This window comes from Manihot esculenta, chromosome 14, assembly GCF_001659605.2.
Source record: "Manihot esculenta cultivar AM560-2 chromosome 14, M.esculenta_v8, whole genome shotgun sequence".
Lineage (NCBI taxonomy): Eukaryota > Viridiplantae > Streptophyta > Magnoliopsida > Malpighiales > Euphorbiaceae > Manihot > Manihot esculenta.
Window position 1 is genome coordinate 12,114,576 of NC_035174.2, and position 60,948 is coordinate 12,175,523.

At 29.0% G+C, this 60,948-nt stretch overlaps 5 protein-coding genes across 8 annotated transcripts; 3 read left to right on the plus strand and 2 right to left on the minus strand.

Annotated features, from left to right (window-relative positions):
- Nucleotides 1-3,598: 3,598 nt before the first annotated feature.
- Nucleotides 3,599-4,944, minus strand: LOC110600331. The gene is made up of 3 exons (XM_021737167.2): nucleotides 4,579-4,944; nucleotides 4,140-4,264; nucleotides 3,599-3,924 (listed from the first exon to the last, which is right to left on the minus strand). The coding sequence occupies exons 1-3, from the start codon at nucleotides 4,744-4,746 to the stop codon at nucleotides 3,777-3,779; spliced, it is 441 nt and encodes a 146-aa protein (XP_021592859.1). The 5' UTR covers nucleotides 4,747-4,944; the 3' UTR covers nucleotides 3,599-3,776.
- An 11,017-nt stretch (nucleotides 4,945-15,961) lies between these two features.
- Nucleotides 15,962-19,983, plus strand: LOC110600514. The gene is made up of 7 exons (XM_021737371.1): nucleotides 15,962-16,181; nucleotides 16,253-16,391; nucleotides 16,498-16,714; nucleotides 16,796-17,336; nucleotides 17,546-19,305; nucleotides 19,411-19,752; nucleotides 19,864-19,983. The coding sequence occupies exons 1-7, from the start codon at nucleotides 15,962-15,964 to the stop codon at nucleotides 19,981-19,983; spliced, it is 3,339 nt and encodes a 1,112-aa protein (XP_021593063.1).
- Nucleotides 19,984-22,772: 2,789 nt separating this feature from the next.
- LOC110630962 (probable E3 ubiquitin-protein ligase RHY1A) lies at nucleotides 22,773-24,008 on the minus strand. 2 transcript variants are annotated; one of them, XM_021778628.2, is made up of 4 exons: nucleotides 23,895-24,008; nucleotides 23,453-23,743; nucleotides 23,193-23,311; nucleotides 22,773-23,106 (listed from the first exon to the last, which is right to left on the minus strand). In XM_021778628.2, the coding sequence occupies exons 2-4, from the start codon at nucleotides 23,615-23,617 to the stop codon at nucleotides 22,800-22,802; spliced, it is 591 nt and encodes a 196-aa protein (XP_021634320.1). In that variant the 5' UTR covers nucleotides 23,618-23,743; nucleotides 23,895-24,008; the 3' UTR covers nucleotides 22,773-22,799. The 2 variants fall into 2 exon arrangements, with proteins under 2 accessions (XP_021634320.1, XP_043806078.1); XM_043950143.1 differs by having other exon boundaries at nucleotides 23,453-23,983.
- A 7,755-nt stretch (nucleotides 24,009-31,763) lies between these two features.
- LOC110600515 lies at nucleotides 31,764-32,222 on the plus strand. Its single transcript, XM_021737373.2, has one exon. The coding sequence runs from the start codon at nucleotides 31,764-31,766 to the stop codon at nucleotides 32,220-32,222; it is 459 nt and encodes a 152-aa protein (XP_021593065.1).
- A 16,532-nt stretch (nucleotides 32,223-48,754) lies between these two features.
- On the plus strand, nucleotides 48,755-60,370 carry LOC110599602. Of its 3 annotated transcripts, XM_021736054.2 has the most exons (9): nucleotides 48,763-52,481; nucleotides 52,607-52,797; nucleotides 52,930-53,001; nucleotides 53,095-53,247; nucleotides 53,343-53,506; nucleotides 53,641-53,788; nucleotides 59,450-59,572; nucleotides 59,685-59,772; nucleotides 59,862-60,370. In XM_021736054.2, the coding sequence occupies exons 1-9, from the start codon at nucleotides 49,325-49,327 to the stop codon at nucleotides 60,059-60,061; spliced, it is 4,296 nt and encodes a 1,431-aa protein (XP_021591746.1). In that variant the 5' UTR covers nucleotides 48,763-49,324; the 3' UTR covers nucleotides 60,062-60,370. The 3 variants fall into 3 exon arrangements, with proteins under 3 accessions (XP_021591747.1, XP_043806246.1, XP_021591746.1); XM_043950311.1 differs by lacking the exons at nucleotides 59,450-59,572; nucleotides 59,685-59,772; nucleotides 59,862-60,370 and adding an exon at nucleotides 58,042-59,428 and having other exon boundaries at nucleotides 48,761-52,481; XM_021736055.2 differs by lacking the exons at nucleotides 53,343-53,506; nucleotides 53,641-53,788; nucleotides 59,450-59,572; nucleotides 59,685-59,772; nucleotides 59,862-60,370 and having other exon boundaries at nucleotides 48,755-52,481; nucleotides 53,075-53,238.
- Nucleotides 60,371-60,948: the final 578 nt, after the last annotated feature.

Consider the following 60,948-nt stretch of genomic DNA (forward strand, 5'->3'; position numbering starts at 1 on the left):
AGTTTCACAATTTAAAAATTAATTTTAAAATATCTTTTTAACAAATTCTATTTATAAATTTTATGCAAAGTTTTGGCATTATAGTTGCATAATGGATTATTTTTTCATTTTATATTTATTTCTGTATTTAATATTTTTTAGAAAAATATTTTTAATTAAAACTACTAATATAAATATAATTTTACTTTTTTATCGATAAATATTTTTAATTGAGAAAAAAAATCAAATTCTAATCACCAAGAGATTCTCATACATATTTTACCTATTCATACAATGAGATTGTAGTGTTTTTTTTTTTTTTTTTTTTTGGAATCATTCATTCAACATGATTGTCTCCATTAAATTTGAGCCGATAAAGTCCATTTCGAGAAATAGTAATTTTTTTTATCGCCATAAATAAATTAAATGGGTTATTTAAGTTTTAGGCCTAATTTTATAAAATAAAAGGCGATTATTCCCCTAATATAATACATATATAATATAATTTTTTTAATTAATTAAAAATGTCACTATAATGCTATGTGATAATGACTTTTAAAAGAATATTAAGAGGAGAAAATGAGAACCTAGTTAGGTTAACATCAAAAATTTGCACTAATCCTTGTTAATTACGTGAAACAAGTAAACAGTAATCCATGCTAGTGGGTGAAAAATGACATTTGAGTGAACACCCAATTCAAATTAGCTTCATATCAACCGTATAAAAAATTTAATTTTTTTTTATGAAATTAAAAATTTATAAGAATTTAATTTAATTATTTTTTAAATGTATTTATTAAAAATAAAAATTTTAATTATTAAAAAAATATATATTGATAACCGTTGGATCTTACACCTGCTTGGACTGAGTAAGGGTCCACGAAAGCAGATCAAGTCCTGAGAACGCCCTGTTCCGCGATTTTGGTTTGGGCTCCGACATGCATGACGGGTCGAGTCGTCCACGAGTCCAAGCCCGGTAAGATGGAAGCTGGTCCGGTGATGGGACATGGGGAGAAATGAGCAGGCCCGTCCCTTCGTAGCCCTATTCGCATGCGTACTGAAAAAAATTAATTGGCCGCCTGACATAGGTAAGGTGACTGACGATACTATACGTACAAGTTTGTCCGACAGAAACGGATGCCACAAAGAGGCCGTAAGGCGTCATTAGCAAGTCATAAGAAAATAATAAGAGGAGGAAAGGGACGCTTTTTAATTCTTATGAGTTTACACACACGTACGTACGGTAAACTCTATTTTCTGAATCACAGAATATTATATATAAAAAAAATTACCCTTCAATTTTATTAATTTTTCATTTTCAACATGTATGGTTCTATTTTATGCCAAATAAGTATTTCGTGGTATCATATTATTAGCAAATAACGGTAATTACTAAATGTTAGCGGGAAACTCATATCATAAGCTATTATTTATTTTGATATAAAATTAAGAGAGATTTACTATTTAATCTCCGGATATTGCCATTATTAACAAGTCAATTTCTATAATTTCAAAAACCTATTAAAACGTTCTTATTTTTTTTTCTTCGTCAACGAGATAATCTTTACGTTCTCTTTTCCATTAAAAATAAATAAAAGAGGAAAGAAAAAACTTTTAAAATTCAATTTTACCCTTAAATAAAATCTCTTATTTAGTCCTTAGATATTGCTATTATTAACAAGTCAATCCCTATATTTTTAAAAATCTATTAAAACGTTATTATCTTTTCTCATATTTATTAAAACGTTTTTATTTTTTCTCATATCTATTAAAACATCATTATCGTTTCTTTCGTTAACGAAATAATCTCTCATCTTCCTCCTAAAAAAAAAAAGAAAGAAAAGAAGAAGAAGATGATGATGATGAAGGAGAAGAAGAAAAAGAAGAAAAAAAAAAGAGAAGGAGAAGAAGATCTTCCTCCTTAAAGAATGAGAATAAAAATAAAAATTAAAGAAAAATCAAAGAAGGAAAAGAAAAACTAAAAAAGAAGAAGAGGAGGATGAATCAATGAAGAAGAAGATGGAGGAGAAAAAAAAAAGGATAATTTAGTCTTTTACTATAGTTTAAAGACAAAAATAGATGGAAAGACTATCTTGTTTACGAAAAAAAAGATAAAACATTTTAATAAGTTTTTGAAAATGTAGGAATTGATTTGTTAATAATGATAATAGCCAAAAAATAAATTGTAAATTAAGTAAATTATAAATCTCAAAATTAAAAACCTATAAAATTATAAAATACTTTATTACATATATTTTTTTAATTATTTTTAATTTTAAAAAATTAACATTATTCTTGTTTCAAACAAGGAATATATATATAATTAGTTATATATGGTGAGTGGAATTGTTTTTGACATTATAATATATACGCATGGCTTCTTTCACATGAAAAATCAATTTGATTAGATATTAACGTCTGGAATATGGACACAATACCAAACCATACTATTAAATTAGACTTAGTTGTGGAGATGAGTTTCCAATGGTTTTATTTTATTTTTATTTATTTGATTTGTGAGGTTGAGATAAGATATGCCTGCCCAATTGAGAAATGGAGCTCTTCTACCATCCCTAGATTCCTTTGAGCAAAATCCAAACATGAAATCTTCGAACGTTGTCTCTTAAAAAGTAGTAAGGTTTCATTAATGCACCAATAAGAGGTGAGCATTTTGATTAACGAAAGCAAATATAGTCAAAGTTTTCATTATTTTTAGAATTATTTGTCCATGATCAAATTTATAATTGAGAAAAAATTATCTAAAGGAAAAAAAATCATTGGTCAATTTATGGGTTATATTTGAATTGATAAAATGTCATATCCTATGAAAAAGAACTAATAAAAAAGATAACATATATATTTTATGTTAATTAGTTAATAAATTATTAATTAAGAGTAAATATATATTTTTTAAAACCATCAAATATATTAAAAATAAAAAACAATTTTATCTATAGTTCTTTCAAAATAAAAAAATTTATAATAAAAATTAAAAATTCAGACCGAGTAAAAAATAGCCGCTATTATAAAACTACGAGTGACTATATTGATTTGTCTCCTCATCTAAAATAAAATTTAATAAGACTTGTGAGTGAAAATAAAATAAAAATTCATAATCAACGGACCAATGTAATTGGAATAATTGGAGCAGTTGATTTAGAGGAGTGATGCATAATTTGCAATCAAAAGAATGGATAGATGGTGATCTTTCATTCAAATACAATCACTCATACATCTCAAAGTCCTCATCATGCATCCTTTAGCAATCACTCTTATCATCTACAATCAATCTTGTCTCTTACCTTTTAATATAATTGATACACTAACAATACACACTCTCACACCATATTAATTCTCATCTTAAGTTTGATTTGATTGATTTATTTCTCACCTTAAATTTGGTTTGATTGATTTATTAAATTCTTAAACTTATCTTTCGACTTAGTTCATTTGAAAAGATAAACGCTTGACTTCCATTTATTTATTCTAAACTTTTCTCACTTAAAATAAGATAAAATTTATAATTAAAATTTTTATAATATTCATTTATCTCTCGTGTGACATGAATGATTTTATAAAAAAAATACTCGGTATAGTCTTCAATTCTATAGCACATAAATAATTAAAATAATGATACACTCTGACATGTATCATACTTGGTTAGATTCACTTAACTTACTAACTAAAAGCACACATAGCTCAGAAATATTAACGTTTCAATTTATTCTTCGTCCTCACGAAGGTGCATCATGGTCTCATCAGACTTTGAACTTTTCAAAGCAAATGGTGTAATCATCTTATTCAGCAGCTTTGCAGCTCAATTTGGCCCAACTGAACTTCTTATTAGACCCATTATTTTTCTTTGAACTCAACATCTTTGCCTGCAATTCTCCTACTCTCGTTGAGCTGCCTTCTGCAACCCTCACGCTTCTTCTGGTATCATGCCTAAATTCAAGACATTATATAAATAATGAAATTAAATCTTAATTATTCTGGTATTATATTTTAAAATTTAGACAGCAGAATCATAACAGCGATATTAAAATTATTATAAAAAATAACTTAAACCATTGTAATTAATTTACAATTACAGTTTAAATATATATGGGATCACCTTGAATCCATTTATATAATAGGGAAAGTTCAACTAATTAAATTACCTTTTGGATGCAGAATTCCTCTGTGTTCTTAGCCTCTCATCTAATCTCTCCTTGGCTTGTCTTGCTGCTCTTGTCAATCCTCCCATCTCATCATCTTCGTATGCCTGGTTTCCTATGCTTCTTTGCTTTTTTTTTTTTATAAAAAAATAAATTAATGAAAAATAAATTATATGTGAAATCATAAAAAAATTTTTTTAATAAACTAAGTTATTTTCTATATTTGGTTTTAATTATGTGAAACATTATAGCTAGGATATTAATAAATATATATAATGGTGTTACTAATATACGAAAAATGGCTTAATTTTCAAATTTTTTTTATTAATTTTTCTGTAGAAAAATATTTTTCAATAAAATAAATAATGTCATAGTAAAAATTGTCAAATGAGGAATTTTTTTTTTTAAAAAAAAAGGAAGTGAACAAAAGAGAGAGATTCACCAGAGAAGATATTGAAAGATGAGAAATTTCATGGTTGCTTGTGTACAAGCAAAAAGAAGACCTTGTTGAACCAGAGGCAGAGGCAGCGGCGCCGTCAGGTGAATCTCCGCTGCTATGATGGAACCGTCTCCGACAAGCGCTTTCAACTCCACGTAAAACACCATTCATTGATCTGTAAAACCTAAAAGCTAAAACTTTAATTCTCTTCTCTCTCTCTCTCTCTCTCTCTCTACAGGATGCCTGAAATATAAGATGTTGATTAGTGCAGAAGCAGAGCTATGAAAGGTTTCTTATTTATAAAGAAGTGCAGAGAAGAGAAAGAGAAAGAAAAGAGAGAGGAAAACAGTGAGAACCCATTAAAAGACAGTGGGTCCGAATCTTTAGTAGCTTTTAAGAAAGAATTAATGGGATTCTTGTAATTTTAAAACACAAAAGTAAATTAAAAAATTAAAAATTCAATCTTGTCCTAACTCTGCACCTCCTACAAATCATGCATACGAGGATTTATAACCACAAAGATAACTCTAGTTTGGCATCAAAATTTTATAAAAAAATTAATTTAATTTATTTATTTAGAATAAAATTTTATTTTTAAAATTAAATATATATTTACACTCTTGAAATTATCAAAAAATATTTACATAAAAAGATATTCTTTATTGTTTTAAACGAAGTCTTGTCTTCACCAAAATGGCCTCCAACCCACACCACACCTATAAAACGAGAACCAGAAGTGTCCAAGTTTCTAACAAGACAACCCCGCATGCATGGATCACGTGACCAACCCACCGTTTTTTTTATTAATTTTTTTAAATGAAAATTAAAAATACAAATAAAATATAAAATCTTTCAAATTTATTCGAATACGCTTATCATTCAATTTAATATTTAAATATAACAAAAGTGAAAAGCATATATTTATTTGATAAAATTTTATAAATCTATGATTTTATTATGAATTTTTACAAAATTATATTTTAAAAAAATTATATTCTTAATAAGCATATATATATATGTGTGATACATGCTTTAGAGTTAGTGAGCCATTTTCCATAATTAAGTTAACAACTACTCAAGATTTATTCTTAACCGATAATAAAGGGGTTTGTCGCTCTTTTTATTTGCTAATTTTCGTTGTCTTAATATTAAGTTTCATTAAAAATTAAGTAATTCCATTTTTAAAAAAGCATAAACTAACGTTTTTATAAACTTGAATGGATATAATAGTAAAATTTTATTTAAATTAATTTTTATCATTGAATTCAATTTTATATACTTTATATTTCCGGTAATCATTGTTATACTAATTTAGTGTATTTATAGCCTTGAAATATAAATATTTTATTAGTAAAAAAATATAAATATATATATAAATGCATAGAAATTATTACATTCTGTCATTTATTAAATGGATTGAAAAGATATATATAAAAATTTTGTATTACACTCACAGATTTAATTTAATGATAAATACATCTGAGTAAATTTAAGAGGTTTCTAATTTTACCCTTCAATCCCCAATTCTCAATTCAAAAAAAATAAATCTATTGTTGAGTAGATTTATAAATTCTCTTTTTTTTTTTAAATATTTATAAAAAAATTAATCGACTGTTTAGAATAAAATGAGTGGTATTCAATTTAAATTAAAAAAATTAATTAAATTAAAATTCTAAATTAATTTAAAATTTGAGTTTGATTTTTTATTTTTTAATTGTTTTTTATTTTTATTTTAAAAAATTTCAGTTAATTTGATGAAAAATTAATAAAATTAAACTGAACTGATTAGTAAATAATAGTGTATTATTTTTTATAATATAAAGAGATTAGATCATAAATAAAATTGAAACACTTTAATTAAATTTTAAAATATTAAAAATATTATGTAAAAAAATAAATAAAAATTCCATTAAAAAATTCAACTAATTGAATCAGACGAATTTAATTCAAATTAATTTCTAATCACAATTAGTTCAATTTTTATAAATATTAAAATTTTAAATTTTAATTTATTCGATTCGATTTAATTTTAAATTAAATTAAATAAATGCATATTCCTAATTTTGAAATAAAAAAGAATGAAGGAAAATTTAGAAGAAAACAAAATCTCTTGTATTATTCTGAATAAAAAAAATGAAAAGTCAAGAAAATGAAGTAGAAAAATAATAAATATATTTACTGTTTTTTACTTTTTCCAATTAAAAAAAAACTTAAATGAAAAATAAATAAAGTTACATTTTATCCTTACAATTATTCATTTTAATTATAAATATAATAGATATTTAATATAAAAAAATTATTATTTTCCTTATTAAATTTCAGATAAGAAGAAAAAGAAAATTTTCCATAGCTTTTATTTCACATCTTTTTTTTTTTTTCCCTTCCTCCGAAAGGATTTCAGACATAATTAATGACCTCGTTTTGTTTAATTTGACATTACATTTTTTAAAAGGAAAAAGATTCTATTCATCAAAAAGCATATTTCAATAAAAAAAAAAATTAAAAGAATCCTAAAAATAACCTCAAAAATTCTCTCCTTCCCTTCTTCTCCATCGCAATCATCCCTTCTCACTATTTGGATTATGGTTTCAGATTATTATTAAATTTGAAATTAGAGTTAGATGTTAAAATTATATTTGAAATTTTTTTGTCTTAATTTAATTTTATGAGTTTAAAAATAACCTCAAAATGAAACTTAAATAAAATTATTCGGCTCAATTTAATTTGTTAAAAATTTTAATTTTTTAAATTCAATTTAATGAATTTTACCCATTAAATAGTAATTTTTACAAATAAATAATATATTAAATTTAATTATAAAGTTAAATACATCATTTAACATTTTACCTTTACATATATAATTAGCTAGTATTTAAATATTTTCGTATTTATATAATATTGTCTTCAAGAATTCAATTTAATGATTTTTTTAAATATTTTTTTATTTTAAATGAAAATTTTTAATTTATTTTAATTTTAAAAAAGTTCATTTAATTTTACAAGAATTCAAATTTTTCTTTTTTTATAAAATAAATGATAGGAAAGAGATTTTTCACAAGATGCATAGGCTTGTTTTTAATTTTATTCTTTCCTTATTTTTCTTCATTTTTCTATTATTTTACTTTCTTTTCCCCAAATTATTTATTTTTTCTCTAATTTTATCATCTTTTTCTATTTTTTTTCGTTTTCTGTTATTTCTCTCGTTTTCCTTTTATTTTTTCTTATTTTCTTATATTTTCTTTTTCTTCTTTTTCTTTTATTTTCTCTTTTTTTTCTCATTTCATTCTTTTTTCATTGTCTTCCCTTTTCCTCGTTTTCTTTTCTTTTTTTTCTCATTTCTCTTTTGTTTATTTTTAAAAATTTTCTCATTTAATTTAATAATGAATAACTATCATAAAATTAATATAAATTAAATAAATTAAAACCTATCACATTTTATATTGTTAAAGATTTCTTTTTAAAAGTTTTAATCTTTATGAATAATACCATAAATATTTTTAATATTTTAAAAACAATATAAATGTGGGGACCTGCCAAACTGACTTTTAAAATTGTGAAGCCCCGATTTTTGGGCCGTTTGTGAATGTGACAAAAACTACGTATGGGCTTTCCCATGCCCAAATGAATTGGCTGTGTTGAAATGAGACAAATTATTGCAGTTTAGAACATTTTTCGGATCGATTTTTTAAGAAAAAAAAGACATTTTATCCAATATTAAAAATTTTACATTCAAAATAATTCGATAATATTATTTGACACATTAAAGTTTCAACACTTCAAAAAAAAAAAAAACAATTAAGATTTTTAATTGATTTTGTTGGTAATTTTATTAGTAACTTTTAAAAAATAAAATTCAATTAAAATAATAAATTTTATTATTATCTTTTTAGAATAACTTAATAAGTTTTTTAAATTTATTTTTCTTATTATAAATATATTATTATTTAATATCTTTTAATTACTAAAGGAATAAAACAGGGCCTTCGTCCTAAGACCAATTAATATCAGCCCATTACCCCACCGTGAGCAAGAATTAGAGAAAAAACCTGTGCTGTGATGTATTTCTGTTGTAACAATATTATCTTTTTTCTGTTTTTTCTTCTCTTCTGGAGTTTTCCTCCAGCTGTATCATCATATAGAATATTCGCCCTTTGTGTATAAATTCTGTAAAATAGCAATGAGAAAATTACTCTCTCTCTCTTCCATCATTCTTCTTTTCGTAGCATGGTATCAGAGCACTAAAACTCTGATTTTTTCCCTACCTTTTCTCAATGGCTACCACTTTAAATGATTTTGTATCCAACCCAAGCACCAAAAATGATGAGAGCATTTACACCCTGCAAAACTCTGATCACCCTAGTCTAATTTTGGTAACCAACTCACTAGACGGCAGTAACTATCTAACCTAGAGCAGGGCTATGATTATAGCTCTCAAAGCTAAAGAAAAACTGAGTTTTATCAACGGCAAGATTCAAGCCCCAAGTGAAGGTGCAGATTCATATGAAAAATGGTTGAAGGTTGATAACATGGTGTATTTATGGATCTTAAACTCCCTGGCAAAAGATCTGGGCAGAAGATTTCTTATATGCTGCTTCAGCAAAAGAATTACGGGAAGAAATCTAGGAAAGTTTTGGAGAGAGCAATGACCCCCTTCTCTACCAAATCAAACGAGAGATGATTATTTTTTCTCAATCTAATCTATCTGTTATGGTTTACTATACTAAGCAAAAAAAACTATGGGATGAGATTGATAACAGTGACAAATTAATTCAGTTCCTAATGGGGTTAAATGATAGTTATGACTTGGTTAAAAGCAAATATTGCTGATGGAGCCTCTACCTAGTATTAACAAGGTATACTCCATAGTTCTTAGAGTTGAAAAATAAAGAGAGGTGAATGGAAATATGGGAGAAGATATGAATAATGCCTTAGCAGCAAACAATCAGAAGGTTCTAGGTGAGTTCAACTTAGCTAAAGTTCAACCAAAAAGAAGAAACAATATACCAGGGAAGAGGGATGATAGACTGTGCACTCACTACAACACTGCTGGTCACACTAAGGATATTTGTTTTCAGTTACATGGTTACCCAGATTGGTTTGTGGAATTAAGAAAGAAGAAGCAAGGCAAATCTGTTGCAGTAATGGTCTCCCAGACTAATGAGACCCCTCTGAACTACAACCAAATGACCAGAAATGAGGAATGGCAAACATGATGCAAATGCAGCAAGAAATCCTCAAAAAGAAAGAATCACACAGCGGATGCAAATGAAGCTGGATGTGTCACTTTCAGTGACTTTGCTGGTAACTCATCTAATAACTACTCTAATATTTTTTTTAGTAATAATAAGGGAACTTGGATAATAGATACAGGGGCTTCTGCCCATATGTGCAATAATTTGCATATTTTTTATTGCTTAACTACTAGTCACACACCATTACCCTACCATATGGTTCATCTAAACCAGTCATGCAAATTGAGAAAATCACCTTACTCCCAACCTTGATCTTAACAAACACTTTGTACACACCATCTTTTAATTACAATCTTCTATATGTGAGCAAACTTACGCAAACAACAAATGTTATTGTGAGATTCTACACACTGGATGTGTTCTACATGACCAAGTGACTAATGCAATTGTGGCTACTGAAAGCTTACATGGAGGGTTCTACAAGCTAGACTTACCTAGTACTACTAGCCATATCATAAATAAAGCTGTCTTCTATCACCAGTGACCATTGATGGCACTTTAGACTAGGGCATCCTTCTCATGTCAAGCTCCAATATATACCTTGTGTACATATGAATGAAATGAAAAAAAAATGTTTGTAGTATATGTCATTTAGCAAAGCAACACAAGCTTCCTTTTCCTAAGAGTAAAATAGCATCCAGTGATATATTTGAACTTTTACATATTGATGTTTGGGACCCTGTTCAATACCTTATATATTTGGAGCCAAATATTTTAAATACCATAGTTGATGATCATTGAAGAGAAACTTGGACATTCCTTTTAATCGATAAAACCTCAGTTTTCAGTACCCTAAAACATTTCATTATTATGGTCATGAAACAATTTCAGAAATCTATTAAGATTGTGAGGACCGACAATGGTACTGAATTCACAAATGCTTCATTTTCTGATTTGTTCAAAGCTCATGGGATTATTCACCATAAAACTTGTGCTTATATTGTAGTGGTTGAGAGGAAACACAAACACTTGCTTCTAGTGGTTAGGGCTCTTATGTTTCATTCTAACCTTTCTAAAAAATTCTGGGGAGAAGCTATTCTTACTGCCACTAATATCATCAATAGAACACCAAGATCACTTTTGAAATGGAAAACCCTACATGAGATTCTCTTCAAAAGACCACCTGATTACAACCACTTGAAAGTCTTGGTAGTCTCTGTTTTGCTATCAATACATTACCAAAAAAGGATAAATTTGATAGCAGAGACTACAAATGTGTTCTTATAGGTTATGCACCGGGGGTTAAGGCCTATAAGCTATATCATTTGGCTGAGCATAAGATTATTCTATTCCAAGATGTTCAGTTTTATGAACATTTGTTTGCCATACCAAAAAAATCCTGAGAATGTGACACCAACTATTCTAGTAACCATATTAGATGATCCTGCACCTTCACCTATTACCACACCCCCTCCCAGCAAACAACCTCCCACAGACACAACAAATTCTGCCTGTGAGAAAAAGTAATAGAGTTTCCACTAAACCAAAATGGGTATCAGATTTTACTGCCACAGTATGTCAAGAAGATAAAGCTTCCAGTAGCCACCCTGAAGACGTTGATGTTCCTGAGTATCAAATAACCATTCCTAGTCTTGACAACTCTTACACAAAATTCTTAGCCAATGTATCTATTATCAAAGAACCTAAATTATACAATGAAGCAAAGGAGGATAGTAATTGGGTGAGGGCAATGCAAATATCTACTCTTGAGCTAAATAATACCTGGTTTCTAACTAAGCTGCCTGCAGGAAAGAACGCAATCCCATGTAAGTAGGTATACAAGATCAAATTACATCCTAATGGCACTATTGACAGATATAAAGCCCGACTTATCGCCAAAGGCTTCAGCCAAATCCCAGGTGTTGATTTTCATGATATATTCCCCCCTGTGGCAAAATTGGTCACTATGAGGCTCTTTATAGCAGTTGTAACTGCAAAAGGTTGGGCCATACATCAACTGAATATAAATAACGCACACCTACATGGTGAAATAAAAGAGGACATCTACATACTGCCACCCCTAGGCTATAACAAGACAAAAAAAAAAAAGAAGAAAAAGATGAGGTATGCAAACTTGTCAAGAGCTTATATGGCCTTAAACAAGGTGGAAGGGAATGGAATAAAACACTCACAGCTTCTCTTACTGCTTTTGGGTTTACTCAATCTGCTTTTGACCACTGTCTATATACAAAATTGAGTAACACTCACTTCTTGGCTATCATAGTTTATGTTTATGGCCTCTTAATCACCGGAAATAAGGAGGAGTACATCATTGCAGTTAAGCAGTATCTCCATAAAACTTTCGCTATTAGAGATCTGGGATATGTCAAATACTTCTTAGGCATTGAGATTATCAAGTCAGAAGCTGGGATATTCATTAATCAAAGAAAATATACTATGGACATTTTATATGATACTGGGATGATGCAAGCCAAACCTAGTTCAGTACCATTCCCTAAAGGTACAAAGCTAACAGATGAAGGGAGCAAATTTTTAGATAAACCTTATCAGTACCGAAGACTAGTAGGCAAGCTACTCTACCTCAGCATGACCAGACCAGACATTACCTATGTTGCTCAACAACTAAGTCAATACATGCAACAACCCAGAACAAATCATTGGCGTGCAGCCTTATATGTATTAAGATACCTCAAAGGATGTCTAGAAAAGGGTCTGTTCTTCCCAGCAAAATCAGACGTCCAATTAAAGGCACTTTGGGATGCTGATTGAGCCGCATGCACTATTTCCAGAAAATCTATTAGCAGGTTTTGTGTCTCTTAGGCTCCTCTCTCATTTCCTAGAAAGCAAAGAAACAGAACACCGTCAGTTGCTCCTTGCTCCTCCGCTGAAGTAGAATACCGAAGCATGGCATCTACTATTTGCGAACTAAAGTGGATCACTTACTTCCTCAAAGATTTTCAGATTGCAGCTCCCTTACCCATTTTGTTACTTTGCGACAACAAGGTTGCACAACATATAGCGGCTAATCCCGTCTTCCACAAATACACCAAGCACCTCGACATCAACTGCCACATTGTACGTGACCAACTCAAAGCTGGTTTTTTTTCATTTAGTTCATATGCCTTCTCGATTGCAACTCACCGACATCTTCACTAAAGCCTTAAGTGCTCCTATTTCATCAATTGCTCTCCAAGATGGGACTTTTTCATTTCAATCCGTCTCCATCCTGCAAGGGGGCTGAAGGAAAAACACAATCCGTTTTGACAAAGTAGGATCAAATTAACAATAAAACGGTGCGCATAGGAAAAAAAACTCAGAGAAATAAAACAAGGCCTTCATCCTTAAGCCCATTAATATTAGCCCAACGTTCACCAACAGCCCATTACCCCATGTGAGCAAGAATTAGAGCAAAGACCAGTGTTGTAATGTATTTCTGTTGTAACGTTTTCTTTACATTTTTTTCTTCTTCTAGAGTTTTCCTCCAGTTGTATCATCATCTAGAATATTCTTCCTGTGTATAAATTATGTACAATAGAAATGTGAAAACGATTTTCTTTTTTTTTTTTTTCATAACGCTACCTTTATTCTTCTTCTTTAAATATGTGTAATAAAATCGGATCGAAAAAATATCTAAAATTGAATGGCAAGTTTTTTAAAATTAAATTAAATTAAATTAATAATTAAAAATAAATAAATTAATTAAATCGAATTAAATTAAAAATTATTGGATTTAAAGTTAAAACCGTTGGCTGTAGCTATCTCTCGTCCAAACTCACGAAGGAAGCTCCCCAAATGGCCAAACAGATTCAATCATTTCATCTTTTTAACAATAGTTACTAGAATGTTTTAATTATCAAAATTTTTTTAAAATTCAAATAATCAAAACAGACCCACATTTTAACAATTAACAAAATTAAACAAATATCAAAATTTCACCAAATATTTTCCTAAGAGATTCAGATCTTAACAAACCCATCACTCATTCAAACATTAAATATGAATCGAATATGAAAGAAAAATTTATTGATCCATGAAATTAGACAAACCACTCATGAATCAAAAGAAAACAAATAAAAAAAATTGAACACCACAGTCAAGAAACAGCCAAAGGAAGCAGATTAATTTGCGCGAATAGATCGGCCTTAAAAGGAGTGGGAATCAAAACATAAATATCTTAAAATTAATAATTAAATTAAATCGATTAATTTAAAAATTCAAACAAATTTAACCAGTTTGATTTTATCTGATTTAATTTTTCAATTTTATCCGAAAAGTGCTTTGCCCTACTTCTCTCTGCACCTGTCACTTTGTAAGATTCAACTTTCTTCAATCCCCATCTCATGTAATTACTTTAAATTCTTTTGGGACTTGAGCATGGAACTAAAACATGAAAAAGTTTCCATTGTAATAATGAAATGGAATGAAAGAATGGGACTCTGATTTTCTTTCTTTTTTTTCTTCCTTTGTATAACGTAAAATTTATGTTTTTTATATTTCATTTTCAATTTCTTCCCTTCAAACTTCAATTATTTTTTTTTTTAATTTTTTCTTAATAAAAAAATGTTTTGTATCATATAAAAGAAACCCATGAACATTAAAAAAACTAATGAGAAAAACAAAGTATTTATAAAAAATAAACTTAAAAATTGATTTAATATAATAATCGCTCAAAATAAATTATGAGTTGTCGTCATATGATGATAAGAGTTTGTTAAACTGATAAGAGGTTGGAGGAGTAGCGTAGCGTTTGGTTTTTCACCAAAACTCGTCTTGTCTCGAGTAGATCGAGAGTTTATAGAAAATTACTCTTAACAGATGTAATTTAATAAATTTCCGGACAATACCATTCGAATTTCTTAGAGATTTAATAATTAATTTCATTTCTTACAATATAAAAATAAATATACACAGAAATTAAAATACGCATTCTAACACACTCAATTTAAACTCAATTGATTCATTACATTTGGTCATTTATTAGTTTACTTATTTGAACATTTAGATTTGTTCATTCTATCAATTCATTGAATTGAATATTTGAGTGATTAAGGCTTATGTCAGCCACCTACTTTTTTTTTTTTTCTTTTCGAATTGATAATCGCAATTTAACATTATTTTCAACCATCTTCTTATTATTTTGGTAATTTTTCGTAGTGTTTGAGCTCAACCCTTCACAATTTTCCACTAAATGTCATTATCTCTCTTGGCCAATAAAAAAGGAGATTCTTTTAATCCCCTAAATGGTAATGGGCTTATTTGACTTTTAAGCCTAACTTTATTGAAAGAGGTTGCCAACTTTGTAATACATTATTATAATGTGAATATTTATTTTTTAATTATTAAAATTATCGCTATAGGATAATGACTTGTAAAACAAGATTAAGGAGGAGAAAAATGAGAACCTAACCAAAATCAGCACTAATCCTTGCTAATTAAGTGAAACAACCAGAAAGGCGGTAATCCATACTCCATAGTGGGTGAAAATGACATTTCACTCAACACCTAATTTAGCTCAATATCAATCATGCACTACTTTCTTACGCAACATACATTATAAATTTTATATATATATATATATATATATATGATCGGTTTAAAATAACAATAAATCGAATATTTTTAAATATTTATTTGATTAAAACTGAATAAAATAAATTTAAAATTATAATTTTATATAATAAATACTCATTTACTAAATATATATTTTATAATATTTTTATTTTTATTTAAAAATTAAATTTTAAATTGAATTCGGACAAATTCAGGTAATTTATTAATAAATTTTATTCGAATTTTAAATAAATTTAAATATTAATTGGATTAATAAAATGGTCTATTATATATCCATCTATTTACATATGTTATAGTTGATTTTTATTTTGAGCAATTTAAATCTATTATGTCAACTGTTACCGTCTCAATCTTTTCTGAATTCTTTTTTGGGCACGTCTTCTACTACTGATGGGCGGGAAAAGGCAGTAGGCCAGATGGAAACTGATCAGAATCTTTTGGGCCTAAATGGTTTAGGTGAAGATGTTCGAATGCAGCAATTTTGTTGAGGGGAAAAAACGACAGCATTTTCCTACAATCAGCAACGTTTCTGATGCCATGGATTCATTGCCGGTTAATTTTACTCCAACGGTCGCACCTGCGATGCGGGTCGACCGACAGCCATGAGGATTATTTGTTGGAATTGCCGAGGTGTTGGTAATCCTCGTGCAGTTAATGCTATGGCGGATCTTGTTTTTTATTATAAACCTTCTATTTTATTTCTTATGGAAACTAAAGTTCATGGTGTAAGAATGAATCAAATAAAGAACCTTTTGCATTATTCGAATTGTTTTTCTGTTGATAGTATTGGTATTGGTGGGGGTTTATCTGTTGATAGTATTGGTATTCGAATTTGATGTGGAATAATGATGTTGATAGTATTGGTACTGGCTCTGCTTAATGGCGTTTTACAGGGTTCTATGGTTGTCCTGAACCAACTCGCCGCCGCACTTCTTGGAACCTATTGCGTGAGCTATCTTCACGTAATGATTTACCTTGGTTATGTTGTGGGGATTACAATGATATTGCAGCGCCTGAAGAGAAGAGTGGGGGGTCCTCTTCGAGCTTCTCATCTTGTTTCTGGTTTTCGGGGGGCGTTGTTAGATTCTTGTTTGTCTGATATATAACATAATGGCTCGTTTCTTTCTTATACTTATAGAGAGGGGACTCCATTTTGTTCTAAAGAAAGGTTGGATCGTGTATGTTCTAATACAGCTTGGAGTGGTATTTTTCCAGATGCTTTATCTTCACTTTTGGTTGCTCCCGTGTCTGATCACAACCCTTTGTTAGTTGAAACTACTGCTCCTACTTGTCATATAGGGAGTAGGCGTATCCGTTTTGATAATTCATGGCTCGAGGATCCTGAGCTGGGTGAGGTTGTTTCAAAAGCATAGGCAGAGGGGGTTCGGTTGGACTTTCTTGCTAGAAAGGATTTTACTGCCAATCGTATTGTGCAGTGGGGTCGGAACAGAAATAAATTGAAACGGGCTCAGAAAGATATGATCAGAAAACGGCTTGAAGAAGATCTTGATTCGGCTGATGCAAGGGAGGTGCGTCGGCTTAAGGAGCAGTGGAATCAAATTCTAGCGGAAGAGGAGATTAGAATTCGCCAACAAGCAAAGCTCTTTTGGTTTCGCAATGGAGACAAAAACACTAAATATTTCCACAATAATATTAAGGCGCGAAGAAGGCAAAATCGTATTGTGGAAATTACAACTTCGGATGGCTCTATTTCTTCTGATCAGCATGTAATTGCGGATACTTTTCAATCATATTTTCAGAAATTATTCTCTGGTGCAGTTGCCGATTTCGGTGAGGTGATTAGCTTGGTTCAGCCGAAAGTTGATTCTCATGATAATGCTATGTTAACTGCAACTTTTGTTGATGAAGAATTCAGGCACGCTCTTTTCCAAATGAATCCAGATAAAGCGCCAGGATTAGACGGCCTTAACCCAGCATTTTTTCAGAGGCATTGGAAGATTCTTGGTCCAGATATTTGTAAAGCTTGTCGCGAATGATTGGCTAGAGGTACACTTCCAGCTAATATTTCAAATACTTTGCTTGTGTTGATCCCTAAATGTGATAATCCGATGTTGGTGAAGGATTTTAGGCCTATCGCTCTGTGCAATGTGGTGTATAAAACTTTATCTAAAGTTTTGGCTAACCGTTTTAAGAGAGTATTAGATAAGATCATTTCCCCTAATCAGTGGCATTTGTCCCGAGTCGTCTGATAACTGATAATTTTATTATTGCTTTTGAAACAATACATGGTTTAAAGCAACAAACTAGGGGATCTGATGGTTTTTGCGCTTTGAAAATTGATATTGCTAAGACATATGATAGGGTTGATTGGGCCTATTTAAGTGCAATGTTGTCTGCTTTGGGGTTCTCTACTACCTGGATAGGTTGGATGCGCATGTGTTTTTCAGATATTATTTACAAAATTGCTCTTAATGGTTCAGAGATTGGGCCAGTTATTCCAACGAGGGGGTTGCGTCAAGGTGACCCGATTTCACCTTACCTTTTTTTTATTGTTGCTGAGGGCTTGTCTTTGCTTATTCAGAACAGAGAGAGTCAGGGGCTTATTCAGGGTTGTCCAGCAAAACAGGGTTGTCCCAGAATTTCTCACTTGTTTTTTGCTGATAATTCTCTGCTCTTTTTTAAGGGCACAGTCATGGAGGCCTCACAGGTGATATCTCTTTTAGCAGTTTATGAAAAGGCGTCTGGGCAGTCTATTAATTTTGACAAGTCTGCTATCATGTTCAGTCCTTGCATTCGTGATGATATTTGCATTGCAGTTTCTACGATTCTCAACATTCATCAACCTCTGGGTACTAGTACTTATTTGGGACTGCCTTCGCTGGTTGGAAGGAGTAAAAAGCAAATCTTCAGTTTTCTGAAAGATCGGATATGGAAACGTATTAATAGCTGGAACAACAGATTTCTCTCACGGGCTGGATGTGAGGTCCTTATTAAAGCAGTTCTTCAGGCTATCCCTGCATATTGTATGAATGTGTTTTTACTCCCATTGGCTACGTGTAGTCAATTGCAGGTGATGTTGAACAAATTTTGGTGGAGGGGTGGTATGGATGATCGGAGAGGTATTAATTGGCTGGCGTGGGACCGTATGTGTGTTCAGAAAGGGGATGGTGGTATGGGTTTCCGTGATCTGCGATGCTTCAATGCTGCATTGTTGGGTAAGCAGGGGTGGAGGATTTTATCCGACACAAACTCTCTTCTATATAATGTGCTCAGAGCAAAATATTTCCCATCGGGGGATTTTATGTCAGCTTCGTTAGGTTCTAACTATAGCTATGTTTGGAAGAGTGTTCACTCATCTCAACAACTTTTGGTGCGGGGTACTCGTTGGAGAGTGGGAGATGGTAGAAGCATTTTTGTTAAGAATAATCCTTGGTTGTCAAGTGATTCAAATTTTGTGCCGAATGATCCTATGTTCATTGATGATGCCATGCATGTTAGTGATCTGTTTGTGCCTGGAGAGTTGCGGTGGGATTTGGAGAAGGTGTTGAATATTTTTTTCATGGATGATGTGCGATCTATTCTAGCTATTCCTTTGCCACTTAATCCTAGACCGGATAAGCTTATTTGGCATTTCGAGAAGAGGGGCTTTTATATGGTCAAAACAGCATATTATTGTGCGCTTTCTATGCTTGGTCAGCATCTAAGGGTGGGTACATCGGACTTGTGGAAGAAGGTGTGGGCTCTTGATGTCCCTCCAAAGGTTCAGGACTTTATATGGAGATTGTTTCGTGGTGTTTTGCCTACTCGCGACAATTTGACTAGGAGAGGTGTCGACGTTCCATTGGGGTGCTTGTTTTGTGATGCGAATGAGTCTATTGACCACCTTTTCTTTTCTTGTCCCATGGTCGGAGAGGTCTGGAGACTAGTGGGTGTTGCCTTATCCAATTCTTGGTTGTCATTTCAAGACTTATTCCTTCATATCCATGTGAGTTTTGGCAGGGAACGTGCTTCAAGATTGGCAGTTCATGCATGGAAAGTTTAGCATGCAAGGAATGAGTTAGTGTGGAATAATAAGGTGTTGACACCTCAGGCTATCCATAGTGCTGCCAATACTTTTTATACAGATTATCTTGATTGTGGTCTTGATAAGCAACGTGCACCAGGTCCGAGTCTTCTCTCTAATAATGCAGGTTCGGCTTCTAGTGCATCGGATTGGCTAGCTTATGTGGATTGTGCCACTTTCTCCACTTCGGATTTGTTTGGATTTGGTGTTGTGTTCGAAGATGCTGAAGGAGTTTTTTCAATTGCAATTTCTGGTTATACTGAGGGTCGTGGTTCTCCTGCTATTGCTGAGGCATTGGCCTTGCGTCAATGTTTAATGTATGCTCGTGATGCTTTCCTGCAGGCTGGAAGTATTTTCATTGATAGTCAGGTTTTATTTTTCGCCATTCACTCTAATTCGGAGGACTTTTCTGAGTTTGGCGTCATTGTTTCGGATTGTAAAGATATTCTGCTTCTTTGTCCAATTATTTCGTTATGTTAGATTAGACGTAGTGCGAATAAGGCTGCTCATTTGTTAGCAAGACAGTCTATTCGTTTTGATCGTTTTAAACTCTGGGTTAATATGCCTGAGTGTCTGTTTGAGCATTATAGTTCAAGATAATAATATTTATTTTCTTGACTTCAAAAAAAAAAAATCTATTATGACTCATTTAATTTTTAATTAAACTTTATATAGATATCAATTTAAAAAGTTTCATTCCGTGATCCCTTTGTGACTCAATACTCTCACCTTTTTTCTTTTCCTTAAACCTAATTTTTTCTTTTCCCTTTTCCATGGAAGTCAATCTGCGTCAATTGACTATCGATGAAGAAGATGCCTATTAGGAGCTCCAGAGATATTCCAATTGTCACTTATGATTTCTGTATGATGGGAATGTTTCTCATATACAATCCCATCAATTTTCAGAATATGCAGACTTTTTTGGCAGATTTACAGCAGTAATCCTCAGACAGTTATTGTATTGAAGGATTTAGTTCCTAATTACAAGTCGAACATTTTATTTTTTATGGAAACAAAAACTCTTAATTCTCGTATATAATTTTTTCGTAATTTTTTACATTTTGATAGTTGCTTTTCAGTCAATAGACAATGATTGAGATGAGGCCTTTCGTTAATATGGAAGAGTCATGGGTCTGTTCTGTGGTTGACTTTTCTTCAAATTTTATTGATTCGGTTGTTTTGGAAAATAATATTCAATGAAAATTTACTAGTTATTATGGGCTTCCGGAATCGCAACGACAACGTCAGTCTTAGAACCTTATTCGATCTTTATCTCGTAGAAACTCTCTTCCGTGATTTTGTTGGGGATAATTTAATGATTTATGCTCGAGAGATAAGAAAGAATGAGGAGTATATTTGCCAAATTATCATATGCAGGGGTTTAGACAAACACTTGAGAAGCATTTTTGTCAAATCATTTTATGTAGGGATTTAATTTTAAATGATTGTAAATCTTTGTGTTAGATGTGTTCGTCGTAATGCTACTCTAACTGCTCATACTTTGGCTAGAGAATCTATTAGGTATAATCGTCTCTCTGTTTGGGATGATATTCATTTGTATTCGATGAAATTTTATTAATACAATCTGTAGTTTTACTTTTAAAAAAAAATAAACTTTATATAGATTAGTCGTAGTTTAGAAATATTTTAAATTTTAAATTAATATTTTATTAAATCTCCCATATTAGTATATTTCTCCTTCTATTATCATTATATTAATTATTTATTTCATTCTAATATATTTCTAATATATATTTTTTTTAAATATGGATTAGAGATTAAGAGAGTAAAATTTGAGCTCTCTCAAATTTACTCGATGCATCTCTAATATCTTTATATTGAAATTTTAAACTGCTATATTATTTTATAACTTAATTCTTGTTAAATTAATTAATAAATCAAGACAATAGTTAGTCTAACCTTAATTTACTTATAATAAATATTAACATAGATGAATTAAGATCCTAAAAATATTAATAATAAAAATATAATTCTAATAATTAAATATATTAATTGTCATACTTAATAGATATTTGAGTTTAACTATTAGCACTATGCCACTAACCACCAGCTAAAATAAATGAAATTTGAGTTAATTTTTAATTTTTAATAATTAAAATTCAATCAATTTTGATTTAATTTTTAAATAAATGAAATTTGAGTTAATTTTTAAATTTGTTTAGTAAATAAGTTAAATTTAATTTCCATAGTATTTAACTTCTCGAGACGCATAAGTTCAATTTATTTACAAATGGATGAGTAAGTTCACGAATATAGTCGTATTAGCATGTTGAATTCAATATTATAAAAGAACTGAATTCAAAAATTTGCATAAAATAAGTCTGAATTTTTTAAAATTCAAAATAAATATGAATTTTTTAAAATTTAAAATTCAAAATAAATATAATTTTTTTAAAATTCAGTTTTATAATTTGATTACACCTAGTTTACCGATATTCAAATTATTAAAATTTAAGATATGAGTTAATTTATATATATAAATATTTAATTAAAATTATTTAATTTTAAATTTATAAATTTTAAAATATAATTTATTATAAATGCAAATAAATTAAACTATTTTGATTATTCAATATTAAATTTAATAAAAACTTTCACTGGTCTTTATTTATTTACTAAACTAATTAATCTCAAACTTATTAATATTTAATTTGAATATAAAATAAATAAAACTTAAATTCAATTTGAATTAAAAAAGATTTTAATGAACGAGTTTTAAAAAATAAAAAAGATTTTAATGAACTATATTTAAACTCTTTAAAATTCCAATCTATTAATTTACATCCTATCTTATAAAATATATTTATCAAAAACATTAGTAAGGAGAGTAAAATTTTATTTCCACATTTTTGGTAGAAATTTATTCAGAATATAAATAATAAAAGAAATTAGAACTTTGTTATCATATTACGTGGCTTTTTCTTTTAAGATAATAAATTTAAAGCTTAATAATTTTAATTAAAGTTACTATTTTTATGGAGTTGAATATTAAAATTAAATTTAATTCATTTAAAAGACAAATTGAACTAAATTTGTTATCAAGTTAAAGCCCTAGATTTATTTATAGCCCATACTTTCCTAATTTCTTATTCAAGGTTTCTCCCTAATCATCCACAGAATCTCCTTACCAATAATGTCATTACTAAACTAGTAAATAATTTCACAAAATTTTTTATTTTTGAGATGGAAATTGGAGGTTGAAGAAATAGAATTTAAAATCTTGCAGATTTATTCAAATAACTTATCATCAGGTTAAAACTGTATAATAATTTCATAAAATTAACCCTAATTATTTAATTTTCCTTAGCTTCATAAAAAAATAACAAAAAAAAAGGTAAATATTAAAACTATGAATAAGAAAATTAAAATAGTTATAATTTGGAGGATTTTAATTATTATGAAAATTGGACATGAATTTCCATTCTGCAACAAGGGCAATGAGCATTATTCTGTAGCCAAGGCACCAAGCATTTGCAGTGGAACCTATGTGCACATGGGAGGTGCACCAGGGTCTCACCAGACTTGAACCTTTCAAGACAAATGGTGCACTCATCTTGTTCACTGGCTTTCCAGCTCAATTTGGCCCAACTGAACTTCCTATTAGATCCATTATTTTTCTTTGAACCAAACACCTCTGCCTGCAATTCTCCTGCTGCCATTGCTCTGCTTTCTTCACCCCTCAAGCTTCTTGTGGTATCATGCCTAAATTCAAGATATTAAATAAATAAATGAAATTAATTAATTAAATATCAATTATTTTATACCTTTTTAATTAATTAATTAATTACCTTTTGGATGCAGAATTCCTCTGTGTTCTTAGCCTCTCATCTAATCTCTCCTTGGCTTGCCTTGCTGCTCTTGCCAGTCCTCCCACCTTCTTTTCTTCATATGCCTGGGTGCTTCTTTGCTTTTTTTTTTTTTTTTTTTTCCAAAAAAAATAAAATCATTTAAAATAAAAATAAAAACTTGGTAAAAATCGCCAAAACCCAACAAAAAAATTAAAAGAAAAAAATCAGGAAAAGTGAGAGAGAAAGAGAGAGAAATTTACCAGAGAAGAGACTGAAAGATGAGAAATTTCATGGTTGCTTGTGTACAAGCAAAAAGAGGACCTTCTTGTCGAGCCAAAGGCAGCGGCACCGCCAGGTGAATCTCCGCTGCTATGATGGAACCGTCTCCGACGAGCACTTTCAACACCAGGTAACATACCAGCCATTGATCTATAAAACCTCAAAACCTTTCTCTTTCTGTTTCTCTCTCTAGAGACTGGCTGAAATATAAGATCTTGAGTCTTGCAGAAGCAGAGCTATGAAAGGAAGCCTGTAGTCTCCTTTATAAAGAACTGCAGAGAAAAAGAAGATAATAGAGGGAAGAACAGTAAGAACCCATTAAAAGATAGTGGGAGACAAGAAATGGGTATGAATCTTTAATGGCTTTTAAGAAAGAATTAATAAGATTCTCGTAAATAATTCATATTCAATCATTGTCCTAACTCTGCAGCTTCCAGGAAATCATGCATCTGAGGAATTTTTTTTTTTTTTTTTAAAGTAGAAAAAGTTAAATGAAATAAAAGGGAGGAGGAAAGAGGTAAGGAAACTTCATGGCACCTTATCTTTACCAAAATGGCTACCAACCCACACCACACCTATAAAACACAACTACTAAATTGGTCTAAGTTTCTAACCAGACAACCCGCACATGGGCCACGTGACCAACCCAACATTTTTTATTTATAAGTGTTGTGAAGTTTTTTGTTATTTTAAATTTTAAATTTTTTTTCTCTTGATTTTAACAAATTTCATTTGAAATGATTTTCAGAAAATTAGATAGTACAATCATGTGGAACCACCGGATCAAATCGGATGATTAGACGATCATTATAAGATAATCAGATTAAAATTGATGGACAACTTGACTATCACTTTAAAATAATCAATTATTCAATATGACACATATATTTTTAAAATACTCAATAGATTTATATATAAATACATTTTATCCAAATAAAATTAGCAAGTAGATTTTTACTTTAATCTCTTTATTTTCAATTAACTTTTTTTAATATATTTCAAATTAAAAAATTATAATTTTCAATTGTTTCAATTCAGTTTTGGATTTGGTTGAATCTATTTAGAATTTTTTTAAAATTATAATGACTCTGTACATAAAAAAATTTATAAATTTAGATTTATAATATATCATTTTTCCCTTTTCTCAGTAAAAAAAAAAAAAAAACCTAATCAACTAATATAAATTTATTCAAATAAAAGAATTTGAAATCAAGCCAATTCTAGTTCCATTATGGGCATGTTCCTGTAATACAATACTTAAGGGTGGGAGACCTATAACTCGTTTCCAAATAAAAAATCTTAATTTTCATGAACCGAAAATCTTGAATTCTTAGTCTCTATATATCTAGCTGAGATATTTATTTGTATGGTGGGATCGGAGAAAATTACTTTCCATTATATAATCTATATTAAATCCTTATTCATATGAGATATTTAAATTTTTGTAAATTTTGCACTCAGAATTTGGTGTTGGTGTTAGATATATCTGAATAAATTTAAAATATCTCAGATTCTACTCTTCCAATTCTCGATTTCTATCTCAATAAAAAAGATTTTAAAAATTTTTATAACCACATTTAAAAAAAATTTTAAAAATTTTATCAAAAATTCGATCAAATAAAATAAATTATTTGACCCCTTAAACCATTTAACATAGTAAAAAAAATTTTAAAATCTGACACTATTAAATCTCCATAAAAAAATTAATAAACTAAATAATCGTAATATTGCATTTTAATAATTTAGTTTATAAATATTTTATATTAATGTATATTGTTATAAATGATTATAATAATTTTATAAAATGCATAAAATAATTAAAGTATTATTTAAAATTTTTTAAAAAATTAAAATTTAATAAACAGTAAATGTAAAGATCCTTCCAATCAATTAAAACAATAAACGATTTCATAATTATTTTTTTTTATTAACTAAAAATTAAACTTTAACATTAAAATTTTTTAATATATCTTTAAACAAATACAATTATTATAATATAATATATATAATAAAAATAATAAAATATATTAAAAGTTTAAATAATATTGTAAATTAATTGAAAAACTATCTTATAATTATTTTATTAGTTTGAATGACTTTTAGTAATTCTTATATTTTTCATAGTTTTTATAGTTAAGTTTTATTAAGAAAATATTAATTAGTTTTTTATAAATTATTTTTTAATATCTTCTTATTATTTTTATTATTTATTTTATATATGTAATATTATCTATAATTATAATATTTATATATTTTAATAATACTTATAAATTTTTAAATGAGATATTAATATTAAAATTGGTATTTAATTAAAAAAAGATAATTTGATTTTTCAAATGAATTATTCTTTAATATTTTATAATAATTTTAAATTTAAATATTTCTAAATTTTTATAATATTTTATTTATTTTATAATTTTTTTTTATTTATTAATAATATAAATATAAATAAATTTATTTATAAACTATATATTAAATTTTAAAAATTAAATTTATTCATCCAACAAGAGTTTCCGCAGCTATTAAACTATTTTGTAGAAATTTAAATATTTAATTTCTTAATTTGTAATATGAGAATTAAAGATATTATCGTTATAGGAGGTAAGTGACTATTTTAAAAAAAATTATATAAATTTAAATAATTATTATATATTAATTTAAAGATTAAAATAGTGAATTTTTTTTAACTGGTAAAATAGTGAAATATTTACTGATTAAAATTAATAAAAAAATTAATTAGTAAAATTTTAAAAAATACTGTGATATTTTAATATATATTTTTAAAATTAATAAACTAATAAATGAGTTTCTTTATATTAATGAAATTAAGTAGTAATTTTTTTTTAAAAAATGCATAGATTAATAATTCTACAAATGGAGGTGTAAGTTTTTCTTTTTAATTTTGAAAATTATTAGGCAATATTTAAATCAGAGAAAACTAAGAAAATGAAGGAAAATTTAGAAGGCAATTAAAACATGTGTTTCTTTTTTTATATTGTTTGGAATGACGAAAAAATTCGTAAAGAAAAATAATAAATATATTTACTATTTATTTTCTTCCCAATTTAAGAGAAGGTAAGTTAAAGTTTTAAACAGTTGCATTTTATCTCTATAATTATTTAATTTAATTATAAATAAAAAAAATATAACAAATATTTTTTATTAAAAATATTTACTTTAATTATAAAATAAAATTTACGTATTTTATATTAGGACTCATAAATTGGTGTACCATTTGTGTAAATTAATTAATATTTATGAAAATGTTAATTTGTACAAGCAAATATGCATTAGCACTGTCATTTTTTATTATATTTTTATAAAAATTAAAAGTTTAATAATTATATCAGATAAAATAGAAAGATTAATAAATTATATTTTTTTAATAAATTTTTTCATATTTAAAATTTATTAATTTAATTAATTTAAATTTGTACGGAACCTATATTTAAAAAAAGCAAAGCAAAACGGTCTTCACTAAAATTTTAAAAAGAATTCAGAATTTTTGATATTTGAAATTTATTAGTTTGATTAATTGCAATTTAAATTCAATATAGAATTAAAAAAATAAAATGCTTTCTTCTAAACTTTTAAAATATCCCATATTCAAAATTTAAATTCGAATTTTTTAATTAAAGAAATTAACAAACTAAAACATGAATTATATGACTACTTTGGAACTATTCATGTGACATTCTATTACTGTTACACCATCCTTCACATGCTCGTCTCAAAGCTCGCGTGACTTTCTGAACTTATAAATCAACAACTTCCCAAAACGTCTTTATTTAAAAATTCAACCTATAAAATTAAGTAAAACACAATTTAATGCATAAATTATAAAAATTAAATAAAAATATTTTTAAAAAATATATTAATAACCAATCACATGGCTATAAAAGTTCATTTTATAATATAAATTCATATAAATCCGATTTAAATAAAAATATTTTTCTCATTATATTAGTGTTAAATATTGACAATATAAAAATTAGTGTTAAATCTATTTTAGCATCACCCTAATAACTCTTTAATATACAATGAAAAATAGATCCACAAGGACACGCTAAGGGATTAAATGAAAAAGTTATTGATATTTTAAATGTAAAGCTTTCTTTATAATAATGAATAAATCAGAATTAAAAAGTAATTATTATATCTTAACATTGCTTTTTTGTTTTTAAGAAAAAAAATAATTAAAACAACTTTACACTTGTTCCATGATTAAATTGAATCCATTAATGGGTGCTCTATTATGAAACATTAGAAGGACATAGATAAAATAAACTACTCAAAAAGCTCTTATCTGCCCAAATAATCATCCTTTTCCTGAGCTGGATCACAGTCTTCTTTTTTTTTTTTTTTATAGATTACATAATATAAAAATGAATATGAGATTATTGCATTTGGTGGAAGATCTTAACTATATATTTTCTTTTTAATCTGCAAATCATAATTGCTTTACATAGCTGGAATTTACTATTCTAAAATTAGTTTAGATTTTAAAAAATTTTATAATCGTTGAAAATTTTATTTATGAAATTTTTTAATTATTGTAGGTTTAATATTTAAATTTAATATTAAATCTCACTGTTATAATTTTATTATATTATCTTAAAATTTTTACAACCGTTTACGACAGTTATTTTCAGTGAGATGTACTGCTAGTATTGTGTACCTTCACAGTTTGTTTATCATGGTGTTATGGATATAATTTGCAAAGTGAATGGTTTCTATTAATGGTTATCTACATTCAGTTACCATCTCAAAGACGGGATTATTTTTCACAGCAATAGAAATTTCTTGAAATATGTGAGAAACCATATTTATTTTCTATGGACACTGCAACTGATGTTGCTCAGAGGTATAATACTATATTTAGACATGCAAAATGGATCACAACAGTGGATTAATTGGCTAGTGTAATCATTTTGATGTCTAAGTTAACAAATGAAGTGATAGAGAATTAGTAATGAATATCAGAGGATTAAAAACACATTTAGTTATTATCGTTTTCACACTCTTCAAAGATTCAATACGAAAAAATCTAAATTATAACAAATAAAGTTACCATCGCTTCATTTAAAACTTATGAAATGAGAATTATATTTAAAAAATATGGTTAATGAGAAAATAAGTCATGCTATCTTCAACACAAGTAAATACGCAATATAATTTCAAATCGCGTAATACATATATGACTGAATTGCACTTAGATCAATTTTATTATTTTAGTCTTTTGTGGGGGTTTGTTTTAAATTAATTTGACATACTTTAAAAGCTAAATTTGCACGGCGATATTAGGAAGATAATTTCTCAAAGACAATTTAAGAAATAATCTTTAATGAAATCTAGATTTCACTATTTCACTTGATACCCTTTTTATATTGAATTATATCTTCCTATATTAGAATTATAGTTTTGAGACTATAAAAACACCCTTAAAGTGGTAGCTACAAATTATAATTGATTAATCAATAAGTTAAAGAAGTTGATTTATCTCTACAATGAGAATTTATTTTTAGAACTTTGATTCTTCTCCATTATTTAGCAACTTATTAAAACTCAACTTTATGGTGTTCTAATATGTATGTTCTCTATACTTAGTTAATTTATCAAAAATTTCTCATAGTATTTTCTAGTTAGATTACTTAATTATTTATGTTACTAACCGTATGGTTAGTTAGGGGTGTAATAGAATAACCTTTAGAAAATATCTTAGTTTCGTTCTTTGTCAAGTGTGTTCGAAATTCTTGATCATGAGCTAATCCTAAATTTCACATCAGTTAGTATCAGAGCTTGGCAGTTGATTAATTCCTATTTATCTATGTTTATTTAAATTATTATTTACTTTCAGTTTTATTATTTTATTTTAGCTATTGAATCCATTATTCATTTGTTTTAAAAAAAAGCAAAAAAAAAAAAAAAAAAGGAGAGATATCAAAGTTTTGTGTTTCATTCACAAAATTTCAAATTGAGTCAAAGTTTTGTATTTCATTCGCAAAATTTTAAATTGAATTCAAAGATTTCATGAAATTTATGGAGAAAATCATCTAGAAAGAGACAGAATGAACCACCAATAATGATATAGATCGATTTAAAAATAACAAATAAGATGATTCTGAATCTAAACATTGTCATATAAAAAAATACCAAGAAGATGTGGTAGAAAGTACTTTGGTAGATCAATTTCAAAAAATCCAAGTTGTTACTGCAATTGTTAAAAAGTATAAGCAATATGAAAATGATTTTCAAGACATTGAAATTAAGCAAAATTTTGATATTGGCTCTAATTATGATTATTTTATTCAAAAAATTCACGAAGTTGATATTTCAATTGCTTTTGACATTCTTACACAAGAAAATTTGTATGGAGATGATTCTATGTATATCAATCCTTCTCTTGTCATTCTTTTTTAGGAAAGAGGGAATGATGCCAGTACGGGAATAACACGATTTTTCAATAAGTTGTGCATTGAAATTTTTGCACTTTTTAAAAATTCAACGTGAAAAGCTCCAAATAATGACAAATCAATTTTTCATCGCTTATTTAAAAGTTTACAAGATGAGAATTATATTTGAGAAGTATGGTTAATGAGAAAACAAGCTACACACTCTAGTAGAGGAACAACACAATTTCATATCGTATAATTCATGTATGGTCGAATTGTATTTAGATCAATTTTATTATTTTTGATATTTTAATATTTTATGGGATTTATTCTAAATTAATTTGGTCTATTTTAAAGGCAAAATTCATGCAGTCCTATTAGGAAGAAAATTTCTCCAAAATAATTTAGCAAAATGATATTTAATATAATTTAGATTTAATTATTTCACTTGATACCCTTCTTATATTGGAATTATATATTCTTATACTAAAATTAGTATTTTGAGATTATAAAAATGTCCTTAAAGTGACAGTCACAAATTATGATTGATTGATCAATAAGATAAAGGAGTTGATTTATCTTCATAATGAGAATTTATTTTTAGAATTTTGATTCTTCTCCATTGTTTAGCAACTTATTAATACTCAATCTTGTGGTGTTCTAATATGAATTCTCTTCATACTTAATTAACTTATCTAAAAATTTCTTGTAGTGTTCTCTAATTGAAATTGTTTAATTATCAATATTATTAATCACACTAGTTGGTTAGGAGCGTAGTAAAATAACTTTTATAAAATATTTTAGTCTCATTCTTTGTAAGTGTATGTTCGGAGTTCTTGATCATGAATTGAATATGAGTTCTACATCACTTGTCTGAAATAGGAGTTTGATGCTTCTTGAGATAGGATAGGAGTTGAATAGGACTAGGATGTCTCATTGTTATGATTTATGAATATATCATTACTTCATATATCTAGCATATGAACTATACCCCTTTTTCTTTTACTAGAAGTTAATGGACTTCATTAGATAAGGTTTAAAGCCCAAAAGTAAAGATAAAGAAAGAATAGAAAATAGCTGCCCAAAGGCCAGTACACAATAGCCCATAAGCACACCAACTAAACCTTAGCAGCAAGAGGCGACCCGTATCTAGCAACCTGAATCAAGCAATTCCATCTCGATGTTGCCGCAACACCCAAAAGAGGAAGAGTCACATGAGGAGTTGGTCCTAACCTTGAAGCACCGATGAATTGCTTAAATGCTGCACATCCATCCATGAAATCAAAAGTCAGTTCACCCAAAAAAAAAAAAAAGAAGCAGGCTTAAGAAGAATAGAGACAGAATTGAGGTTTGAACCACCATCTCTAAGAAATAGATCTCCAAGTGTTGTATTTCTAGATGCATGCAACATCATGGCCAAACAGACAGAGAAGAGGTGGAGCTCTAGCCGCAGTGGCGGAGCCGGGAGCTCCCCGTTGGTAGGGCACCACCGGCTGCAACTGCACTGCTGCAATTGCACTGTTGCGGCACCACCGGCTGCGCAGCTGCGGTACCTTCATCTCCCTTCCAAACATTTTTCGGTCGCCGGTACGGCACGTCCCTTGCCCTACCTTCCCTCCACCCTTGTCTAGCCGTCTCACTCTCTTTAAATTAATATAAAGATCTTATAATTCGATATATTTTTCTCATTTTCTTTTAAAAGATTTAATTATAATAACATTATTGGGAAGCATAAAATAAGGCAAAAACTTCCAACATCCGGTGAACTGGAGCCACAACCCAAAACTGCATGGTGCAATTGCAGTCTTCCCCAACTTTCACGCTCTCCCTCTCCCTTCTCTCCTCCATAAAAAATCACTACTTCCACAACCACCATTTTCATTTTTGAACCACCATTTTCATGGAAGAAAGCAAACCTAGCAGCACTCCTCCGTCTTCTTCTCCATCTTCTCTTAAACAAAAGCTTAAACTCAGATACCCTTTTTTCTTATCCTCTTCCTTTCGCAGAACCAATCCCACTGATTCCTCTTCACCTTCTGTCCCCGATGCTTCCCAATCTTCTAAACTCCTCCGCACGACCTCCGCCGGGATTAAGTCCCGTGCCCACGATAAGTGTAAGAACTTCATTTCTCGTATTGGCCGAAATGGACAAGCACAACCACAAGAAGCACAAGGGCATGGGTATGGTCGCGGCCACCGCCGGCGTCACTCTGTCTCTGCAGATTTCCGGTATGATGCTATGAGCTACGCTTTGAATTTTGATGAAGGCAACGATGAGAGCCCCGAAAATGATTTTCGCTTAAGAAGTTTCTCGTCCAGATTGCCACAGTCTCCGAAGAGGGAGATCGAGTGCAGTTGAAGTTAGGTTTTTTATTATTATTTTTTTCTTATCTGGGTTTGCCATGATTACGGTTGGTTATTTCTGAATACACACGCATATTTATATAAATATATATTCATTCATCCACCAAATTTTCTTATCATAAAATGAAAGAAAAAAAAGGGTAATTAATAATGAACATGCACACAATTTAAATCCTATATTAGAGGAAAATGGAATCCAGGACAAAGATTTCTTTCTATTTCAACACACTTCTTTATAATTTTTTTAATATTTCATCCACAAAAGCCTTGTATATGTGTATAATCACTAATTTTTCAATTGAGTCCTTACAATTTTGTTTAATAAATTGTGTCCTTATAATAATCACTAAATTTTCAATTAATAATCATGCATATCAGTATATGTGAAAGAATTTTTTATTTGTAAATTTCAAATTCACATATTTCATACATGATAAATAACTAAAAAAATAATATTTATGTACGCTCGTGTTTTACTTATCTCATCATTTGAAAATTGAGAGATTTACTATTTAGTATCTAGGTATTACCATTAAATTTATTAAAACGTATTTATCTCTTCTCTTCGTTAATGAAATAGTTTTTTTATTCTATTTTTTTCTGTTAAAAAAATAAGAGAAAAAAATTTTAAAATTCAATTTACCCTCAAATAAATATTTTATTTAGTTTTTGGATATTATCATTATTAACAAGTCAGTCTTGTATAACAAAAAAATAAATTATCCCTCTCTTTCACTTTTTTAAAGGAGGACAGAATAATTTGATATTTTTCTATACTTTTAATAGCATAAATAGATAGGAAAACTATTTTATTGATGGATAAAAAAATAAAAAAATTTTAATAAATTTTTTAAAATTAAAAAATTAACTTATTAATAATAATAAAAAACTGACTTATTAATAATAATAATATTCAAAAACTAAATAATAAATCTCCTATAAAAATTTTGCGATGAACGGTTTTGCTTGCATGGTAAAAATTTGATATAAATAGTCAATGGCGAAAGATTCATTAGTGGATATAAATGAATGGATAGTGAGGAGTGAAATAGAAGAATTCATAGTTTTTATGTGGAAGAAGCCCATTTCTACAAAAGCCTTGAAAGAAAGAAAAAAGGCTTAACATCTTAATTTTCATTCTATTATTTTCATGACATTGTAATTTAAATCAAAACGTGGTCTTGATGAAAATTCTAAAATTTAATTAAATAAGATATTTTAATTCTTAACACTTTATATTTTTATTCATAGAATTATAAAAATAGATCACAGTTAATGGGACCTCAGTCTAATTATAGTAAAGGAGATAAAGTATCTAGGTTGAAGCTGTAAGGATCAAGAGATCTAAGTAAAGTTTTACCACACAAATTTCATCATCAATTTTTTTAATATTTATTTATAGATGATCAATGCCTTTTAACAACTTTGATTTTGTAGTTTCCATTTTTAAATAAAAAAGAAAGTTGTTTAAGAATTGCAGTTGGCATTGTTAAATAAACTTTCATGAGTTTATCTATTTAATTGAGAACCTTATGGATAGGTAAGCATGTTTTAATAATGTTAGGAATGAGTATTCAGTCTGAATCCAATCGAATAAATTAAAAATAAAATTTTAATATTTATGAAAATTAAACTGAATCGATTTTGGATAGAAATCGATATGAATCGATTTAATTTAATTCAGTTCTATTTGATCAGTTGAACTTTTTAATGTAACCTCTTATTTTTTATACTTTATTTTTAATATTTTAAAATTTAATTGAAATATTTCAACTTTGGTTTAATCTCTATATTATAAAAAATTAGTTGAATTTATTTTTTTATATTTTTTCTAATAAAAATTAAATCAAATTAAAATTTTTAAAATTAAAACATAATCAAATTGATATATATAAAAAATCAAATTAAAATTTTAAATTAATTCAACTTGATTTTTTATCAATTTAAATAGAATAATTCCCACCTTAAATAATGCTGCCAATGTATAAAACTAAAAATTTATGACAATGATAAAAAAAAAATTATATAATTTACTCGGTTAGTTTTATTTAAAAATATTTTTTATGAAAAATATTTTCATGAAAAAGGATATTTTAATAGAATAATTTATTTTTTATTATTTAATTTTAAGTTAAAAAATAAAATATATTAATAAATTTATATATACATATACTAATAAAAATTTTAAGGTGCATAAAATGATTTTTTTAGAATAAATTATTTAATTTTTATTTTAATTTAAAAAAAATTTGTTAATTAATTTTTTTAAATACCATAATTAATTTATTAATTGTAATAAAAAAAATCTTAATAAAAAAATAAAAGTTACTATATTTTATGAATAATAAAAAAATCTTAATGTATTAATTGTAATAAATAATTATGACATCATGAAATGCACAATTAATTTTAGATATAAATTAAAAGATGATAATCTAAGTTTTTGTTTGGACATTCCTTTTAAAGATTTTAAAATCCTAAACTCTTTAAAACAAATGTTAATGAAATGTAAGCACATTTAAACCATTATTACTTTTATAAAAATTAAAAAACAAATATTAACATAAGAAAAATATTATAAACGTTATCTAAAAAATTAGAAATTAAAAAAAAAACTTTTCACAATTCATTAATTTAATGTACAAACAAAAATATTTTATTACATGTTATCCTCCATGTTATAACATAAATTATTAATTTATATATATGGTAATCAATTCAACTTAACTTTTAATTTTCATACTGCAATTTTTTTTTATTTTATCGAGATTTTTAAAAAAATTAATATTACATAATAATAGACTAAAAACTCATGGGTGCTAACACTAAAAAATAAAGCTATTGTGATAAAAATAAAATATAAGACTATTGTGATAAGAATTTGATCAGGTCGCACTCGATTTCATCGAGATAAAAGAATCCTTGAATGCTTGAGATGAACTCTTCGTCAAGACTCATCTCCTCAACTACAGAAGATCTCGACACTAGAACATCTAGCTCTCCGTTAAAAAATCACTCTCCCCTGAAAAAATTGAATTTTCACATAAAGCTATCTTTAGTAGACACAATACAGCAAATCCCTATCATGCCTGCAATAAGAAGATCCCCAACTAATTAGTCGGTGAGATCCCTTATCAATCAGCCAGTCACATCATTAATGAATTTATATAAAATATTATAATTAACTCTCTTTTTATAGTATAAAAGTTAGTGATAAGAGAGATAAATATAGGCTATTCTGACAATTACAGTATATTCGTTCTATATTTCAGTTTATTAACTTGAGCGGTGGAATAACTGCTGTAAACACACCACCTCATATTCTCTTTTTTGCGGATTGCCTAATCATAGTACAGTTTCGTTTTAACCAGATACCGACCATCTTATTCTCTCTCGTTAGTCAATTATAGCACAATTTCATTCAAGCCGCATAAGAGTTAGTTCGTATTTCTAGATTTTTTTTTATCTACTCACTTATATCGATTTCAAATATAAATATACCTTTATTAAAAATTATTTGAACTTAATATATATTTTAAATATTGTAGATGTATAATATTTTTTTTTTCTATTCAACGTTACTATTATTAATTTTTTAGAATAATATTTAATAATAAATACAAAATTTTGATATTTAAAATGATGAAAACGATCATATATAATGAATGAATTTCAAATTATTCATATTTTTAGTGTGACATTTTATTTTATTGATTTTTATTATTATTTTGTGAATATTATCATAACAATAGTAGATAAAGTTTAATTCAAACAATAAAAATAAACTTAAAGTAGTGTTTTATTTTCATATTAAAATTTAAAAAAGTTAAATACATAAATTAAAATTATTTATCATATCAAAATTATTAATAGCCACATGCTTCACAATCAGTCCAGGATAGTTGAGTAAATGAATTTTCCAGGTTAATTAGTTTTACAGTGTGAACTAGTAATCTTCTTTACAAGACAAAAATAGAAACGTCATAACTACCGATTTTAGGACAAATCTAGTCAAAAGACGTCTCTTTCACAGACGATGTTCAATTGCATGAGATCAATTGAAGGTGGACCAATTTGATTTATTACTATTAGTAAGCATGGCAAGAATCTTATTATCCATTCGGATATTGTAAATTAATTTGATGTGGTCTGTCTGTTTGACTCCTGTGAATGATTACATTTTGAGATTTGTATGACCCTTTTGTAAAGAAAAGAAGAGCGAGGTGTACAAATCCCTCTGTAGCTTAAGCCAAAAACGATTATATACTAATACACATATATTAAAATTGACTTTAAAAGTTTATGCAAATACATTTAATTTATTAATATTTATAATATTTTGTTATTAATGTTTAAATAAAAAAATATTTATTTTTTTAAATAAATTATAAATAACTCAGTAATTTTGTATATGTTTAATAGTAAGATAATATTATATTTTTAAATATCAATAATATCAACTTGCAAGTAATAACGAGTTTTCACAGGAAGGCATTTTCAGAATTTGCATTCTAAAGGGCCTTGAACTGACAATTTTGCTAAGCAATCAGTCACAGAGTTAGTCTCACGAAAGATATTTTTGAAATTAACTTCCCACGCATAATCCACCAAAGTCGTAATATCATAAATTAGATTCCTAACCCAGCTTGCTTCATCTAAACTTTTCTCAATTAATTGCATGGTCACCTGTGAATCAGTTTGAACCTGCTTTTTATATAGTTTTTTATTATTAATTATTATAATACTCGTGTATATTAAAAATAATAAAATATAACAACTAGATGTCTATAAATTTATAAGTTATATTATTTAAACATAGTGTTATTATAATAATATATTAAAAATAGTACTTCTACTGATACTATTTAAATTGATAATTATTTTTAATGGATATTATTTAATAAATTTGATTTTTTTAAAAATAATTATTTTATTTTTATCTTTTTAATTATTATTGTATTATAATAAAATATTTATATTATGTTAATTTGATAGTATTATTTATAATATAATTTTTATAATAATAAATATTTTTAATTATTTTCATAATATATTTTAATTTTTAATATATTAATATAATAATATTATAATTAAATAATATAATTATAAATTTATTGATAAACAGTTATCATGGCTTTTTTTTAATTACTGTACTATAAAATTAATATTATGTTAAACGTGTACAGTTGTATAAAAACATTTAATAAAAATTAAATTAAATTTTTATAACATTAAATATTTATATTAATTTATTTATTTTTCTTTAATAAATTATAAATAATACAATAATATTAATATCGTATAGATTTTGTAAAAAATAACTCAATACGTCTACTAAATAATATAATATACTTTATTATTTTTAACATATTAATATTGTAATATAATAATAAAATAGTATTATTGATCAATATACATTTAATTACAGAATAATATTATTTCATAACTTTAAATATTTTTTAACATAATTTTTTTATTATTAATTTTATAATATCTCTTTAAAAATAATAAAATACATTAAATAATGACGTATTAATAAATTTATAATTGATATTTTTTTAATTACTAAATTACTTTATTAATATATTAAAATATTTATTATTATAAAAAATATATTATAAATTAATATAATATAAATATACCAGTATAATATATTAATTAAAATAATAAAACAATTAAAAAAAGCTTGCGCGCAGGCATTAGCCATTTAAATCCTGCGTGGAAGCTTGTTTCTATGAAAAAAATATAAAATATAATTTTGACCTCTTTATACACATCAGGAGTGAAATTTTCTATTTGGTAAATAAATTTAAATTAAACTCAAAAACTTAAATATTTGTATTTGTATTGAGCAATGATAGCTATGTGTATAAAAATATCCTATTTCTAAATTAAAGTAATTGGGTGTGAATTGATTTTTTAGTATTTTATTTTATATAAACAAATTGACCCTTTGCAATTAATTAATTATATATATGATATACTCGGTGTCTGCCACGTGTATAATGTTTTCTTAAACTATGAAGAGTGAAATTTATTCTTTACAAGTAATAAATCTTATAGACAGAAAGAACTGAATAACCTCAATATATAGGTTTAGTTATGCACTTCTTCTAATTTTTTTGAAATTAAAAGTAAAAATCAGTAAGTGGAAGATTGCATATGCGATGATGGAAGGCAAGGTGTTAGAAATGGATCGAAAATAGACAGAATAAACGCGTAAACTTTTCCCACCTCATTGCAAAACAACTACATATCAAAATCCATTATTCCTCTCTGACGTTCAAAGACAGCAGTTTGGATTTCTCTATTTCTTGCTTTTTCCTTTCTTTTCTTTTCTTTTCTTTCCTTTTCCGTTCCTGGAGGTGTCGGTAGGACCAAGTGTTCTATCCATTTGTCTGCCGCCCATTGACTTGGCCATCCTTTTCCATAATTTAAGGTCCTTAATTAATTAATTAAATTGGTCCATTTTCAAGTCCAAACAACCCCATGCTAGCCAACTCTAGTTACTTTCCATGATATTCTCTCCTCTCTTTCCGCGTACTTTGCCCTAAAGTTTACTATTTTTTTCTTGACTACATGCCTTTTCGAGTCAGTTATATAAAATTAAAGGAAGGGAGAATCTTATTCGGTTTTTTTAGTTTACTATTATTTATGGACTAAATAATATGTAAAATTAAAATTTTATAAATTAATTAATATAAAATTTTAAGTCGGATAAGATTTTTTAAAAACTTACTAAAAGTTTTAATTTTATAAAATATATGAATGTTTTAATTGAATCGTTTTAAAATAAAAATAAATTAGTAAAATTTTTTAAAATATTGAAACTTAATAATATTTTTTTTTTCAAAATTAAATTTCTATTTAAAATTTCAATTCCACATGCGATAACTAGTGTTCGCGGATAAATATAAGACTGGTTAAACATTGTATGCAATAGTAAGTTCTATTACCCTCTCAATTAAAGAATTGAGGTTTGATTTTTGGAAATAAATACTGTATGCAATAGTAAGTTCTATTACCCTCTTAATTAAAGAATTGAGGTTTGATTTTTGGAAAATGTATTACTGATAGAAACAGAATAAAATTTGTTAGAATTAATATTTTATAAATTGTAATTGAACTTTACTCAATTTGCCAGTATAAATTCATTACTTGTATACTTTCTAAAAAATTCCTTCAAATTTGTGAAAAATTCGACAAATAGAGGACGAGTTTTTAAGAAATTTTAACTTACTTTTCAATACTAAAGTAATACAGATTAGAGAATTAAATCATGAAATAGCTTGTGAGATACTAAAAAAGGACACTCACAATATAAAATTCATGGATTTTCTAATTAAAAATTCAACAACCACCTATCAGCAGCCGATAAGACTCAGAAATACATATGGTTGGATAATAAAGTTCAAGTGTTGAGACATGATTAGAAACCGACCAAGAAGAAGACTCAGAAGTCATATAAGTAAAAATATGAAAGTGAAAGGAGTTATCCAGTGTCATGCAGTATGGATGACCGAGGTAAATTTAAAAAATATACTCTACTAAATGACTCACAAACACACATGCTTATGTGAATCAGGAAATGTAATATGGTCGAGTCGTTTTTTATTCTTGGAGGATTTTGTAATTCATGGAAATATTATCAATAAATTATGATATATTTTTCAATCCTTTTGGTGTTTAAATCAGAATTATTAGAAACGATAGATTGATGAAAGCATTGAAAAAAGAAAAAGCGTCACAAGGCGGATAACCGTCAGGCGATTCTTCGAGCTTAGTCCCGAAAGACAAAGACAATTTCTATAAAAAAACGCCATAAGATGGGTAATCGAAAAGCGAGCCACAAGGAGGGTAACCGTCAGGCGAGTCTTCGAGTGTTAATCCTAAAAGATAATGATTAAGACAAATTCTATCAAAAAATGCCACAAAGCAGGTAAAGCTAGATAAGCTATAAGGCGGGTAACCGCCAAGTGAGTCTTCGAGTGTTAGTCCTAAAAGACAATAATTAAGGTAAATTCTGCCAAAAAAACACCATAAGGCGGGTAAGCATCAAGCGAGCCGAGCCACAAGACGGATAATCGCAAAGTGAGTCTTTGGGTATTAGTCCTAAAAGATAATGATTAAGGCAATTTCTACTAAAATCGATACAAAATGGGTAACTGCCAAACATATGACCGAGTGCCAGACCCATTAAAAAGTTTAAGGCATTTATGTCTAAGACAGCAAGTGGGTAATCGCCAGGCATATAATCGGGTGTCAAACCCATTAAGAAATTTAGGCATTTTACCTCAAGGCGGATAACTGCCAGGGCGAGTCCGAATGTTAGTCACACTTAACAAGTTTAAGGCATTTTTTGCCTGAGTCTCGAGGTGGATAACCAATAGGTAGCCCAGGTGTTAGTCCCATTAATAAAGTTTTTCAAACATTTATGCCTAAACCACAAGGCGGGTAACCATCAAGTACATGATCAGCCTATTAATAAAGTTTTTAAGACATTTATGCCTAGGTCATAAGGCGGATAATCGCTAGACACATAACCGCTAGGTAAATGTTCTAAATGTTTTGTTGTTAGTTTTGTTGAAATACATTAAATCATTTATTTATCAAAGTTTGATGAACGATCTGTAAAATTGCCAGTGATAGTTCTAGTTATTATTTATATTATTAGGCCGAGTACTGATCCTAATATTTAACAAAAATAAAAACAAGAGGATGAATAAAATATTTTCATTAGAAAAGTTTTACACGACAAGAGGAACATCTTCAGTCTCCTCCTCCCGAGCTTCTATTATATTCTCTACATCTATTACATTTTCAGTAGAAGTCGGGTTAGAGGAATTGTCTTCATTTGGTTTATCCTCATCCTGCCTATCTTCGTCCTCTTCTTCTTCCTCGGAAAAGATGTCGTTAATTCAGGAGAAGTCCTTTGCTGGAAATTGCTTGATGAGCACCTTCTTCACAGAGTCTTGGCCTTCAACAAACATCTCCCCACCCCGGCCTACCGTCTCTCGAAACTTAGCTTCTAGTTTAGCAGTCCTGTCTGTGGTGGCTCGACTTTCCTGAGCTTGAGATTGCAGCTCCTGGACTTGCCGTTGAAGATCAGTCACTTGATCCTCGGCAGTCTTAGCCCGATTTTCAAGAGTAGTCTTTATAGCATTGGCTTCATCCAGATCCACCTGAAACTTATCTACAAACTCTAAGGTCTCCTTCATGGTATTCTCCACCTCGGTTACCCGAGTCTTCAACCTAAAGCATTCCTCTTGAAAAAAGTTTTGTCCGTCTCTTGGACACTATACTCTTTCCTTGGGGACTTGTTCTCTCCTTGGCTAAGTACATACATAGAGCATTTTCTATATCAGAATGCATGACGTTGTCATATAGTTCATTTGTCTCAAACACACTCATCCCTACACGGTCGAACTCCATCCTTCCAAAGTTCTACATAAACATTTCAATCAGTTTGTAGTTGTCCAAAACCCCCTGGACACCCTGTGGCGGAGGATAAAGAATTTATGTTTTAAACGCTTCAAGGAAGAGGGTCTCCAGTTGAAGAGGGTCTGACGCTTTTTTCCTTTAAAAAATCAAAACTCCTCATTTTTTTGAGTTTTCAACTAGTATAGTTGAGAGAAGAAAGCAACGTTCGGCTTGATGTTTTTATTAAAATAGACAAAGTGGAAGACCATGAGAATTCTCCAATTGTTTGGATGAAACTAAGCAATTGACAGCTTGTGGAACCTAAGGAGTTAAACGAATTATTTTAATAAAAATAATATACTTTAATAAAAAAATATTTTATATTTAATAAAATTATAATTTTATTCACACTTTCATCTATTATTAAAAATAAATAAATCGTTGTTTTATACTCAATAGCGAAGCCAAATAAAATGAATTTCAAACTATTATAATTAACTTATAATTATAATTAAAATATATAAAATTGCATTTTACTGTCGCGGTCTTAAATTGACACTTTAAATTTTTAAAAATTAAATAGTTATACATTATAATATTTAAAGATTTAATAATTATATTTTATAATGTTGAGGATGAAATAGTTAAATTTATATAAATAGTAAAGTATTAAAATTTAATAAAAAAAAAGAATACAACTTTTGTATAAAGTAGAGGAGCCAAATCATATATGATTTTAAATGTAATGAATATATATTATATATATGTACAACATGGAATTTTCAAACAGAGAATTCAGTTGCTATAGTTGAAAATTCAGTTATGAAAAGGCTATATCCAACACTTGGGTCAATCAAATATTAGTGCAAGCACATGACACATCAATAATGGATGTACCTATCTATACACTCACAAAGCCCACACCTTTCATAAAGAATGCCCCTTCCATGTGGCAGCCGCAAAAGGAAGGGGAAATTACTTTTTCTTTTTTTTTTTTAATTTATTTATGTTCAACAAAATTAATAAATTATTTCATCTTTTTATTTGAAAAATAAATTAATTAGGGCAATTATTAAAATAAAACTTCAATCATGTATACTTTAAGAAAATAGATAAATTAAAGGGACGGAATAAAATCCAAACACACACTTAAAATGATAAAAAGGACTAAAAAAATGAATGAAATAAAAATATAGAAATTATTTAACCTATTTTTCAAAATAAAAGTAATTTTCTTAAATTATAGATTTTAAAATAATATATTTTTAAAAAATAAAGACAGTGGATAATATATGGTGAGACTGGAAACTTAGTGTTGAAGGCATTTGAGTTTTATATTATAGATACTTGATATGTTGACTGATTAATTTTTATTAGATATCTCAATTTTTAACTTATATCTTAATTTTATTTCTAAATTTTATTGTTTACCCAACTTGACCTGAAATAAGGATTTGATAGAAAAAAAAGAAAGTATTGTTCCTTCTTTTGGGTTTTCCGACTGCTTGAGATAAAGAAGCCTAGCTAGGGTGGTTGAGAAGTCTCTCGAACAGTAGCCATTACTGGCTGTGCTTAATAACCATTGAAGCCTTAGGAGTCGGTATAAGTAGAAAAAATCTTTAAAGCAATCACTTGCTATGCAATAAAAACATATTCATGTTCAAGTTCAGACCATACGCAACCACAAAAAAAAATTAAGCAAATGATAAAAGCGAAATAAAATAGCCGACATCTAGCACCAATCAAGATAGAGAAGATGTGCGCTTCGATGACCTATTCATACATTTTAAGACATACTCCATAAGCTACCATCATGCTGCCCTTTATTGAACTAGATAAGCAAAGCCAAGTGCAAGATTTAGGAAGCCATCAGCTTGCATGCATCAACCATAACAAAGATAAAACCATAAAAAAAAATTGCAAACAAAAGAATTTTCCCTCAATGTCTTCTCATGTCTTCTGGTAAAAATCTAGACAATTTTGATAAAAAAATCTAAATAGAAAGAAAAAATAAAAATAAATCAATTGGAGGTGCAAGAGAGAAGCAAAAGATGTTTCTCTCCCGAACAGACCTAATTGCAGGAAATTGATATAAGATTAGAAATTGAACCCAAAGAGAAAAACCATTCTCAAAATAAAAACTCACTAGATAATTAGAGAGAGTCATACGAGATCCACTTTAAAAAAAGTTATATGATGAGTTTGTGTGTATTATTCATATTTCAAATTGCTCAAAACTTTATCACTATTCAAATCGATGTGAAATTATTTTCTTTCGAGTATAAATTATATTAAAAATTTAAAAGAAACTTGGCAGAACTAGTAATGAAATTTTAATTTGATGGGCCAAATCATTCTTTAAATAGTAAGGATTTAAAATTTATTATTAAATTAGCAACATATTACAAAATTTATTGCTAATTTAACAATTAATTTAAAATTCATTACAAATTTAAATTTAAATTAGTTGCTAATTTATCAAAGATGAAAAAATTTTATTGATAATTTTTTGAGAAAAAAAAAAGCGATTTCTTATTTGTAAGTTACCAATAAATTAATGATGAATTTTATTTATGTTGCTGAATTTTAATTCTATTGCTATTTCGTTACTTATTTAGCAACAGAATTAAAATTCGTTCCTATACTAGGCATTAAATTTTTTTTAACTAACTGTTAATTTGTGAAAGAGGAAAACTTACTTTTCTTTTTTAATTAATGATAAATTTTTAATCTATCATTAATTTGCAGTAAATTGCATATATGAGTGCAATACCTTCATTTTCTTTATTTACTTATTTTTAAAATTATTGTGCTACTCATGAATTTAATTTGTTGATAAAGATATTTGAGTAAATCTGAAAAATTTCAGATTCTATTTCTTTAATCTTCGATCTTCATTCTAAAAGAAAATATTATAAAAAATATTATTACGATATGTAAGTATATGGGTACATAATTAAGTGGGATCAATCACTTCCCCACAAATGTAATGTTGAGGATGTGAAAGGACAAATAGGATATACTGGTAGAATCTCACAATTTTTTATTTTTGGAGAAAAAAAAAAAAAAACAAAGTCACATCGTTGTTGAATGTAGGAAACAACACGTACCCCACCTTACTATACTTGTAATTGGAATTACCTACTCGTCAACTTCTCTCAATTGAGAAGCCTTTGCCTTTAGTTGTTCCCACATCCTTTTCTCTTTCATCTTCTATCATATCCACGTAGTTTCCTTTTCCATGCATCATTTTTCTTTTATAAATCTTTTCCAAAGCATGTGGAGACCCACGTAGATACTTAGCTATACAATATTATACGACAAATTTCAAGTCATATCTATATTAATTATTAAAATAATTTATTTAAAAATTTAAACTTGCACAAATAAAAAAATAAAATCTAAATTGATAAAAGGAAAGCAAATATAATAATGAAATTCAAAATTTGATAAAAATAGGGAAAACGTTATCCTTTGATTAAAAGTCTTTGGCAATAAAATCATTTTCTTCATTTTTATTAATTTTTTAAAAACAATATATAATATTAATTGCCACAAAAATCAACCATACCATTAGGAACAAAACAATGGTTCATGACTTCATGTGGTGAAGGCAACAACCACCAACTTACCTTACCAAATAGAAATAAATAGATAAATAAAATCCTACTTAGATTTTGACATTTTCTTTAATCTTTTAAAAAATAGTCTCTTTCAAATTAACTTTTCTTTTTCTTATTTTATTCACTTTATCCTTTATTTTTAGCTAACTTTTTTTACGCGTATTAGACACATCTTAGTACTTAATCACAAAGAAAAACAAGCCACTAAATCTCTTACCTAAATCCTGATTATCTCATTCATTCGCTTTAATTTTATCCAATCGTATCTGTTCGATAATTTTAATTATTTTAATAATTTGTGTATGTATTGAATTGAGATAGAAATAGCATTTCTTTAATTTAAATTAAATTTTAAAATAAATTATATTTAATTCAAATTTAATATGATATTAAAATATTCTAAATATTATCTCCTGTGAATATTTTATATTTCAATATAGTCAGGAATTAGCAGTATTTGATTCAAACCGAAAAAAACGATCGAATCAAATTAATTTAAAATTTTAATTTAATTTTTTATTCATTTTAATTCAATTTTTAATTTTAAAAATTTTGATTATTTTAATTTAGTTTGATTTTAATCAGAAAAAAATTAAAAAAATCAAACCGAACCGATCAGTGATAATAGTATATTATTTTCAATAATATAGAGAAATTAGATTATATCAATATTAAAATATTTTAATTAAATTTTAAAATATTAAAAATAAAATATAAAAAATAAAAAAAATATATTAAAAGTTCAAACCAAACCGAATCAGACCGATTCATTTCGATTTGATTTTTAGTCAAAATCAATTCAGTTTGATTTTTATAAATACTAAAATTTTAATTTTTAATTTATTCGATTCGATTCGGTTTTAAACCAAACTGACCGAATACTCATCTTAATATAATTTTAAACGTATTTAAGTGTTTTAATAATAATTAATAAAATGTTATAAGAGTTTAAATTTTTACATAATTTATTTTCTTAGCACCTAAATATCAGTCAAAATGCTAAATATTATTTTTAAATTTATTATAAATAAAATTGAGTGTTTAATTTAGATTCACAAATTTATTTTATATATATTGATTAATTATAATAAAAATTTTAGTGTAATAATTATTAAATTTATTATCTCTCTATTTGCAATTAAAAATTTTATAAAAATTACATTAAATATATATATTTTTTCAATAATTCTCTTATTTAAAATAAAATAAAATAATTTTATTTAACTTAAAATATTTTTATTTTAAAAAAATATAATATATTGCATGATTTTTGAAATTTTCATTTAAATTATGTCAAATGATTCATATTATAGAATCTTGATACGTTTTGGGAGGTTTTTTTTTTTTTCTTTTAAGTCCATTGGCTGGTCCACTGGAAAGTTGGAATAATTACCGTATATTATAATTAGTTATACTAATCAAATAGGTCAAATTTAAGAAATAGTAACACTTTTCCTAAATCTAATTACAACTACCAACTGTCTTCCCAACTATAAAATTGCAACTACCATGTACCTATAATGCCCTTTATTCTTTTAAATAAATTACAAATTTACATTAAAAAAATGCATAATTAATCTTACAACAAAAACATAGTAAAACCTATTTTTTAATATATATGGAAAATAAAATAAATAAAAATTATGAGATTGATGGGTATTTTAATAAATAAATAAATAAATTATTTATAATTTTTTTAATTTAATTATTTTATATTCAATGTGAATTAAAAATAGTAATTTGGTGAGGAAGATACGAAGAAATTCAATGGGAAAGATTTGAAGGAAGAATCGTTAAAAAATATTTGTGTTAGATAAGGATAAACTAATATATTATTGTAGTTTTAATTTATTGTTTTTTTATTTTCGCAAATCATTTTATATTTAACTCCTTCAGTCAACAAACTTTTTTTTTTTCTCAGTTTGAAAAAAAAAGTATAAGACAATAGTTTTTCTTATAACTTTCCCTTTTAGCCCTATTTAATAAAATTGAAAATTTTTAATAATTATTTTCAATTGGAATTGGAATGACATTTCATAATTTTAAATTAATTTAAATAATTTATTAATAATATAAAACATTAATATAATTCTTTTAATTTTATTTTATCTCTTATATAATTCAGTATTTTTAAACTGTTGATAGTTTTTTATTGGATTCTAACGATGACATATTTGTGATTTTCATGAACTGTTATTACACTATAACCACCAAAAATCTCTATAAATATAGAATTCTTTATTTATTAGCCAATAAATTTAAAATTTTAAAGTAAATTTTTAATTAATTTTATTTTTTTATCATATAAAAAATAATTATAATAAAAAGTTCTACATTTTCCACAAATTATCAACTATCTCACATTTTTTCGATTCAATTCAATGCTATTAACTTATAAGTGTAGTTAAATATTAGCTCTCAAAACTATTAAATAGGAGAGTAGTATTCAGTTCAAACCGAAAAAATCGATTGAATCAAATTAAATTAAAAATTTAGTTTGAATTTTTATTTATTTCGGTTCAATTTGATTTTTAATTTTAAAAATTTTAATTATTTCAGTTCGGCTTTATTAAAAAAATAAAAGAAAAATTAAATCAAACCGATTAATGATAATAGTATATTATTTTTAATAATATAGAGAGATTAGATCGTTAAAATATTTTAATTAAATTTTAAAATATTAAAAATAAAGTGTAAAAATTAAAAAATCTATTAAAAATTCAAATTAATGAAATCAAATTGAATCAAACTGAATCAGACCGATTCTATTTGATTTGATTTTTAATAAAAATTAATTCGATTCGATTTTAATAAATACCAAAATTTTAATCTTTAATTTATTCGATTTGATTTGATTTTGAATTAAACCGAACGAATATTCGGTTTTTATTGAATCCTAGAGTAATCTCAATAGGTACTTTTATTTTTAATTTAAAGCTCTATTTGAAATTGTAATTAAAAATTTAATTTTTTAAAAGAAATTCTTTTAAATATCATTGAAAACATGATAAAAAAAAATCAATTTGCTATTATAATTTTTTTAAGAAAAAAAAGCAGTAAAAAAAAGGAATTCTTTATAGTATTTTAGCAATTTATATATATATATGGGAGTTGGACATGAAAGATATAATAAAATTATTGTTTAGAAAAATATAATTTTAGAAATTATTAAATAAATAGTTTCATAAATTATTTAGTTATTCTATAATTTAAAATTAATATATTTAAGACATATTATTAGATTTTTAAAAGGATTCAAATTAGATATAATCTTTTCTAAAAAAAAATTAAATTATTTTCTTGTTGGGAAAATAATTTGGCAAGAGACTCCTGTCCATCTCTTCTATTCTATCTCTCATCTTCCAGTCTAAAGACACTTTGCCATCATCAATCCCTGTTCTCAAAAGCTTGGAGGCCCAACATTGCATGAAACGGTCCACGTGGCGTAACCCCTTTTCTTCCTCTCCTTTCTTTTAAACCCAAGATATACAAATGCAAAACGACCAGTGTTCCACTCTTCTATTGGCTTTTGGATTCTTCGGTTATTCCCCCATTTCAAGTTCCATGGTTCAACGCACACAAAACTCTTAATTTTTTGAATAAACAAAATACCCACCTATTAAATCCAAATCCCGACAAGGAAATTTTTATATTTGAATAAGATTCACCGAGAGAAAGAAGGAACAGTGAAAAACAGATTCACCAAAAGCTCCCTGAATCAAAGTTTCAGCTCTTTCAGGACTATCTGCACCGACTCGGTTACTCTTCTCTCTCTCTCTCTCTCTCTCTCTGCCTCTCTTTCGGTCTATCTTCTTATTTTATTTATTTTTCTCTATATATCTGGGATAGTCACCTTTCAAATCTGGTGTATGAATCTCTCGCTTTTTCTTTTGATTCTGTTTTGAGCTTTGAAGGCTTGTTTTCTGTTGAGTTTTTGTTCAGCTTACATGGGTTCATTTTAGTTTTTGGAGCTAGTGAATGTATAGAACAAAACCCATTAGCAAAACCCTAAGTTTTGTCTATCTAGATTAAATCATTCCTCAATTGAATCATTATGGCATTTGATCAGAACCATATCCCTAAAGATCTAAGACCATTAACCGTTGCCAGAACAATATCCGAAGAGCCCCGCATTGCTGCGGCTTCCATCGCTGCTGCTCCCTCTATTGCTACAACGTCAGCAACGAGTAGAAGCCCAGAAATTTTTGCCAACCCAGATGGTTCTATACCCGTTTTTTACCCGATGACCGTGTCTGATGCTGGTTTTGTAGGTTTAGGGTATGGTAATCCGGCCCCATGGGCTCCACGCCTGCCGGTGCCGATTGGGAGTGGGAATAGCGCTTCTGTTGGGTTTGGTTACAGCCCCAATTTGGGTAATAGGGTGGTTGGTAATGCCGTTGATCATGCTGCACATGATGTGGTTGGTGGGTCTGGTAGCAGTCCCCATTTGAACAATATGGTTAACTCTAATGGGGGCAATGAGTTGACAAGTTTGGGATTTGGTTACAATCCTAATTTGGGGAACCGTGGAAGTGGTAGTGGCACCGGGGTTGATCATGTGAGTGAAGAGGGTGGGGATGATTCTGTGTCTGGGAAGAAAGTCAAGTTCTTATGTAGTTTTGGGGGGAAGATTTTGCCTAGACCCAGTGATGGTATGTTGAGATACGTTGGAGGGCAGACTAGGATCATTAGTGTGAGGAGAGATGTGACCTTTAATGAGCTAGTGCAAAAGATGGTGGATGCATATGGGCAACCAGTGATTATCAAATACCAGCTTCCTGATGAGGATCTTGATGCACTTGTATCGGTTTCTTGTCCTGATGATCTTGATAATATGATGGATGAGTATGAGAAGTTGGTTGAGAGGTCTTCCGACGGGTCAGGTAAGTTAAGGGTTTTTCTGTTCTCTGCTACTGAGCTTGAAGCAGCTGGTACAGTGCAATTTGGAGATTTACATGACAGCGGACAGAGATATGTTGATGCAGTAAATGGAATTGCGGATGGTGTTGGCTGTGCTTTTGCTTGGAAGGAGAGTATAGCAAGTGCAACTTCAACTCAGAACTCTGATTTTAGTGGCACTGAGGCGGTTGATAGCTCAGGTACTGGACAAGTGGACGTGAGTGGCGCGCCAACAACTAGTTTATTGTCACCTAGAGGCGATCTGGCAAGCCCCCACGATTCCAGTCCAAAATTTGTGCCAGTGGAGCCTAATCCTCCAGTTTATGCTGATGCATCTGCAGTGTCCCTGGGCATTCCCACGGTTAAGTCCGGCCCTCCCCAAACATTATCTTCACAGCCAGAGGTTGAAATTGAGAGGTCTATACCTGTTGCTGTGCCACAGCAGCAATTGGGATATGATTTCCAGAAAATGGGAATGGGCATTCCACCACCTGCATCTCACTTGCAGGCTTATGTAGAACCCCACCAAGAAATCACAAATCATGCAGATTATATGTATCTTCCTGCCCAGATGAGATTTCCCAATGCTCAGTTGTTGGGGACTGCTGGATCTGTATTCACTCAACAACAGATTCGTGACAGTAATGCAAGTGTGGCTTCTCATCAATATATTCCTGCTGCGCATATGACGATGAGTCCCACATCTTCTCATGTAGCTATGAGGCCAACCATTGTTCAGCCACTGGTGCAACCACAACAAGCTCGTGTGGAGCGATTTTCAGATGAAAACATGCATGGAACAAGGATTGTTCAGTTTCCTGATCCAGGTTACAATGCTTATCAGCTCCAACATCCCCCTGCTATTGTTGGGGGTGGCTACTGCTGGCATCCAGTTGCTCAGACAGAGCATGTTGTCTTTTCTGATGGATCAGTGCCCCACCAGCAGGTAATAATTCCTGAGAAAATTCAGAGGTTAGAGGATTGTTTCATGTGTCAGAAACAATTGCCTCATGCACATTCAGATCCTTTGGCACAGGACCAAAGGGAGGGTGGGATAAGCAATCTATCTCATTCAAACTCACTTAATCATAGTCTTCATTTGGGAGACACTATGAAAGGTCAGCCTTTGAGTTGGAGTATGGTTGGTGGAGGTTTGGGGGATGGCACTATTGAACAGGGTGTTGGGGCTCGATCCTCTGCCCTTAGCCATGTTGACCATCAAGTTGGATTGCAACAATCAGAAGCAATTGTGTTCTCTCATAATGAGAATGAGAGAACTACCATGCGGAAAGCAGATGATTCTGATCAATCTCAGATTTCAGTTCCTCATGGTATGATGGCTGTACCAGGATTCCAGGGTATAGTTCTCCAGTCTCGTCCAGAAGGTTCTGTTCAGCAGCATCAGGTTTCAGGTCAATACCAGGTTAAGGAGGAGACCTTACAGATAAAACCTAGTAATGGTAATTTCTCTAATTTTCCTGGTGTAATTCAAGCTTCAGAACGATCAGGTCATGAATGCCCAGTAGAATACTCTGGTAGCATGCATCGTGATGTTTCCAAAGAAGATATTATAGACTCCTGTGTATCATATGATCAGCGAAGATCAGTTGAGGAGATGTTAGAAACCCTCCATATAAACCCTGAAATTAATAATGATCAGAATAAGTCACATGTTGATAATCTGTGGAAGGAAGATATCTTGGATCACAGAACCCAACAATTAGGTGGAAGGGATGCATTTCTGGATGATAGCTATAAAAAGCATCAGGTGGTTCCTGACTCAAACCATGTTAAGCCAACTGATTTACTGCCTGCTTCTGTGGTCACGCAGCAACCTGTTTACGGTAATCAAGTATCATATCCACAATCCAATATTGGAATTCATCTATTGGATTCTGGTGAGGTTAGTTATGGAAACCCTACATTCCAAGTTGTTCAGCCAGCCTATGCAATTGATAGAATCCTACAACCAAAAATTAGTCCAACTGATGTGGGACCTGGAGCTCAAAATGCTAATGTGCCGTCTTCCTTAGCATCATCTGGTAGAGTTAGTGATTTTCAGGATTCCCCAAACTCACTTTTCAGCAGCCAGGATCCATGGAATCTAAGGCATGACGCTCACCTTCCTCCTCCTAGACCCAACAAAATTCTAACGAAAAAAGAAGCTTTTGATACCAAAGATCCTTTCAGTGAGAACCTTGCAAATAATCCTGTAGAAATAATAACAGATGGGCTGATGGGGGATGGGGTTCCCCAGCCACTGAGCAATTCAAAAAAGGATTTGAATTTGGAGCAAGCTCAATCATCCAAAGGTGAGCAGTTATACTTTTTATTGTTGTGCATACTGTATATGGATAGGTTTTGTGCATAGTTGTATTCGGATTGGTTAATTCGTCACTTATGTTGCAAATTTGTTTTCTTCGTCTTGTGTTAAAAGGCTCAGCTGAGGAACTCATCAAGCAAGAACTTCAGGCTGTAGCTGAGGGAGTAGTTGCTTCTGTTTTTCAATCAGGTAATCATAGTCCTGACTCAATGGTATATGAAAGAAATGAATCAGCATATGAAGCAAGTCAAGACATGAAAATTTCAAGCGAAGATATAGAAGTGCAGCACAAAGCTAAATTTGAGGTGCTCTGTCCTTTTTGTTCTGGATGTATTTGTCTGCTCATGTTTGTTTTATATTTTGATTTACTAGTGTCTTCTGACGTTGTATTCATTTGATTGGGCATTTCCAACATTTCTTTTACTTGATTAACTCAGGACATGAAGAATAAACTGCCAGAAAAGCTGAATTTTCGATTTCCAGTATCTGAAGGAAATTATCGTCTGCAGGTTGGAAACCTATTTTTTTTCCTTTTTTTTTTTCAAAAAAAATCTTGAGGTTATATAGCTGTCAATTTCTTAGGACTTCTTTTTTGGGAGCAGATTATAAAGAATATCGACCTTGAAGAGCTGCGAGAATTGGGTTCTGGAACCTTTGGGACAGTATATCATGGGAAGTGGAGGGGCACTGATGTTGCAATTAAAAGGATTAACGATAGATGTTTTGCTGGGAAACCTTCTGAGCAAGAACGCATGGTTTGTGGGTTTTTATTAGGTGCATCTTCCCTTATTAAAGTCTTGCTTTGATATTGACTGATGCTATGCATTATTTGTACTTTGAATAAAATCAGATAGATGATTTCTGGAATGAGGCAATTAAGCTTGCTGATTTGCACCATCCAAATGTCGTTGCTTTCTATGGTGTTGTGCTTGATGGTCCTGGAGGATCTGTTGCTACTGTGACAGAGTACATGGTTAATGGTTCTTTGAGGAATGCTTTGCAGAAGAATGAGAGGTTTATTTCTTTTTCTTTTTTTTTCTCCAAAAGAAAAATTAATTTCATGTTTCTTCTTTTGTATCATTTACATTTCTATGTACACATCATTTTTGAAGTGATTTAAATTTGACTGTTTAAATGGTTTTTATTAGGAGTCTTGACAAGCGAAAACGTCTGCTGATTGCCATGGATGTGGCCTTTGGTATGGAATACTTGCATGGAAAGAACATAGTACACTTCGACTTGAAGAGTGACAATTTACTTGTCAATCTTCGAGATCCTCACCGCCCAATATGCAAGGTTAGTTACAGGACCTAGAAAAGGTTGAAGTGTTCTGATTAACTGGAAGATTTTTTGGTTTATTCTTAAGCTGTGCAGCAAACTTTCTTTAAGTGCTTATCCATCATTTAGTCTTGTTTTATAAATAACAATAGTTTTCCCTACCTACTTCAAACCCAGCCTGATTTGAGAATTTGAGAAGGCAAAGGTAAGAATTTAAGATTCATCTGGAGTTTAACCAGTGTAATAATTAAATTAATAGTTTCTTTGTAATTAATGTATCATTACAATGAGTATTTTGATATATATTATAGATATTAAATAATTACTGGAATAAATTTACTTAATTTAAAATTTTTAATTGAAATTTTAAATGATAATATTTACAATGAAACATATTTAGAATTAAACTCTTAGAATAATAAACTTAAGTCAATAAAAAGATAATTTTAATATATTAAAATTTTATTAGACAAAATAAAAAGAAAAATTTAATTAAAAAGTTATTCATGTTAATACACTAATAACATAAAATATTAGTACAATTAATTATTCAAATCAAAAGTCATTGAAATAGACACCTTTATTTATCTTTTTTTTTTTTCAATTGTCCTAAGTTAAATAGCTTTTGCTTTTTGGCTATTATATAGTAATATTACTATTTCGTGCATATCTCTCTGTGTGTGTGCGCGTGTAGGGAAGTGAAAAAATTTCAAGCTTGAGATGGAATGTGCCCCCCCCCCCCCCCCAAAAAAAAAAAAAAGAAGGAAAAACTAGGGTAAAGTCTCAATCCCGCTTTTTCTTTTCAAAATTACATGGCCAGTTCATTCTAGGTCAGCTCTGCGTTCCCAAATGAGTAATCCGATCGATCGGTTTAAACTTGATTGTGTTCACCAGTTGATCAGTTCCCTTGCCAATTCATTATGGTTCATGGCGGGTTCATAAAAATGGGATTTGTAAGTGCACTGAACAATGCCAGGCCTCGGTTCTTGGTTAAACTGGTTCAATCGGCAGGTCCAGTCTAGTTTTCAAAACCATTTTCCCTTATTCCCTCTTGTGTGCTCTTGTTTGGCTATACCTTGGCAATGATATCTCCCATTTGTGCTGACGTATGAGGTTATCATGTATTTTAGTGGTTCTGAATTTCAATAAACTTGTGCTTTTGCCATTTGTAGAAAATAATCACAAACTTTGCCATGATATGTTCTTTAAGCTGGCATCCTTCTCTCTCTCTGTTTTTTAATCTGCATATTGAAAATAGACCTCATATCAGGTTGTAAAAGGTGCTAGGCGAGGTGCCATCCCCTTGGCTCGCCTGAGTAAGGCGAGTGCCTATGACCATTTAGGGGCCAGGTGAGAGGCCCCAAAGGCGTCGCCTCATTGAAGTAGCAATAGTTTTTTTTTTTTAATGTTTTTTGAACAGCAAAACCAAAACCCTAGTCCCTCCCTATCTGTTCCCCCAACATCCCAAAGACTATTTTCTTCCTCTCTCTTGCTCTCCTAATAGTAGTCAGCATGTATGTGTCTCTTTTGTACCTCTTTCTCTATCTATCTCTTTCCCTTCTTCCTTTCTCTTTCTCTTCCTCTCTTTGTGCCTACTGGACCTGGTGCAATGGCAGATTCTAATACCTTCTCTTTTTTTCTCCTTTCTCTCTTTTTTTTTTATTTATTTATTTATAAAATATCTCTCTTCTTCTCCTATTTCCTCTTCTTTTCTTCTTCCATTCTCTACTTCTCTTCCTAAACTGGCACTATGGCAGCATGTTTCGTGTATGTGGACACACAGCGCACACAAACACTTGTGCACGCACACACGTAAATTTAGGATTGCCACTCTTCTAAAGCCATAGACTACCTTATCTTAGTGCTACCTTTCCCTTTAATAACACTGCCAGATATGTTCTGCTATTAGTCTGCATGGCACGATAGTTTGTTAAACCTCTGAATTTAAAGTTCTTGGTCTAGGGTTCCATTAGCATGGAGTTCCTTGATCATTCCATTTATGCCTCACCTCAACTTGACAATCCAAAAAGCAGTGGAGAGAGAAGGGGAGGTGTTGGGGTGGGGGGGGGGTGAAGGGAAGTCGCAGCAAGAGTGGAAGCTCTTTTTTGGATTTATATGGTAGACTAATTGATGTAGAACCGATAGAATAAGAGAAACGAAATCTCAAAGGGGATGAAAACCGAATTCTCAGCTTTTATTAATTCTTAAATTGAAAAAAGTGCAAATAAGCCCCTATATTTTTCATCAAAAAACCAAATAAAACCAATTTCAACTTTTGGCCAAATAAACCTTATAACTTTTCCATTTAAGTTTAAATAGGTCTTAATATGATAACATGTTATTTCTTTAATTTTTTTGGGTTTATTTGGTCTTGAATGAAAAGTACATGGGCCTATTTCTTTAAATAGGTCTTAATAAAAAGTTTTGGGTTTTTTTGGCCAAAAAAGTGGAAATTGTGCTTATTTGGTCTTGAATGAAAAGTACATGGGCTTATTTGAACTTTTTCCATTCTAAAATTAATTATCAATCACATAAAATGGTTTACCCAAATCCTAGAGAACTAAGGTAATTACAGTAGATTATTTATCCTATAGTATTAGAATTTAAAACTTTAAATAAAAAAATAGAAAGCAAAGATTAATTAGTAATTCCAAATCCTACAAGTAGTTGTAGAATTTCTGGAAAACCTTGCACTATTCCTTCTTGTTAAAAGAAGTTGACTTTGGAGAGTTGAACTGATAATAAGAATCCATTAGAGAATGATCTAGAGTTCGAAATTTCTTTTCAATAATCAAAGTAGCATTGGAAATAGAATGATGACTAAATGCATATTTATATCAATGTATTATTTTGGATCAGCCCATTAAATACTTGAACTAACATTAAAATATATTGGACACTTAGAATTTACAAAATTCATAACTATTAAGCACAAATTAGCTATTATCATCGAGGGCTTAATAAAAATGTTAGAAATAGTCCCACATATTGCAGACTATACTTTGAAAATTTGCTAAATCTAGTTTAAATTTTTGTAAATGGTAAAGTTATTCTTGTCTAACCTGGTTAACTTACGAAAATTTGTAGTGCAATTAGAATTATATGTGATCATTTTTTTACTTTTTATAAAAAAAATGATAATATGGATAATTTGTATTTAATTGTTGTGAATTTTATAAATTTAGATGTTTGATTGGCTAGTTTAAGTATTTAATGGGTTAATCCCAAATAAAATAGAGGTGTGAGCTTGTATTTTGTCATGGAACAACCATACCATTTGACGAGATTTTCTAGTGCCACCTTGGGAGAAAGTAATAAACTCATCATCTACTACTTCTATGGAATCTCTTTGTTAAGGAGATGGCAACTTTTGCACATATTGAAACTCATCATTCACTACTTCCATGGAATCTCTTTGTTGAGGAGATGGCAACTTTGGTGCTTATTGACCTAAAAAAATGCTATAATTCAACTTAGGAGCCTCAAAAGTATCTTGATGAAGTAACAAATGCCTTCTATTGAAAACAAAAACTAATATTCATATGATAGGCAAGTCAAATAAATATGCAGGGGATCAAAGTTTTTGCAAAATGGAAATCGGTAGGGGTGTGCTATGATTGAACTGATTAAACTCAGTTTTTGGTTTTATTTTTAAAGCTTCAGTTCAATTTCAGTTAGTAAACATTTGAAGATCAGTTTTCCAGTTCAGGTAACTCAGTACAAAAAACGGTGTTAATTGAACTTGACCCATTTTATGATTATATAATCCACTACCATTTTTTAACCTAGTTAAAAATACTTGGTATAACCTTCCTGCCCCCTTGATCCCTTCTTTCTCTCATTCCAGACTCCACAGAGACCCACTATTGATTATTCTTTCTTCACACACGAAGAACTATTCATTTTGATTTTCGTGTGTAGATTTCTTTCTTTCTTCTCGTATCATTGCATTGGAGAAACATGCAACCCCATGATGTTGATATCACATGATGTTAATTTCTGCATCTTAGGTTCTCACCAAAGACAAAGACTGTTATTGCATCGCAGATGTGTTCTTGGTGTTGGTGTTCATTCTTGATTTCTTGTTCTTACCATCTTTTGGCTTTTTGATTTATAGTTTGTATTTGTAGAACTAGTTTCATGCTACATATTGTTTGTGTTGTGTTGCAAATTTCTGGAGAACATGTATTCTCAGCTGTGTAAACCCATGTTAAATAATTGGTGAACTTAGCATCTCCATTGGAGATGATATAAGGAGGTAAACCATGCAGTTTGACAACTTCCTCAAAGAACAAGCCAATTACATGTGAAGCATCAGCGATCTTATTACATGGAATAAATGTTGACATCAGTGATCTTATAGAACACCTATCTGCTGTTGCTAAAATAGAATCAAGACATCAAGCTATTTAGGTAAGCCAACAACAAACTCCTTGCTCACATCTTTCCGAGCATATGTGGAATAGGAAGTGCAATGTTCAAACTAGCGTTATTCTTTTTAGCCTTAGCTAGCTGAAAACTGCTGGAGGCCAATAGAACCCAACCTCGAGCAGTTGCAATGGTCTTCTGAAGACTGCTGTAGAGCAATGGTCTTAGAGACATCTCTGTTTAGCTTCATTGAGTTTTCTAAAGAATGCTAGACAATGCCCTTCACGTTCAGTGCCAACACCTGATGCATCTCAATCAACTTAAAGACCTTATCAAAATGGTGATGACTCAAAACAGGGGTTTGACTTATTTTCAATTTAATATCATCAAAAGTTTTAGTAGTGGTTAGTGCAATTAAACTCACCTTTCATTAGATTTGGATTCATAATTGAACTAATCCCCTTGATAAATATTTTATGAATAAAATTAGGTAACCCATGTAAACTATGCGACTCATAAACTGTTTTAGGTGTAGGCTACTTTAATGACTTACCCTTTTAGGATCAACTGTTATGTTTTGCACAGATACAATGAGCACTAAGAAAAATGCTTAAAATTGCACAAAAGAGCCTTTTTTTTTTTAAAGGATAAGTACAGCTTGTTCCCATAAGAGTAACAAAAACTTGATGAATTGATCCAAATTGCTCTTTTTAGATCCACTATATATCGAAAATATCTTCAAACAAACCACCAAAAACTTGACCAAAAAATTGCAAGACATGATTCATGACATCCATAAAAGTTCCAAGTGCACAAATGGTATCAGTAGTCATTTACACGATCTATCTTCAATTTTAAAAGCATTTTTTCATTCATCACCAGGACTAATATGGATTTGATATTGTGCAATGTTCATTACACAAGTGAATTTTAGGGAACCAGCAAGAACCTGAAGACATAATAATTTTCAGAGGGGGATTAAAAATTAGTTCTCAGTTTTTATTGGTTCCGAAATTAATTTCCAATCACAGAAAAAAGTCTCAAAAAATCTAGAAATGATGTGTTTGTAATGGAGTATTTTATGTTGTAACTATTAGGATTTGGAACCATAAATAAGAAAATGCAAAACGAACTCTAATTAGGATTACAAATCAATACAGAATTCACAAGTAATTAAAAAAGACTACTTTCTATATTTTTTCCCCCTGAAATAGTTACTTAGGTAGTCCTAACATATCTAGAAAATCCTGCTGCACTAATGCAGAGTCAATCTACCAAGCAATTAAATTCTCATTTCTGATTTTGCACCAGGTCGGTGATTTGGGCCTGTCCAAGGTGAAATGTCAAACGCTCATCTCCGGTGGCGTGAGAGGAACACTTCCTTGGATGGCACCTGAGCTTCTGAACGGCAGCAGTAGCCTTGTTTCTGAGAAGGTTTCCATATGGGTTTTCACCCTTTTTCTTAAGTACTTTCCGAATGATGAATTACCAAAATGTCTCCTCTCACTTAACTAATGTATGGTTTCTTCATATCTTGTTTAATTAGGTTGATGTGTTCTCATTTGGTATTGTGCTTTGGGAACTTCTAACTGGGGAAGAACCATATGCAGATTTGCACTATGGAGCTATAATAGGTACCATTTTGATTTTTAACAATAATCATGTCTTTGCTGAATGGCTCTTGATATGTTGTCTATCATTGCATCACCAAAATGCTGTTCAGGTGGTATTGTGAGCAATACATTGAGGCCACCGGTGCCTGAATCTTGTGACCCAGAGTGGAAGTCATTAATGGAGAGATGCTGGGCATCAGAGCCATCAGATAGACCAAACTTCACTGAAATCGCTAATATTTTACGTGCAATGGCAGCAAAAGTCCCTCCCAAGGGATACAACCCAACGCAGCAACACCCTTCAACATAATCTCAGGTTCAAAGTTGATTCCAGGCAAGTTGTTTCAGTCTATTTTCTCCATGTTCTGCTTCTCTGGACTGTAAAAAGACATGTAATTTGTTTTCCTAAAGTTAAAAAGATAAATAGTACAGTGAGAGCCCTTATTATTTATTTATTTTTTTTAAATATTTTTTCATATCTTTATCCCTATGTTTAAAAATAGGAATCCCAATACATAGAATTTGTGAAGTTGGTAGGTTTTCACATTTTGTTTTCTTTGTTTCTGTTGGGTTTTCATTTAGCTTGGATGATGAAGAGGGCATTTTGGGCCATTTTTTCTCTTTTATGCTTTGGTCTCGAGTTCTTGAAGAAATCGATTCAACTTTTCACAACCATATAAAATAGTTATTTTTTTTATTTATCTATTATTTTTAATAAAAAACTTGTATGAATTTTATCATTGTAACAAACACATTTGAATTTAATGTATTTAATATAATTAAACTAAAAATATATTATAAGAATTTTTTTTAGAAAAATTATCGATAAAAAATTTTCTGAAAATATATTAACGATTTTATATATTTTTTAAAATTATTTAAAATGATTTTGTTTCATTTTATGAGGAACTTCCATGGATGAATCCTCAAATTTAACATACAAGGGAATACTGTCCAAGAAAAAAAAAATTGTATAAAGGAAGTATTTATACAGAAAAAAGTAATGTTTGGTCTTTATATCAATTTTAAAAAATATATTAAAGTATCTCTTGAGATTTAAAAAAAAATTAGTAATTAATTTATGCATTTCTAAAGAAAATATGATTTGCTCATTCTCTTTAAAGCTTCCAAATGGAGCTCCTTATCATTGAAAAAATTTATTTTTCACTTGTTTAAAATAATTAATTTAAATTATTT

Bases quoted from the DNA above. Each gene is read 5' to 3' on its own strand.
- LOC110630962 (XM_021778628.2), bottom strand. From the start codon at position 23,617: ATGGCTGGTATGTTACCTGGTGTTGAAAGTGCTCGTCGGAGACGGTTC. The intron at 23,312-23,452 runs GTAAATTTCTCT...AAAAAAAAAAAG, and splicing joins ATCTTTCAGTCTCTTCTCTG to CAAAGAAGCACCCAGGCATA. The intron at 23,107-23,192 runs GTAATTAATTAA...TCTTGAATTTAG, and splicing joins AGGAATTCTGCATCCAAAAG to GCATGATACCACAAGAAGCT.
- LOC110599602 (XM_021736054.2), top strand. From the start codon at position 49,325: ATGGCATTTGATCAGAACCATATCCCTAAAGATCTAAGACCATTAACC. The intron at 53,248-53,342 runs GTTTGTGGGTTT...GAATAAAATCAG, and splicing joins CTTCTGAGCAAGAACGCATG to ATAGATGATTTCTGGAATGA. The intron at 59,573-59,684 runs GTTTCCATATGG...TTGTTTAATTAG, and splicing joins GTAGCCTTGTTTCTGAGAAG to GTTGATGTGTTCTCATTTGG.
- LOC110600514 (XM_021737371.1), top strand. From the start codon at position 15,962: ATGAGGATTATTTGTTGGAATTGCCGAGGTGTTGGTAATCCTCGTGCA. The intron at 16,392-16,497 runs GTCCTCTTCGAG...TTATACTTATAG, and splicing joins CCTGAAGAGAAGAGTGGGGG to AGAGGGGACTCCATTTTGTT. The intron at 17,337-17,545 runs GTAAAGCTTGTC...TCCCCTAATCAG, and splicing joins GATTCTTGGTCCAGATATTT to TGGCATTTGTCCCGAGTCGT.
- LOC110600515 (XM_021737373.2), top strand. From the start codon at position 31,764: ATGGAAGAAAGCAAACCTAGCAGCACTCCTCCGTCTTCTTCTCCATCT.
- LOC110600331 (XM_021737167.2), bottom strand. From the start codon at position 4,746: ATGAATGGTGTTTTACGTGGAGTTGAAAGCGCTTGTCGGAGACGGTTC. The intron at 4,265-4,578 runs GTGAATCTCTCT...AAAAAAAAAAAG, and splicing joins ATCTTTCAATATCTTCTCTG to CAAAGAAGCATAGGAAACCA. The intron at 3,925-4,139 runs GTAATTTAATTA...TCTTGAATTTAG, and splicing joins AGGAATTCTGCATCCAAAAG to GCATGATACCAGAAGAAGCG.